The following is a 72,089-nucleotide window of genomic DNA, read 5'->3' as shown; positions in this document are numbered from 1 at the left end:
GGTGGCAACCCTGGAAGCTCCTCAGGGAAGACATCCATGAATTCTCTGACAACAGGAACATTTTCCATGCTGACACCTTCTACAGATGTATCTCTCACCAATGCCAAATACCCTTGGCATCCACGCCTCAACATTTTTCTAGCACTAATTGCTGACACCAAATTATACGGAGCCACGCTCCTGTCACCATCAAAGCTAAACTCTTCCACACCAGGTATGTGGAAATACACCTTTTTGTTCCTGCAGTCTAAGGTGGCAAAATGAGTTGCCAACCAATCCATCCCTAGGATTACATCGAAATCCATTACTGATAGAGGAACCAAGTCTGCTGGGAGGATCTTTCCATCCACTACCACTGGGCTACCCGGAAAAATCATATCTACATCTATGTTGTCACTAAGTGGGGTAGCTACCGACAAAGGGCACTCTAAAGTTGTAGGGTTTCTACCCAACCTCATGGCAAACACAGGGGAGACAAATGAGTGCGTAGCACCCGGATCTATCAAAACACGAGCCTCATAAGAATAGACCAGAAGAATACCTGCCACAACTGCATTTGAAGCTTGAGCATCCTGGTGGGTCAGGGTGAAAACCCGAGCTTGACCCCTACCCTGAGTGGCAGAACCCTGATACTGACTTCTACCTCCTGATCTGCCTCCAAATCCACGTCCCCCTTGTCCTCGGCCTGTACCGAATCGATCGCTGCCATGTTGGAAGCACCGGATACAGTTGTCGAGGAACATTTGCAATGAGAACCACCTGTGACCCCATCTGTGGCTCACTGAAAACGGGGCAGTCTCTAGCAAAGTGGCCCGGTTGGCCACACCTGAAGCATACTCCTGACCCCATCAAACAAGGTCCTGAATGTCCTCTTCCACACTGTGCACACGGTGCCAAAGAGGATCCTGAACTGAGCGAATCGCTGCCTTGCCTGAATCGTTACTGGATCAGTACCACAGTGCGAACCCTCGGGATTTGTGTCTAAAACCACTCCTCTTATTTCTGCTTCTTCCTCTGTAAGTAGTTTGGCCACCACTATCCATAGTACCCATGTGGGGAACACCTGAAGAACCCTCCGCTCTGTTTTCTTTGCTCTACATTTGTCATCCACAAAGATAGCTAATCTCAATCATGCAGCTCGATCAACCACCACATCAAAAAGATCGGACATCATGGCCAGTTCGCATACCTCTGTCAAGCCCCTTTAAGAATCTTTTCACCTTCATAGTCTCTGTAGATCTGCTGTAGGGGCATATCTGCTCAATTCGAATTTCAGAGCATATTCATCTGGACACGCCATTCTGTCTTAAGGCCTCAAAGGCCCACTGTTTCTGATCTCTGAAGCTTTCTGGCACAAACCGATTGACAAAAAGTTCCACAAACTGAGCACATGTCAAACCCTCCATCAGGGGTAACACGTAGTCATTCATCCATTGCCTAGGCATGGGCCCCATGACGTGCTGCATACACTCTACCAATCTTCTATCGATCAAGCTGTAATTACATTCTGCACATGCTGCGAGAATCTAAAAACCGATATGCGTCGTCGACACATCATAAATCTTGGCGCAACTTCTTGAAGTTTATGATCCGCTTGTAAGATTCCTCTCGTGGTGCGGTGGATCTGCTGTGTGGAGGATGGACCATATCTTTGCGCCATCATGTCGATGGTTCTCTGAGACCGGCTAGAGTAGCGCCATGGGGTCCATGGGACCACTGTGCCATAAGGGTGATCTGTCTTGGGGTGCTGCTCCTCTACTTGAGCGACTCTAGGCCTCCTACCCGCCTCTTGGGCGGCGCCTCATCTGTCTTGACACTTCGCCGTCGGGCACATCTGGTTACAGTGCGATGGCGGCTCTCCCGCTTCTACGCATTTTCACGAAATTCAGCGACATTAGCCCACAAAATTCAAAGCGCACATTACACTCTATAGACTCATATTTATACATAACATATGGAGCGAAACTAGAAGCAAAGATGACAATGCAAGACGAATGTGGACCCTATATTTCCGCATGTGACTCCTATTTGACTTTTCCCAATACTTTAGACAACATTCCCTAAGAATCTGGAGCCTAAGCTCTGATACCACATTTGTCACGACCCAACCTATGGGCCGGACCGGCACTAGGACACAGGCGACCTAAAGCCCCGAGGCCCGTAGTAAGCCTTAACTATTAATTAACCCAACTCTAAGGCCCATTTTGACCAAATTTCAAGAAAACAAATGGACAGAGTCCGCCATAAAATGGACTTTCCAACGGAGTTTTCGACTCACCCGACCTGTAAACACAATAAACAATCTATTGGGGAGCTCAGCTCACCCTCCACATACTCATCAACATAATAATAAATGGGAGCTCAGCTCCCTCATCCAATCCATCAAAACAGACTTAAAATATTAAGTTTACAGGTCCAACATGAATATAATATTACAGACCAAATTCAAATAATTTACTGCTAACACATGCGGAAATTCTAGGAGTAAATAAAATTACACAATTATTGATAAACACCTGCGAAGGAGAAAAGCAGGTTAACCCAGAACAAAATATCCTCCTGTGGCCTGTAAAAATTTTTGAACAGGAGTGAGCGTTCGACTCAGAGAGTAAAATATCAATCTTAACTATAATCTCTATAACTATCTGAACTAATGCAACCTGTAGAGTGAAATGCAACATCAACATCATATTCACATCATAGCATCAAAAAGGTAATTTGGAGCACTCACACACCCTGTAACATCATTCATAATATATGGGAGCTGATCCCCTATACAGCTCTCTTAAATCCAATCTGGTGCCAGCGAAGAACTCAGCTCGGACTTCCACTTAAATACCAAATCGGGGTCCCAGCGAAGAACTCAAGCCGTGTCTACCCCGAAGGACCGGGTCCCAGCGAAGAACTCAAGCCGTGTCTACCCGTCCTATCCATAGTCCACACCACATCACACGCACGCCAAATCACGCACTCTGCTCAAAATTAACACAACAACACTCATGGCACATTAACATTTATCTATGCAACATAATTCGTGCCTAGAGTTTAACTACTTAAATATATGCATATAAGTGATGCATGGGCATCTTGAACATATAATAATATCAAATTACGATTAAAATTAATATTTTACTCACGGACTTGACGACAAATTACTTGTGGCGGTGGCGGAGGAAGAAGGTCATCGCTCACGACAATTATATTACAATTATTTAATACAATCTGACTCAATACAAACAAAGAAAAAGACCAATTATGTCCTAAGTCGTGTCGAAAATCCAGTGAGTCTCCACTATACCTAGGACCTACCCAACCTGCAAAAGGGTTCAAAACACACTTCTATACTCACAATCCATATATCCACAGTTCAATCATATCACACAGCCCCTCCTGGGCCCATCAAATTAGTCATCCATCACAATACGCAAAATTTCAATTTAGTCCTTATTATTGATCATTTTTGCAAAAACTGCCCAAACAAGCTCTAAAAATTATAAAACTTTGCCCCGCGGTCCTTAGCAATATTACTAAGCTATTGCAAAAAGAATCGTAATTTTCTAAGCTACCACGAATATTTTATGGATTTTTAATCCTATTTAAGCACTAGAAAATTACGAAAAAGCAAGGTTCGGATTTACCTTTGCCGATTCCGACTTCGGGAACGCTCAGGCGTCTGACAATGGGGGGCTAGCCAAAACCTCGGTCCAATTCGGAGACTTTTTCGATAACGGGTCTGTCTGGCCGGAATTTCACAGACCCGGTCAACTGTCGAATTTCCGCGAATCGAGGATACCTACACGAAGCCCATAACACGGGGGTTAGTACATAAATTTTTCAGAATTTTCTAAGCTCATTTAATGCTCGAAAATACACTGCGAAGTTCCGTGGGACCCACCGAAAAACGGTGTCGGAAAAATTCGAAATTTATGTCGTTGCGAAGCTCTCGACGAATGGAGCGTCTTTGGTGGCCTCGGTTTTCGTGGGATTCACGGTTTTCGAGAAATCTAGCCCAAAAGTCGAAATGGGCTAAAATCTTCCCGAGCAAAAATCGGACAATCCGCTCGATGGATTTCGGCGTTCTTGGTGTCTATGGAAAGCTCTCGCCGAGTAGATGATTTTGGACACAAGACCCGGTCCAATCGGTGGCCGGATCGGCCGGATTTGGCCGAGGAAGCTGAAGCGGCGCGGCGCGCGCAGGGGACTTTCGCGCGGCGTTTTCCGGCCGTTGCTCGAGGTCTACCGGGCCGACACCGGAGCGGCGCCGTGAGGAGGACGTGGGGAGGCGGTGGCGGCAGGGGAGGGGAGGAGAGAGAAACGAGAGAGAAGAGAGGAGAGGGCGTCGCGCGCGGGAGGAAGAGGAAGAAAAAGAGAAGAGACCGGTCCGATTCGACCGGTCCGATCCGGTCCGGTTCGATTCGGCCGGTTCGATTCGAAATACAAAATTTTGAATTTTTACTCTGCCTCGGGACCGAAAACGAGGTCCAAAAATTCCGAAAAAATTCCGTAAAACTCAGAAAAATACATAGACTCCAAATATATTTTTAGTTTTGCCACGTGGTCTTTAAATTAATTTTTAAAAATCATCAAAGTTTATATTTTCGGAAAATCGAGCCCGATTTTTAAAATCCGAAAAATCTCAAAAAAATTCCTAAAATTCAAATAAAATTAAAATACCAAAAATACTCATAAATTTAAAATTTTTGGGGTGTTACATTTTTTTTCTTTCTAATTGAAGAATCGATAATAAACACTCAAATTTAAATTTATTATATAAGTTATAGATGAAGTTAATAGCATTAATTTTACATATGTTAAATATACTCTTATAATATTATTAAATTTTAATTAATAAATAAAAATATTTTCATAATTATTGATGAATTTTAATTGAAGTTGTTGAGAGTAAAAGAAAGTATATACATATCTGTTAGTGTGCCTAAAAGTATATGCATTTTTTTATACTTATGGTTATAATTATTCTTATATTAATTATTGTGTCTAGGACCAACCTAGGTTGTTGCCTAAAAGTATGATTCTAGCTTTTTTTTATTTTTTTTTATTTTTTTTGCCTCAATTAAATTTGTTCACTTTTTTATTTATTTTAAGTACACATGATTCTCATATTTAAATTTGCCTCAATTAATCTTATTTCGCCTGATATTACAAGGAGTACAATTCATTTATTATTGAATTAACTGACAATTGATTATCATAGTATGACGTCGAATGAGTTTCAAGGCAAAAAAAAAAAAAGTTTTTTTTTTATTTAAAATTTACCAGTAACAAATATACATCTCCATTGCTAAAAAAAAAAAAAATGCTATCATGCGAGTTGTCCCTGATCAGACGTCCCTTAGAAGCAACACCATTTGATGCTTTGGCAGCCACATCAATAATCAATTTATGCCAACTCACCACAGGATAATATTAACAAGTTAATGAACAATATAAAAATAGTTAATAATATGAAATTTTTTAATTTAAATTTTTTATGATACTTAAATTATAGACTACAATATATATATATATAACAATTCGACTGAGTTTAAACAATTTATATAAAAATAAAAACTAATAAATTAATTTATCAAAATTTTATCAAAACTACAATTAACTAAATTACTAATAAAATTAAATCAATTTATTTATCCGATTTATAGTCATGACTCAAATTGCATCTTGATCCTCCTACCGTGAAATATGATACATGTTAGGAATGGCAACGGATTGAATTTTTACGGATATTTGATGCGATCGAATTTCTAATATGACAGATTTTAGTAGTATATAATTGGATTTGGGACGGGTTCAAATTTGAAATTTAATACTCGTGATGGGTTCAGGTCGAATTCGAATTTTATATATTAGGTATCAATTATCCGAATTTGTTTATATAAATATTTAATTAAATATAAAAAATATATATATTTTTAATAATATTTATAATATTTATATATTTTATTTTATATAAAATAAATTGAAATATTTTTTGAAATTATTAAATTTTTAAAATTTAAATTATTAATAAAAATATTTTTTATATAGATTATTAATTAAATATATAATATTAAATGGGTTCAGGTATTTTTCAGGTAATAATAATTGGGTTTTGGACTGATTCAGATTTTGAGAATACTAATCGGGTTCTAATTAGGATAAGGTGATTTTCATGGATACTTTACCCATTACCATTCCTAATACACGTACATGAACAATTTGTGATGACCGATCACCTAGTGTAATAATTTAAACCCCTAGTGGTATAAGTAGTGAATTTTTTATTTTTTTAAGTTTTCCTATTATTTATGTTTTTTTAAATTTTGATGTCATACGTAATTATTAAAAAGATGTTTAATTTGACTCATTATTTTTAACTTTTAATTTTTAATTTAATTTATTTTAATTTAAAATTTAATTTTAAAATAAATATTTAATTATTTAATAAAATTATTTAAAATTAACTTTTAAATAATTTAAGTATTTAATTAAAAAATATTTTAAAAAAACTTAATTTATCAAAATTACAAAAAATATATATCATTGAGTTTTATAGTTATTAAAATATGATGGATTTATACTTTAAAAAATTATTAGAATAATATAGTTTTTATTTGCTCAAAATATATTTTTAAAATAAGTAGGAAAATTATAAGTAAAGATGTTTATTTATTATTTTTTACTTATTTTAAATAAATTTTAAATTATAAAATAAAATACTAATTTACTTATGATTTTTATAAGAAAATTTGACTTATTTATAAAACAAATCAAATACTCTTTAAATTTTAGTTTGAAGATTGATCCGGGTGAGGATCAAGTTAATGGGTCACTGCTTTAAATAATGGATTATTAAATATATAATAATTAAATATTACATTTATTAGTATAATTAAATAATTTTAGTCAACTAAAATTTATTAAAAAAATAAACTAAATTTTATTTTTAGAAACAATACTTCAACATTTATTATATTATTATATTTATATATATTGTAATAATATTATTAAAATTTATATAAAAATATTAAAAATATTTAAATTTTTTTTCTCAATATTTATAGTTAATATATAAAATAAAAATAATGTTATGATTGAATAATTATTTTCTTAATATTTGGAAATATTAATTATTTATTAAAAATAAAAAAAATAAACATATCATTTTAATAAATTTTTTGTATTATTATAAATAAAAAAAATAATAGCTAAAAAAAATTCATTCATTGACTAAATATAAATTTAAATTTTTAAATATTATAAGTAGAGTCAATTAGTTATTAAATTAATGGGTCACCAATTCAACTATTAAATCATGTAATTTTTTTATTAACTTTTATTAAATTTAATTAGAGAATCCATTTAATTTTATGTCTAAATCAACTATTTATAGTTGGACCGGCTGAATCAGTCAAGTTTAATAACAGTGCTATCCCAAGCCAAGTTTGGTCTACCAAGTCTTCTCTTCTATTCGGACTGGGGCCGAAGCAGTTATTTCTCCATGCTTGTCTAACGGTGCAAATTGACCTCAAATTCAAAGACTACTTGTAGAAATTGACTCAAATCCCACGTAACTGTTACGTAGGGATATACTCCGTTTTGCTTGGAGACATGAATCAAGCATTATCATAAAAAAAAATATTTGATTTAAGTCATTTTTCATTAAATATTATTGAAAGAAATGAATAATTTTTCTCTAATAATTACATTGATTATCAATTTTTAATTTTAATTTATAAAATAATTATCACCGTAACATTTATATTTAGACATTATATATAGTAGAATGTAAACGAATAGAACTCAGCAAATAAAAATTATTCCCTACACTGCACAGGGGTTAAGTTATTGAATTAAGAGATTAAGAGCCTGTTTGGATTAATTGTTGAATACAACTTATAGTTGTTAGCTGATAGTTGTTACTGTTAGCTGATAGCTGATAACTGATAGCTGATGATAACTGTTTTATATTAAGTGTTTGGTAAATTTATATTGAGCTGTTGCTGTTAATACGTGAAATGACTAATAAGGGTATATATCATATAATTTATTTTATTATTTAAATAAATATAAAATTATAAATTTATTATATTATATTATATTATTTTATTATTTAATTAAATATATAATTATTAAATTAATATATTATATTATTTAAATAAATATATAATTATTAATCTTTTATATTATATCATTTATTTTATTATTAAAATAAGAAAATAATTATTTTTTTAAGATAATTAAATAATTTTAAAAATATAAATAAAATAATAAAATAATTATTATTGTTAATAGAAAAATTATAATTAATTTTAAGTTTTTGGATATAAATAAATATTTTATATTTTATGTTATTAATAAAAAATATTTTAACAAAGTTAAAATACGTTAATTAAAATATTAAAATTATAAATAAAAAAATAAAAATATTAATAATATTAATTTTCAAGTTAAATAAAAAGAATAATATGGTCAAAATAAAAAATAAAATCAGATCAGCTATCAGCTGATGAGAAACAGCTCTAAAAATAGAGCTGATACAAACTGCAGTTGATGGGTATCATATCAGTTGCCCATCAGCTATCAGTTCTATTTTTTTTAAACTTATCAAATACCACAATTTACCTATTTGGGTGTCTATCAACTATCAACTTGTGAAAACCCATGTACAATTATTATTTATTATTATTTTATTTTAATTAGCTAACAATAATTTAATATATTTATAAAAAAATATATATATTTTATTAGATGGTCTGCTTATTTATTTTTAGATATATATATTATTTTTGAAATTAAATATATATCTGCAATCTGAACAACCCAGTTCAATAATAACTCTATTTCCATTCTACACCTAGTAGAACTCTTGAAATATATATATACCCTAATCATCTCTTCTGTTAAACTTTGCTCTCAAAACCTGTTTGTCACCTCTTTTTTTTTTCTTCTATTAAATACTCTCAACAGAGAATCCCGAAATTTTTACTTCTCTATGCACCACGTTCGATTCTGTTTTCAAGGTAAAAATTCTCATTCCTTATTTAATAATGGGTGAATTTGATTTTATTTTCTTTTCTCGATTTGTTACCACTACTCTAGAAATTTATTTTTTTTTTTCCTTTGATCATTGGTATTGAATTGGGTTGATCATGATTACTGTGAGATAATAACCTTCAATTTAAATTATATATATATATATATATATATAAACCTTCGTCTCCTGTTGGCTTCTATGCATGCGTCCCTGTGCATTCTTGTGCGTGTGTGTGTATATATATATATATATTAAAAATCATTTAATTTTACTGTTATTTAATATTTCTCTTTAATACTTTAGGTGTGTAGGAGATTCGAATATTCAATCAGCCAATTGAAATTGTCTCTCTTTCATTGAAAATAACTATTGTCTTGGAGGTTCCAGGTGAGTGGTAATTATAGTACATGGCACCGTTTTTGTCCCTTTTAAAATTTCTTAGCATTAAGTTTGTTATTAAATGAAATTTTAAATCAATATTTTAACAATGATTTTATATGTGATTTTCTAGAGTTTTATTTAATTATTGAATTTTATCTCGATTTTGATTAAATAATTAATTTTGCCAACTATCTCAGCATTAGACCCATTAGGATTCTGGGAACAGGCCTTTAATGTATTTATATTGATTGATATTTGACTATAAAATTTACCGAGGTGTTACTGAATTGATTTGAGATTGATTTGATTTTATTGAATTGATTTGAGATTGATTTGATTTTATTGACTGTCTGAAACTCTTGAAATACGCTATTGGAATTGCACTATCAGTTATTATTTGCTATCTGAAATTTTTTATTGATTTGATTGATTTGTACAAATTGATTTTTGTTTTGAATTGGTACCTGTGCCCAGTATCTGTTTCTGTTATCTGGCCCCGCCGTGTGGACTATCACGGTATTAGGTTGCATTATCGAGTCATGCATAATTGCAGTTTATGGTTTGCATTAGTTCATATGCATTGATATCTGTGAAGGAGGAGGAAGGTATCTAATATCTGGTAGCGCGCTTACCATCTGGCCTTTGGTGATGTGGGGTATCATCACCCTGGTGCACTGTACCATAAAATTTTTATTGAATGAATTTATTTTATATATATGTTTTATGAAATTATTTTATTAATGATTTTGACAACATGAGCATGATTTTATTGAATATAAATTTATTGTGAAATTAATCAAGCGTCTACCTGTTCCTATTCCGTTGTGTGCTATAATTATCATTCACTGAGCATCTAGCTCAAACCACGTTTTCTCTGCATATCTATTTGGATCAGTAGAATTCTGCAGCTGATCCAAATATTCAGTCCATTTTCTGGAGAGGGACAACTTTGATTCGTTCTCATGGTATGCCCGAATTCATGTTTTCTCGGGCTAATAATTAGTTTAGTTTATTGAACAGTTTAAGTTTTTATTTGAAATCTGTAGAGACTCCGCAGTTTACCTATGGGATATTTATGATATTTATTCAGTATTTTGTTTAATTGAATTTTGTCTATTTTTGGGATTAGTAAGTGACAATATATTCATTCAAGATACTCTGATAAGGCTTGCATGATTTAAGAATACTTAAATTATGCGCCGGTCACGATTCAGAATTTTGGGTCGTGACAAAGTTGGTATCAGAGCTCGGTTGAGGTCTAGTAAACTTGCGGAGTATAGGATCCTTAACGTCTTTTCAGTTTATCATTGCTTTAGATATCTGCGTCCTTCGTACTTTTTCACCTGTCGTAATTTGGCTTATATTTTCAGATTTAATGCTTGTTTATTAAAATGAATAGGTGCCTGAGTCTGTTAAAATTAAGAGGAGAACTAGGACCAAGGGTCTTAATGGTGCAAACCTTGATCCAACAGGGGAGGTACCACCTCAAACTATTAATCAGACATATGAACATACGCCTATGGATAAGACTGCGGCACAACCATTCCTTTGTTTCTCCATACTTTTTCATGAGATTTAGTACACTACCTACTTTGTTAGAGTATCCTTTATCTGTATCAACACTTATGGGTAATGCAATAGACACTGATATGGTGTTTAGGGGATGTATAGATCGCATTGGAGATAGGGAATTAGTTGCAGATCTTATTTCTTTGGATATGTTTGAGTTTAATGTGATTTTAGGCATGGACTAGTTAGCCACTTATCACATTTCATTGGATTGTCATAATAAAATTGTGTTCTTTAAAATTCACAGGGAGACAGAATTTCAATTTCAGGGAGATCGTAGTATAGCCTCTAGTAATCTTATCTCAGTAGTGAGCGCTAGACGATTATTGCGAAAGAGGTGTAAAGGGTATCTAGCTTATGTTAGAGATGTTTAGGTAGAAGGTGCAGGTTTGGAGAATGTTGCAGTGGTTAAGGAGTTTCCTGATGTGTTTCCAGAAGATTTATCAGGTTTACCCCCGGAGCGAGAGGTAGAGTTTGGTATAGACTTAGTTCCTGGAACTAAGCCCATATCTATGCCACTTTATCGTATGGCACCCACAGAACTTAAGGAGTTGAAGGAGCAACTACTGGACCTACTAGATAAGGGGTTTATTCGCCCTAGTGTTTCTCCATGGGGTGCTCCTGTGTTATTTGTACGAAAGAAAGATGGGTCTTTGAGAATGTGCATTGATTATAGGCAATTGAATAAGGTAACTGTGCATAATAAGTATCCTCTTCCACGCATAGATGACCTATTTGACCAACTTTAAGGTGCAAAGTATTTTTCCAAGATTGATCTTCGATCTGGGTATCATCAATTGAGGGTCAAGAAAGAAGACATACTCAAGACGGCATTTAGGACTAGGTATGGACACTATGAATTTCTTGTAATATCTTTTGGTTTTACCAATGCTCCGGCCGCTTTTATGGATCTCATGAATAGAGTTTTCAAGCCTTTCTTAGATCAATTTGTTATAGTGTTCATCGATGACATTCTATTGTACTCAAAGAGTAAGGAGGAGCATGAGCAGCATTTGAGAATTGTCCTTTAGACCTTATGAGAACACAAGCTATATGCCAAGTTCTCAAAATGTGAGTTTTGGTTAGATAGTGTGGCTTTCCTAGGCCATACAGTATCTAAGGATGAGGTGTGCGTTGATAAGAAGAAAGTTGAGGCAGTGCTTCATTGGCCTAGACCCACAACTGTGTCAGAGATTCGTAGTTTCTTGGGTTTAGCAGGGTATTATAGACGGTTTGTTCAAGACTTCTCTCGTATTGCAGCACCTTTAACTAAGTTGACACAGAAGAATGTGAAATTTTAGTGGTCTGAGGCTTGTGAAAAAAAAAAAAAGTTTTCAAGAGCTTAAGACTCGTTTAACTACAGCACCAGTGTTAGCCCTTCCATCTGGATCAGGGGGTTATGTAGTATATTGTCATGCTTCTAGGATTGGTTTAGGATGTGTTTTGATGCAACATGGATGGGTTATTGCATATGCTTCTCATCAGTTGAAAAGGCATGAGCAGAATTATCCAACTCATGATTTGGAAATGGCTGCAGTAATTTTTGCTTTGAAAATCTGGAGACACTATCTGTATGGTGAGACTTGTGAAATCTTCACTGACCACAAAAGTCTCAAATACATCTTTGACCAACGTGATCTTAATCTTAGGCAAAGGAGATGGGTAGAATTGCTGAAGGCTTATGATTGCACCATACAGTATCACCCTGGAAAAGCTAATGTGGTGGTTGATGCTCTAAGCAGGAAGTCTTCTAGTAGTTTAGCCCATATATCTACCAAGATGAGGCCTCTGATTGGTGAATTACATGGGTTGCTAGATCAGGGAGTACAAATCATAGCTAGATCATTCTTAGCACATTTTCGAGTTAGGCCTATCTTGATTGATAGAATTAAGGCTGCTCAAAAGAGGGACTCTCAGCTATGTGTGATTATAGATAGTATTCATCAAGGCCAAGCTTAAGGGTTCATGTTAAATGATGATGGAGTTCTTTGTTATGGCACTAGACTTTGTGTCCCCAATGTTGATGAGTTGAGAAGAGAAATCATGGAGGAGGCACACCATTCTGCTTACACAGTACACCCAGGTTTAACTAAGATGTACCGTGATTTAAGGGAGCATTATTGGTGGGGTGGCATGAAGAGGGATATTGCAGACTTTGTTGCTAAATGTTTGACTTGTCGTGAGTTAAGGCGTAACATCGAGACCATCCGTTACTTGATGTTGCCTATCCCTTAGTGGAAGTGGGAGCATATTGCCATGGACTTTATTGTGGGTTTACCTAGTACACGAGGTGGTTACAATGCAATCTGGGTGATAGTAGATAGATTGACAAAATCTGCTCATTTCCTTCCTGTGAATACTACATATGACTTTGCTAAACTTGCACAGTTGTATATAAACAAGATTGTTAGTCTTCATGGAGTTCTAGTTTCCATTGTCTCTGATCGTGGTACTCAGTTTACTTCTCGATTTTGGAAGAAATTCTAAGGAGCTTTAGGAACACGAGTAGACTTTAGTACTGCTTTTCACCCTCAGACGGATGAACAGTCAGAAAGGACCATACAGATATTAGAGGACATGCTTTGTGCATGCGTTATGGATTTTGGTGGCGGTTGGGATCATCATTTGTCTTTAGTGGAGTTTGCTTATAATAACAGTTATCAGTCAAGTATAGAGATGGCTCCATATGAGGCATTATATGGTCGAAAGTGTAGGTCACCGGTTTATTGGGATGAAGTTGGAGAAAGAAGGCTTACTAGACCATAATTGATACAATTAACTTCAGAGAAGGTTCGACTAATTCGTGATCGACTTTTGACTGCTCAAAGTCGACAGAGAAGTTATGCTGACCCTAAGCGTAAAGATGTAGAATTTATGATTGGTGTTCATGTATTTCTGAGAGTTTCCCCTATCAAAGGAATCATGAGGTTTGGGAAGAAAGGGAAGCTTAGCCCTCGTTTTGTTGGTCCATTTGAAATTTTGGAGAGAATTGGAGCAGTTGCTTACCGTTTAGTCCTTCCACCTGGTTTTGCACATGTACATCCAATTTTCCATATTTCTATGCTTAGGAAGTATGTACCAGATCCATCTCATGTTTTACAACCTCAAACCATACAATTTAGGAATGATATGTCATATGAGGAGCAACCAGTAAAGATTTTAGATCGACAAATTAGGAAACTCCGGTCTAAGGAAGTGGCTTTGATCAAAGTCTTGTGGCATAATCACTTAAGTAGTGAGGCCACATAGGAGGCAGAATCTGAAATGCGAGCCAAATATCCTCACTTATTTGATTATTCAAGTTAGAATTTTGTCTATTCAAATTCGGGGACCGAATTTTTTTTAAGGGGGGAAGTATGTGAAAACCCATATACAATTATTATTTATTATTATTTTATTTTAATTAGCTAACAATAATTTAATATATTTATAAAAAATATATATTTTTTATTAGATGGTCTGCTTATTTATTTTTAGATATATATATTATTTTTGAAATTAAATATATATCTGCAATCTGAACAACCCAGTTCAATAATAACTCTATTTCCATTCTACACCTAGTAGAACTCTTGAAATATATATATACCCTAATCATCTATTCTGTTAAACTTTGCTCTCAAAACCTGTTTGTCACCTCTTTTTTTTTTCTTCTATCAAATACTCTCAACAGAGAATCCCGAAATTTTTACTTCTCTATGCACCACGTTCGATTCTGTTTTCAAGGTAAAAATTCTCATTCCTTATTTAATAATGGGTGAATTTGATTTTATTTTCTTTCCTCGATTTGTTACCACTACTCTAGAAATTTATTTATTTATTTTTTCCTTTGATCATTGGTATTGAATTGGGTTGATCATGATTACTGTGAGATAATAACCTTCAATTTAGATTATATATATATATATATATATATATATATAAACCTTCGTCTCCTGTTGGCTTCTATGCGTGCGTCCCTGTGCATTCTTGTGCATTATTGTGCGTGTGTGTGTGTATATATATATATATATTAAAAATCATTTTATTTTACTGTTATTTAATATTTCTCTTTAATACTTTAGGTGTGTAGGAGATTCGAATATTCAATCAGTCAATTGAAATTGTCTCTCTTTCATTGAAAATAACTATTGTCTTGGAGGTTCCAGGTGAGTGGTAATTATAGTACATGGCACCGTTTTTGTCCTTTTAAAATTTCTTAGCATTAAGTTTGTTATTAAATGAAATTTTAAATCAATATTTTAACAATGATTTTATATGTGATTTTCTAGAGTTTTATTTAATTATTGAATTTTATCTCGATTTTGATTAAATAATTAATTTTGCCAACTATCTCTGCATTAGACCCATTAGGATTCTGGGAACAGGCCTTTAATGTATTTATATTGATTGATATTTGACTATAAAATTTACCGAGGTGTTACTGAATTGATTTGAGATTGATTTGATTTTATTGAATTGATTTGAGATTGATTTGATTTTATTGACTGTCTGAAACTCTTGAAATACGCTATTGGAATTGCACTATCAGTTATTATTTGCTATCTGAAATTTTTTATTGATTTGATTGATTTGTACAAATTGATTTTTGTTTTGAATTGGTACATGTGTCAGATTCGTTCATTATCCGCCGCCGTGTGGACTATCACGGTATTAGGTTGCATTATCGAGTCATGCATCATTGCAGTTTATGGTTTGCATTAGTATCATATGCATTGATATCTGTGAAGGAGGAGGAAGATATCTAATATTTGGTAGCGCGCTTACCATCTAGCCTTTGGTGATGTGGGGTATCATCACCCTGGTGCACTGTACCATAAAATTTTTATTGAATGAATTTATTTTATATATATGTTTTATGAAATTATTTTATTAATGATTTTGACAGCATGAGCATGATTTTATTGAATAAAAATTTATTGTGAAATTAATCAAGCGTCTACCTGTTCCTATTCCGTTGTGTGCTATAATTATCATTCACTGAGCATCTAGCTCAAACCACGTTTTCTCTGTCTGTTATCTATTTCAGATCAGTAGAATTCTGCAGCTGATCCAAATATTCAGTCCATTTTCTGGAGAGGGACAACTTTGATTCGTTCTCATGGTATGCCCGAATTCATGTTTTCTCGGGCTAATAATTAGTTTAGTTTATTGAACAGTTTAAGTTTTTATTTGAAATCTGTAGAGACTCCGCAGTTTACCTATGGGATATTTATGATGTTTATTCAGTATTTTGTTTAATTGAATTTTGTCTATTTTTGGAATTAGTAAGTGACAATATATTCATTCAAGATACTCTGATAAGGCTTGCATGATTTAAGAATACTTAAATTATGTGCCGGTCACGATTTAGAATTTTGGGTCGTGACACAACTACACTCAACAGATAAACCAAATACCCCCTAACACGAAGTGTGAATTGGCGCCGCTCCACCCCCCTCCTTTTTTTTTTTTCTCACAGTCTGTATGCGTCCTTAGATAAACTCAAATTTTTCACAAATTAAATTCCCTCAACATGCATGTTAGTGGAACAGATAAATGAACGTGTACATCAAGCGCAAATCTCCAAGAACTTTAACGTCGATTGTAAAATTCTTTGAATCACCAAAGCCCAATTTACGATTCAAAATATATTGGTTGCCTCTATTGCCATTCGAGGAAGATGCAGATTCATTCATTTGGGACCCGTTTGGCTCCTTGCACAAGGCGTTCACTTATTACGGGGGACGTCACGCGGTCACAGGTCGCAGCCTGATAAACGGGGCAAATTATTATTATTATTATTATTATTATTATTATTATTATTATTATTATTATCACATTTGATTAGAAAAAAAAAAAAAGAAAACTGAATGAAAATGCTTAGAAGTTAAAAAAAAAAAGAAGTTTTCTTGGCATTAATGTTAAAACTAGTCATTTCGTTCAAATTTTTATTATTTTATTTTAATAACACAATTTAATATATATTTTAGTATATTTTATATTTTTCATAATATATTATAAAGTTTTAAATAATTATAATTTTATTTTAAATTTAATAAATAAGTTAATTAATAAATTATTTTTATTATTCTTTAAATTATATGACATATAACAATAAAAGAATAAAAAAAATAAAAAAATATGACACTTAGTATTTTTGAAATAACATTATTAAAATTCTTATATTTTAAATATAAGATTTTTTTTAAAACTATATATTTATATTTTTAAATAAATTTTTTAGTGAATAATTGTATATATATATAATTTTTTAAAAATAATTCAATATTTTTTATGATGTAATAATTTTAGGCATATATAAAAGGATTTTAGATTTTTATATTTAAAATAAAATTTTAAATAATTGAAATTTAAAAATAAAGATAAAAATAAACGTCGCATGTCAATTTTTTAAGATCTTTTAATTAGCATTATAGCACACTTTTATGAAGCATTTTTTAAGCTTAATTTTAATATATATATATATATTATTAAAATAAATAAAATTTTGAATATATTAATTTGATGATATTATTAATCGTATTTAAAATTATTATTTTTTTTTAAGGTGTGCATTATTTAATTATCATTAATAATAAATTAAAATTAAAAAAATTAGTTATTTTAATAAAAAAATAACTTAATTTTGGATTTGTTTATAGTCAAATTCGGAGTCGCCTTATTTGCGATCTAAAAGTTATAGCGCCGGGTTAGGTTTCCCATCATTCTCTCGACCTAATCAACAACATAATTATACGCGCTTAGCAGGAAATTAACTTTACGCAAAAGGAACCCCCTTGGAACTTGTCTACTAATGTAAGGCATGAGCACATCTAGCACATTGGCCGTAGAAAAACCCAAAAAGTATGATTCAAGACTTGGCCATCATTACGTCCATCCACAAAATCAAATAATTACAGGCTAAATTTTTAATTTAATTCTGTATTTTTTGAATAAATTTAATTAAATTTATTTTTAATTTTTATTTAGAGTAATTCAGAAGTTTTAATTTAATATTTTAAAATCATTTAAAAAATGAATTTAGTCAATAATAAACTTTAATCCACAACGACGTCGTTGTTTGAAAGGAAGAGGTGAATAGTGCTACAGTATCCCGAAGCAAAACACATCCACGGGCAGTCATCCACTTGGATCATCTAAAACCGGCGGACGAATGACTAAAACAACCAGACAACATACCTTCCGCTTTTGCCCTTTATTTTTTTATTTTTCACTTCCGCTTTCACTTTCCCATCCAAGAGTGAGGAGATAAGCATAAGCCCGATATTTAGGCAAATACAGAGCCAGACCATCCCATTCCCGTAATTTTATCTCTGTAATTAAGATACACGACATTTCCAATACCACCCCATAAATCCACCCTTCCAATCCCTCCCTCCAGCTTTAAGGTTTCTGCTTACTACTCTGAACAACCACATACACTTCCATTGGAAAATTATCACAATTTTGATAAGAAAAGAAAGAGCTAGGCTTATAGATTAGATAGAGGAAGGGAGGGAGATGGCGCTGTCGGATGCAGTGATAGCGAATCTAACTACGATCTACGTGGCAGTGATCGCGGGGATTAAGGCGTATGGGTTGGTGACTGGGCGGAGTTTCAGCGGTGGATTTGTGTTGATTTTGTCCACCACTCTAGTGGGTTTAATCTTGATTGGTTCGCTCACTTGGGACGTGTCTCGAAAAGTTACTTACGCAATTTCGCGGGATCATATTCATGTCCACGAAATGTGCAAGGGTGGTATTTGTTGGCACGGCGTGGCGGTTCGGTCTCCGGCTTCCCAGGTTTGCTTCAGGCTTCCTCAGCATCAGCCACATAACTACGGTCCAGTGTAAAAACTCAGGTTCAGAAAAAAAAAAAGGGTTTTAAGAACTGTAAGATAGATAACCTCTTTTTTGGTTGTTGGTGTTTCATGTTTATAGCTGGGGCTGCCTTTACGTTGGAAAGGGCAAGACCCTTGAGGTGTTTGCTTTTTTGTTTGAGATGAACACTAGTATGATGATGTATGTAAATAAGAAAAAGGACTGATATTTGTGCATAAATGGTGTCACAGGCGTTTGGTTAATTATTTAGACTCTGCTATATATGTCGAGTTCCTCTTTCAAGTCGCAGAGATGAGGAGATAATGGATGGTCTCTGAAGTCTGTTGGTTAGAGTTTTCATCAACAAATCTAGAAACTAAATTTATTTGCATGCAATTTTTGGACTGAATTTGCAAGCAGAAAGATAAGGCTGGATTTTCTTATCTATTTATTGATGAAGGGATCATGCGCAATAGCTTTTTTTTTTTTTTAATTAGATTTAGAACAGTGATCATTTAGGTACAAACTTGAAACATGCAACGAAATTGGCAGCTTTTGGAGGCCCTCTTCATAGCCATCTTCTTCCAAGCGAAAGTAGTCTTGCTGGAATTGGAAGATTATGCAATTTTTTAAATTTTATAATAAAATATATTATCTTTTCTATTATCAATATTTTTGTTTTATATCTTGCATCTCCGTGGCACTGTAGGTGCTGAGCAAACCGAGGAAAGAATAACCGGTGCTGGACGGCCTATGTTACTGAGCTTCGAGAGAAAATCATCCCTGAAGTGCTCAGCACCTAGCGTTTTCTTCATCATGTCAACTCATTCTATCACTTTCATAATAAATGAGTTAAAGCATGGTTAAATTGGCTGTGACCTGTGAAAATCATATAAAATGGAAGTAGAAATCCACTCAATTAAAGAACCTGTCCATTAAATCAGTGTGAGTACTGAAATTTATTTCTAATCCCGGAAGTCAACTTTGTGCTCTTTAAGATGCATTTGGATGATTGTGGTGTTGGGCATTAGATGAAGCATTGCCATCCACTTTAATTCACTTTTGCGGATTGATGGGATCCCATGACAGAAAGCTGCTTCCACTTTTTTTTTTTGAACTGCTTCAGTTACATCAAATGATTTCATGATCAGGCGTTATTGACTTTGAACGAGTGGATTTATGGCAGATAAATTTTAGTTTAATAGCATTGAAATTATTTGTAAAAATATATATTATAAATTATTATATTAAACATTTTTATAAATATAAATGGTAAGAATATTGAATTAAATTATTTTTTTTATTTTCTTTTTTTTCTTTGTACTTGATTGGTAGGAAGGCAAAACTTACTTAAATAAAAAAAAATATATTTTAAATATTATTAAAAAAAAAACTATTTTCATTACTCTTATAATTAGAACTTATAAATTTAATTATAAATAATTTTTTAATATTATTAAATTAAATATTTTTTTGTGACAATTTTAATAGAAATATTAAAAATAGACTATTTCTTTATTTTTCTTTTATTTTTTCATTATTGAGAGTCCTATTTGTGTTTTTCTTTCTAGTTTTAATGAGGATTTTTTTTCCTTCCTATATCAATCCTCCCTTTTATCCTTCTACTAAGGGCTTTGGTATTAAAAAGAAAGTGTTTTGGACTCTAATCAATTAGACATTCAAACTAGCTTCACGCTGATCAGTATTTTTTCACATCAAAGTGACTTAGATTGCCTGTCTGTAGATGGTCTCAAAAATTTAATCCCGCCTATTCGGATATCAACAAGTGTTCTTCTTCACTACCATCCGTTGGACTTCATCAGTCATATTACCAGTTTTCTTTCAACATTGATGCTGTCATGGTTTTCCGACTGTCTTTACGTAGTTCAGTGATTCTAAGTATGGATATACTTTTCTCCACCAAGTTATGTTAGTTTTGTAAACATAGAGAGCATCATATATAAAATATACTAAAGAAAACAAATTGTTTAGAGCTTTGAATATGTCTTTATTTATAATTCCAATCATGGAATTAAGCTCCAACTATAATTTGCCATTTAATATATATATATATATGTGCGCGCGTGCGCGCTTTGGCTTCTTTCGAATCTCACTCTTAATATAAGTCTTAATTAATTCAAACTTTTTCAATTTTAATGGTTGAAAAATGAAGGACTTTTCAAAAAAATTAAGATAAAATATCAATAAATAGGATATATTTTCATATTTCTTAAGAATTAAAAATTTCCTAATCAAGTTAGCCTAATCAAATAAGGACCTAATAACCCGGACAATGTACGAGTCTAATTTCACAGCCAATTTGTCTTTCGGGTTAGGCTCTTGTTGATCCATTTCCCACAGGGTTGGGTCACAACAATATAGTTTCACACACAATTAATTATTTTATTAATTTTTTTTAAGGTCTGAATTTAAACTTCGTAAATCGGCTGGATTTTGTTGTCTATTTTTATTGGGCCAAAATCTCAGGTATGCACTGCCTCTTGCTTTTGCCTATTTTATTTTATATTTTTATTAAAAAAAATTACACATTTCCCTCTATTTTTATTCATAATTAAATTGCACGTTTCCCTCTATTTTATCAAGTTGTGTGTTATTTGATTATAATTAAATTATTAAATTAGGCTGATGAAATTTAATTATTTTAATAAGTAATATTTGGTTCAATTTCTTACTTAATTATTAATTTTTATAATTTTTTATTATCAATTTGAATTTTTTAATTTAATAACCAAACTAATTATAATAATAAAATTTAATTAATGATAATTTAAGTAGTAATAATATATTATTCATAGTTAATATTTTTATAATTTTCCTAATAATATTTACCTTATAATTATTCTTTTATTAAAAATAAATCACATTTATTATTTTATTAATTATTTATCAATTTTTCTTCAAAGTAACACAAAAATAAAAGAAATAAGTGGATGAACCCCAGAAGGCTGCGTTTTAGCCAATTTTTAATATATTTTAAGCATATAAAAATTACAAATTGATTTTTAATACTAAATCCAATGAGTCTTTAGTGGGATTATTTTTCTTTTATACAATTACATTTAATTAAAATTAATACTTATTAGTCTATTAATATTTGGTTGTCTGTTTTATACTTATATCCAATATATATATATTCAGGAGTAAACACTAAAATAGAGAGATAAATATAATAATATTAAACCTCAAATACGTCCTAAACGACGCCGTGACATCAATCTCCTCCACTTAAACCCTTCTTGATTCCAGCTCAAAACCCTTTTCCATAACAGCAGAAAAACGCCAACTTGTCGTCTTTTTTTCAATCCCTCCCATGGCTAGAAGCTTCTTATTCGAACCTCCTAGCGACGAGGAGCGCGAATTATCCCATCCTGAAGAAGAGGAAGAAGAAGACGACGACGAAGACGAACAAGAAGAAGGGGAAGAAGAAGAAGAAGAAGCAGCAGCAAAGAAGAAACCTTCTAATAGGCATACTCAATCACCATGGGATTTCGCTTCTTACTCCGAGTCCGTTGCGGAAGAACACGCTCGTCGAAGCACCACCTCCGTGGATTACAAGATTTCCAGAGCCCTTCAACATCGCTCCGTTCCTATCACCACTCCCGCCGCCGACGCAGAAGCCGCCTCAGATTCGGAACCAGACAAACAGGTAGCTAAAATTTCTCTTATCTCTTATTTCTTGTTTGAAATGGAAATCCTCATAATAGTAATTTGTTTATTCTTACACAGGAAGATTATAGATCAGAAGAGGATGATGATGGGGTAAGTAATGCCGATGGAAGTAAGTCATTTTTTGCACCTGCAGAAGGAGCTTCCTTCCATGCGAATTCTTTCATGGAGCTCAATCTATCTCGCCCATTGCTTCGGGCTTGTGAGGCTTTAGGTTACACTAAGCCTACTCCAATTCAGGTTTTAGTTTTTCCTTCAATTTCACTTTCTCCTGTAGCGTTTTTCATTTCTTTCAAGGTTATTGAAGTATACTGATTTTCTGTAGGCTGCTTGTATACCACTGGCACTCACTGGCCGTGATATTTGTGGGAGTGCGATTACTGGTTCTGGGAAGGTACATTTTTTATTTTTAAAGTTCAGTTATATTATAACTTTTAATTGGCGCATTTGATTGCTAGTGAGACTTGGGACTTACTTGGTTCATGGAATGCAATAGTGTAGGTTATTCTATTTGCTAATATTTTAAATTTAAATGATACTAATTTAAAAGTATTTATTCTGTATAATAATTATTACATGTTTTAAATTTTCTATAAAATTGCTCTTTCAGGAAATGGTATTCAAAATCTAATTTGAGCTAAATCTAGGGATAGTTATTCTATTCTCCATCATGTTCCATGCAATTTTTTGTGAACCAAACAAAGCCTTAGTTTTTTTTCCCCCTTCAATCTTGCAGACAGCTGCCTTTGCATTACCTACTTTGGAGAGATTACTTTTTCGTCCAAAACGTGTTCAAGCAATACGGGTCCTCATTCTCACACCAACAAGAGAGTTGGCGGTTCAGTGAGTGTTACTTTTACCATGTTGTATAGTATCTTATGTATTTGATAGACCTCATGTTAAGACAGGTACAGGATAAACTATATTTCTCAACTTCTTATTTAAAACATGATTTTATGTAGAAAGACGTTTGTTAAGAAATATGTCTTTCGTTATGAGTTATAATATTTACTTTAACTGGTCTGTTTGTGGTTGGTCCTGTGCTTTTTTTTTTTTTGCATGAGCTTTATCTTATTAAGTAGTTAATCATTGTTCGATTTTATATTACGTGCTTATTGCAGGGTTCACAGTATGATAGAGAAACTTTCTCAGTTTACAGATATTAGATGTTGCTTGATTGTTGGTGGGCTTTCTACAAAGGTCAGCTCATTAATTTAATCTCTTCAATTGCTTAATTCATAAATGCCTGGTTGCATGCGAATCAACATTTGATATTTTCTAGTGTTGCTTCAAGTAATCCCTCTTCAATTCTTCTGTTCCTTGGTCTTCTTGGATTCTACTATATGTAGCTCAGTCCATCTCTTTGGATTCTAAAATTTCTCGTGTTTGGAATTATTGGTTGGTTTGTGGAGTTTATGGATGCAATAGACATGGTTTTAACTCAATTCAACTCAACTAAACTTTTATCCCAAAAATTTAGGGTTGGCTATATGGATTCGCTTTTTCCACTCTAAACGATTTTGTGTTAAATCCTCAGAAATGTGTAATGCTTCTGTGTCATGTTGTACTACTTTCTTCCAAGTCAATTTAGGTCTACCCTTTTTTTTTTTTTCCTTTTTATCCTCTAACCTAATGTGCCCTATTCGTCTAACTGAAGCCTCCGTATGTCTACGCTTCATATGACCAAACCACCTTAATCTCCCTTCTTTCAACTTATTCTCAATTGGCACCACTCCTACCTTTTCTCTAATACTTTTATTACGGATTTTATCTAGTCTAGTATGGCCACTCATCTACCTTAATATTCTCATCTCTTCAACTCTTATCTTAGAGACATACGACACCTTTAGTGCCCAACACTAGGGGTGTGCAAACGGTCGGTTCGGTTATGAACCGAACCGATAAAATCGAAAATCGAAAATAAAAAATTTTAAAAATCGAACCAAACCGATTAATAAGAACCGATTAATTTTAAAAATAAAAAATTATTAATATATATATATATTAATAATTTTTGTTCGGTTTGATTTTTTTTTATTTTTTATGAAAATAACCGAATTGAACCAATTAACCGAAATTATCAAAATTATAAACCGAACCAAACCGATTGAGTTTTAAAATCGAACCGATTGAACCGAATTGACTCGGTTCGGTTCGGTTTTTCGGTTTAAACCGAAAACTGCTCTCCCCTACCCAACACTCACTACCATATAACATGGCCGGTCATATGGCTATACGGTAAAATTTTTCTTTCAACTTATTGGGAATCTTGTGATCACATAAAATTCCCGTGGCACGTCTTCACTTCAACAATCCGGCTTTAATCCTATAACTAACATCCTCCTCACATCCCCCATTTACTTGAAGGACTGAGCCGAGATATTTAAAATGATTACTTTAGGATAGTATCACTCCATCCAAACTAACTCCTTCCTTATCACCAGTTTGGCCTTCATTGAACTTGCAATGCATGTATTCTGTCTTTGTTTTACTTAACTTAAAGCCCTTTGACTCTAGAGTACTTCTCCAAAGTTCTAGCTTTCTATCGACTCTTTCTCGTGTCTCATCTATCATAATAATATCATCCGCAAACATCACGCACCAAGGAATACTCTCTTGTATATGTTTCGTCAATTCATCTAAAACTAATGTAAAAAAGGTAAGGGTTTATAACTAATTCTTGGTGTAATCCAATTGAGATCAGAAAATCTCTTGTTTTCCCTTTCACTGTGCGCACAATAGTAGTTGCTCCTTCATACATATCTTTCAACACTTGTATGTACCTAATAGATATCCTCTTTTGTTCTAACACTTTCCATAAGACATCTCTTGGAATACTATCATAAGCCTTCTCCAAATCAATAAAAACCATGTGTAGATCTTTCTTCACATCTCTGTATTTTTCCATCAAGTATCTAATGAGAAAGATCGCTTTTATAGTTGAACGATCGGGCATGAAGCTAAATTGATTGAGAGAGATAGAAGTATCATGACGTAGTTGATGCTCCACAACTTGGCTCATGAGTTTAATTCCCTTATAGTTTGAGCAACTCTGTATGTCTCCCCTATTTTTAAAAATAGGTACTAAAATACTCCTCCTCTATTCATCAGACATTTTATTTGAGTTTAGAATCTTATTAAATAATTTAGTTAACCATGCCACTCCTATATTTCTCAAACACTTTCATACTTCAATTGGTATTCCATCGGATCCACAGGTTTTACCCACTTTCATTCTCTTAAGTGCTTCATTTACTTATAAAGATCTAATCCTTCTAGTATAATTCATATTTTTTTCTATTGTTCTATAGTCTATATTCATGTCATTACCATTTTGACTATTATTAAAGAGATCATTAAAATAATTTCTCCATCTTTTTTTAATGTTCTCATCTTTCACCAACAATTTTCCTTCTTTATCCTTAATGCACCTAACTTGATTGAGATCTTGACATTTCCTTTCTCTCCTCCTTGTTAATCTATAAATATCTCTCTCTCTCCTTCTTTAGTTTCAAGTTTCTCATATAACTTTTCAAAGGCCTGTGCTCTTGCTTGACTAACTGTTTTTTTGTCTTTCTTTGCTATCTTGTACTGTTAATATGCCTCATTATTATTACATTTAGGTAATTTCTTATACCATTCTCTTTTTCTCTTCACTGCCTTTTGTACCTTCTCATTCTACCACCATCTCTTTTTTGAGGGTGGTTCATATCCTTTAGACTCTCCAAGTACTTTTCTGGCTACTTCTCTAATCTTTGATGGCATCTGTATCCACATATCATTGGCCTCCATATCCAGCTTCCATTCTTCGGAATCGAGAAGCTCATTTTTGAACTTTACTTGCTTTACTCCTTTGAATTCCCATCACTTTGTTCGGGCTATACTATTTCTTCTGACCTTACTTGAATTATTCATAAACTTGACATCGAAGACCACTAACCGATGTTGACTTGTTAAAGCCTCTCTTGGAATGACCTTGCAATCCTTGCATAGAGCTTTATTTGTCTTCTTAGTTAAGAGGAAGTCAGTTTGACTTCTACGTTGTCCACTTTTGAAAGTCACTAAATGTGACTCTCTTTTTATAAAGTAGGTATTTGCTAGTATTAGGTCGTATGCCAAAGCAAAATCCAGGATGCTTTTTCCTTCCTCATTTCGACTGTCAAAACCAAAACCTCTATGAACATTCTCATAACCTTGCCTATCACTTCCTACATGTCCATTCAAATCTCCACAAATGAAAACGTTCTCTTTATTCGGTATGCTTTGCATTAAATCGTTCATATCTTTCCAAAACCTTTGTTTACTCTTACTATTTAGTCCTATTTGTGGGCATAAGCACTAACTATATTTATTGTCTTCTTCTAGTACTAGCTTTACTAGTATAATTCTATCTCCTACTCTTTTCACAGCTATTACAGCGTCTTTCAATGTCCTGTCTAGGATTATGCCCACTCTGTTCTTGTTTCTCTCCTTTTCGGCAAACCACAGTTTGTACACTGAATTATCCACTTCCTTGCTTTTCTCTCCTACCCATTTAGTCTCTTAAATGCAAGCAATATTTACCCTTCTTCTTTCCAAGGTATCCACAAGCTCCATTAATTTTCCTGTAAGTGATCCAACATTTTAAGTACCAACTCTGATCTTCCTCCTATCCTGTTCCTTCCTAATTGGTCTCCTTTTATGATATCTTCTATTGTTTTCTATATTTATCTTGTGTTCTGTTCTACTATCTGTTCCACTATCTATCCTGTGGACTGATTTCTTTACCCACACCCGTCTATGACGTGGGAACCCTTGCTCATTTAGCACTACACCCGGGCGCCGGCGTGCCACGTCGCTTTCAGTGAACGCTCTATACCTTTGCATATTTCTCACTACACTCGGGTTCCGATGTAGCGCGTCGTAAGTAGAGGACGCTTCAACGTTTATATGATTTGAATCCATATCATAAGGTGTGATGAAATTTATACACTGGTTGTCACCTACCGCAACCCTCCTCCTTTATCCGGGCTTGAAACCAACTAAGTGCAAACTATTTAGGCGGAATTAATAGACATGGTTTTGGAAAAGAAAAATTATATGGTACGTGTAAACTTCAAATATGGAGGGCACCTATTTTTGAGAAAGCACAAATGTCTTTTATTTCACCCATTTCCTTGCAAATCAAGGTTCATTTTTATTTATTTTATAGATACTTTTATGCTTCTCTATGTAGATACTTCTATGCTTCTCTATGTCCAACAATAATATAGCATGACGGACATTTTTATTTCAGGTGCAAGAATCTGCCTTGAGATCAATGCCAGATATTGTTGTGGCTACCCCAGGACGAATGATAGATCATTTACGCAATTCTATGTCTGTGGATTTGGATGATCTTGCAGTTTTAATCCTTGATGAAGCAGATCGCCTTCTAGAACTTGGATTTAGTGCTGAAATTCATGAACTGGTACACTTGAACTTTTATTATTTTGCCCATATAATGACATTTATAACTGCAAACAGTAATCTATAACTATACCGTGAAAGTGTGGTTTGTCCACAAAATTTTGACACTATTGATCATTTTTCTTCATAAATGAATTTTAATGTCATTACTAGCCATTTGTACATTCCTTGAGGAGCATTAAGTGCCCTGGGTTTATTGGCAGGTTAAGCTATGTCCCAAAAGGAGGCAGACCATGCTCTTCTCAGCTACAATGACTGAAGAAATTAATGAGCTTATCAAACTTTCTCTGACTAGACCACTGCGTCTCTCAGCTGACCCATCTGCAAAACGACCAGCTACATTGACTGAAGAGTATTAAGTTCCCACTCCCCACCTTCTTTTCTTTATTTTTTTTTTTTCATTATTTTTTCCAGCAGAAGTTATCCTGACTGGATCATGTTGTGCTCCTGTCTTTGAGGTGCATTGTAATTGGGCTGCATTTTGGAATATTTCTAGAGTTAGGCACAGATGCACATTCTCTTAAACTTTTTTCCTTATCTGAAATTATGGCTTTCTCATCTGCAGGGTGGTCAGGGTCCGCAGAATGCGTGAGGTGAATCAGGAGGCTGTTCTTCTTGCCTTGTGTTCAAAAACTTTTACATCTAAAGTGATAATCTTCAGGTTGTTATTTGCTTATTATAGTTTAATTAATATGTTCTTGTATTGAATTCACTACAACTTCTGAATTATAATATCTTATGTGGACTATCCAGATGTTAGGACAGGTCCATCTGAATTAGTATATTTGCTGAGTTGGTATAATGCAATGAAATTAAGTGGATGGTTGTGCTGAAACTTACAAGGAGGGAAATGCTAAAAGTAAAGTAGCTGTGTGAATCTTCTTTTCATTATTGTTTTATAACAAGAGGGAAATGGATTAAAAGAAAGTTAAAAAAAGGGTAAATGGTAATAAGATGTTGCTGAGCATTCTAAAGTTCGGAAGCTCAATGGTCTTAGCAGTAGGACTATCAAAATAAGTCTTGTTCATCAATAACATGCAAAATGAAAGTTTGAGATTTTATATTTTCACATTTTGAGTGCTTCTATCAGTCTTGGAATTTATTGATTATCTGGATCTAATCAATTTGATTTTCCATTGGGCAGTGGTACTAAGCAAGCTGCACATAGGTTGAAGATTTTGTTTGGATTAGCTGGCTTTAAAGCTGCTGAGCTCCATGGAAATCTTACACAAGTCCAGCGTCTTGATGTGAGTAGCTTACCTTGAAAGGTTGTAGCGTGTCTGGGTTCATCATGGAATTAGTTGCAAAAATATTGTCCCATGATGTTAGATAGTGCTTAAGCTTTACTGTTTATTAAGATCCTTATATGGCTTTAAATTGACTAATGGTTTCCTCTGTAGGCTTTGGAACTTTTCAGGAAGCAGCAAGTCGATTTTTTGATTGCTACTGATGTAGCTGCTCGTGTGAGTGGAGATACTATGTGTTATATTCTTATAATTTACTTGCACCTCCATATGCCATTGAATTATTGCTTCTCCATATACACCATTACCTCCTTGCGCCTTTTATGTTTTTATTTGCTATTTAACGGTTTTTTTTGGTGGCTGGGCTTTTAGGGTCAATTACAAGTTATTTCTGAGTTTTGAATAATACAAAAATGTTTTCTCATATCATATGAACTTAAGTCTGTTGCCTCTTTGGCTCATCTCCAATATTTTCCTCTTTATTTTAGGTGTCAGAATTTGGGTAATTTAAGTTGTGTTCATTTCTGTGACATGTTGCTGATCTCCTTTTGTAGGGACTTGACATTATTGGTGTTCAAACAGTTATTAATTATGCATGTCCTCGTGATCTGACAAGGTGAATGCTTTTGATGGTGCTAGATCATGATATATTTCTTTGTTGCTAATTAGAACATTTGTTCTTTACCTTATATTAAAATCTGTACAAGTTGATGTTAGCACCTCCTATTCCTTTGTTTCTCTACACAGCTACGTTCATAGGGTCGGTCGTACGGCAAGAGCTGGTAGAGAAGGTTATGCTGTAACATTTGTGTCAGATAATGATCGTTCTCTTTTAAAAGCCATTGTGAGCCATTTTCTTCCTCCATTTTCTGAGGCTTGTATGTTTAACTTAATTTCTGTAAGAGATAAAGCAACATATTTGTTTTATTTGTGTATTGACTATGGTAAGTTAATAGAGCCACAAATTTAGAATTGCTATTTATCCTAAGCTATTTTGTTGTCTTGAAAAATGTTGTTATTACTTTATTTATGAATAATTAGATTTAATGAGATTGAACACAAACTACATAAATGATGCTGATAATACAGAATATTTTCTTTCTTGGAGTAGCCACTAATGTTGTCAATCCTAAGTCATGATGAGATAACATTTTCATTGCTTTGTATGAAAATATGTTAGTTTTATACAGTGTTCATGGTAGGATTACATAGGTCCTAGAACTTAAGCTGTCTAGGTATTTTGGCTCGTTAGCTGAATTGCATAATTGCATTGCGTCTTAGAGAAACTCTCCTTATTTCTTTATTTGAGAATTGTCATCTTATTGTTACTTTAGAAATCTAAAAATATGCCAACAGCCTGGCTGGCTTGCTGCATATAGATCTCTCTAGGACACTGCGTCTGATTTTGGCAATGCTACATTTTTTTTCTTCTTCAGTTGTTCATTTAATAGATTTTGATATTGGGGGACCATGACCAATCAATCAATGGTGAAGTTAATGTAGAAAGATTCACACAAATTAGAACTCTTATTGTTTTGGCTTGTTTGGGGTTTTGGGTTCTACTATGTTAGTCTAAATGCAGTGATCCTCTAAGAAATTAGCTAAAAAGATTTTAACATGTAAAGTATGACAGGATAATTAATTAGAAACATTCTTCAAATTTCCTTTCCTTTATCTGCATCATCAATTGAGCCTGATATGACTCACTAGGCTCTATAAATAGGCAAAAAGAGCTGGTTCAAAGTTGAAGAGCCGTATTGTTGCAGAGCAATCAATTGCTAAGTGGTCTCAGATAATTGATCAAATGGAAGATCAAGTGGCTGCCATTCTTCAAGAAGAGAGGTTTTGATTGGCATTCATTATCAGAGCTCATTTAACCAAAAATTGATATTCTTTATTTGGACTGAAGTTATAGATGTTGAATTGCTGCAGGGAAGAGAGAGCTTTAAGAAAAGCTGAAATGGAAGCAACAAAGGTACTTGCCCATATGCTCTCTCTGGACAGCTTTTACATTTGATGTCCTTTTCCTGCATTGGCATTTGTGAAGGATAAATAGTAGCTGTAGATTGTCTGCTGCCTATTATAAGTATTTTGCATCATGAAAACTATTATTAAAAAGCAGTGAACGTTAGTTCATGCACTTGTGCAGGCAGAGAATATGATTACGCACAAGGATGAAATTTTTGCACGCCCCAAAAGGACATGGTTTGTAACAGAGAAAGAGAAGAAGCTTGCAGCAAAAGCAGCAAAGGTAGTTTATGTTGCATCACTTCTGTTTTCATTTTCAGTTTTGGTTTATATTCAATTATCAGGCAATTGCGAAAGTAACTAAGTTATGAAAATGCCAGTGATGATTATTCTGACCATTAAAATTGACATTAAAAACAGCCATTTGGAAATCATTCTGGTTATTTTTTATGGTATATTTCTGATTTTTCTGCTAATAATGTAATACAATTATACAAATTTCAATCTTATTTGATCGTTATTTGATTGAAGTGGAAACAATAATCTTGAATATTCTGAACATAAGATGTCCTTTCTTGTGTGAAATTGCTAATGAAATTGTGTTCTATATAATCTATTGGATAATAATATGACTCAGAACATTGGATAAATAAGGTTTATTCTCTAGTTGAAGGTGGTTTTTCATTATATAGGAGTACAGCTATAGGAAGGTAGTTCTTCATTCTATAGGAAGAAATCTTTCCAAGCCACAAGTTCTTCTGTCATTATTCTTGGGTGGAGCAGTAGCTATTTACCATGTACCCATGTTATTTGAAGTGTTGAGTGTTATTTATGATTTAAGCCTTAAAGAATGTTAAATTTAGCAATTCGAATTTGATATTAATTTCTGCACCTAATTACATGTTGCTGTTTATTCATGTGACAGGCATCAAAAGAGAAAGAAAAAGGTTCTGGGAATGAGGTTATGAGTGCCCAACAGGCTGAAGATCTTAAATTGAAGGAAAAGAGGAAGCGTGAGCGGGAGGTATTTTTTTATTTTATTTTATTTAAAACAATTCTTAAGAATTCAGGTAAAATAAATTGTTAATGTCTGTTGGACAGAAAAAATTGCCCCGGAAGAAGCGTCGAAAATTACAAGCAGCCAGAGAGATGTTGGAGGATGAAGATCATATTGAGAAATCAGAAGTACATGTGTTCTCTTCTTCTATTTTCATAATTTATGGATCTATTTAATGTAGTTATGTTACCATAGGTCATTAGTTGGAATATATCAAATTACAGTGTAGATATGCATTACATCTATGTTGACAAAAGAATGTGCATGTGCACCTTCAACTCTTCATCAATCAGTAAGCTAAATGCCTAAACCATTCTTTAGTTACATTTGGTACTTGCATAAAAAATTCTGCAGGGTAATGGAATAAATAAGAAAGAGAAGACTGGGATGTCACTGGTTGACCTGGGTTACCGACGGGCGAAAGCAGTGAAGGCTGTGAAGAGGGCACTAGATGCAGGCAAGATTGTGCAAAAGGCAGGGAAGAAAAAATCGAAGCGTCCTCCTGAAAGAACTCAATCAAGGACTGAAGAGATGCGGGAACTATTCCAAAGTGACATGACCGAGAAAAAGCGGAAGAAAAGCAGTGGTGGAATGGGAAGCAAAAAGTCCAAGAATTCATTTAAGAGCAAATCACGGTATGGGATTAACTTTTTCCCCCCTTTTCCTGTTCTTATTTCATGTTCCAAGGAATTCTATGCTGTTTAGTCAAGAAGAGGATAAAAAACCAAGTTTGATCTTTGGTTAAGCTGTTGCTTAAATCTCTATGGACAGTTTATTATGTGATGTTGATTATCATGGGATTTGACTGCTGACAGAAATATGGTTTTTGATATAATGAGTTTCTGAAAATATCGTATTATGCTTTAGAAGAAAACCAGAATTTCAATGCAGTTAAACCTGCCCTGATCAGTTTCAGTCCCTTAGGTTAAGATTGTCTTAGAATGCCCAATTATAAGGTCGAGTGAAGAGTGTAAGATAATATTGGAAGGTTCTTGATTATGCAACTGTGCCAGGATCTGCTAATTGCTCATGGTTGAACCTGTTTTGCAGATATTTTAAACATAAAACTTGGAAATTTTTGTCATTGTTGCTATAAAAACTATCATATGATAGCAGTCTCCTGATTAACTGGATGTGTTATTATAACCATTGCTATATTGGAGTTAAATTTTTCTATTTGTCTACAACTGAAGATTTTTGGATCTCTATGATTGTCACAAGTAGCTAGCTTAGCCATATCGTGATTATCTTTGTTTATTTTGTTCATAATCCGTGTCAGTATCATCAACCATGTATATTTGCTTCATAAGTATTGGAATGAGTTATTTTACCTGGAGCCATTTTTTTCCTCCAGGTATAAGCGCAGATAGCACTGTCAAGTCTTGTGCTTGAAAAATTTGTATCTACCTCAGTTTGGTTTATGGAAGGTTCATTGCTGATTCCATATCTAAAGAGGAAGAGGCGGTTACTGCAGAGAGAGAAATCAGAGGCAAATTATAGATAATACATCAAGGGAGGTGGGTGGTCATTACCATTATCTGGTGCTGTATCAACTTATTATAAATGTATTCTTTTGGAGTATTGGGATAATTAATTTCTTAATTATATTGTTGACATGCCTTATCCATCAGTCGGGATTCTGGTGAAAGTCTTTTTGCCCAAAAACCTTGGCCCACAAAGCTTTCTTGTTGGTTCCACTGGTTGCCTTTCTTGACCAAATGGGGTTGGACGGTGAACACTATCCATGACATTAATTCGATTGTTTGTTTGGACCATTATGCTCGACTTATCAGACCGCGTTCAATGGTCTGTTTAGCAGTTGACTAAAGAGAGTGTTAAAAATTAATTTAAATTTAAATTTAAATTTAATATATTTTGATTATAAGATTTTTAAAATAATAAAAGTTTTTTTTATAATTTTTAAATATTTGAAATAATAAATTTTTAATTTTTTTTTTTTAGCACTTGAACGTTTTTAATACGAAGTGGGATTCAAGTAATTTTATTAGTAACAATAAAATATTTATTAATTTTTTTTTTGGACAATTACTTAATTCCTCTTCTGCACGCTTCACAACATAGCTACGAAATTAGTGAATACACTAGCAACCTTTCATCATGTTAAGTTGCAAGTGAATATCAAATTGTTAATATGAAAAATAAATTAATAAATTAAAAGGTCCTGGAATGGGGAGTTTGCAGTATCAGATCAGAAAAGATCGGATCATTTGTTTCTGTTCATGAAAAGAAAAGGGGGAAAAAATCAATGATCAAAAATTGGTCGACTATCTTTCATACGACAAATGTTGCTAAAACTAGGCCGAATGGGCAATTAGTCCCTTCAAATTTCTGCGCTATATAAGAAAAAGGATATTACAGCTACATGTACCAAGCTTCTATGACTGCGATGACCTATGAAACACAGAAAAGGAAAATAAAAAGCTGCAACAAATAAAACCTAATTTTTTTTTTCTTCAGCAATTAATCTCATGAATCATATTACATTCATAATTCCCCCATTTTTATTCAGTTCCAACTCTCCCTCGCTGAAGCCAATGGGCCTTGCATACTCTCTAAATTATCTTTGCAATCCTTCAATCAGCTCGATTGGATTTATGAACTTGCAACGGAAGAGCAACTCTGGTGATTAGGACGTGTCTACCTCCATGGAGGCTGTGGATGTTTATATTGTAAAGAGTATGGTTCCCAACCACCGTCAGGTTCCCTCCTTTTCCCACCAACTGCAGAGCTCGAGGAGGGTTGAACGTTGGCCCTCAAATGCTCCTCCATCGACCTACCTTGACCAGTCATGAAAAGTTGCCTCAAACCCCCAGGACCTCCTTCAATTGCAAAACCAGAATTAAGATCAAAGTTAAGCCGTGAAGGCCCTGCACCATTTAAACTTGGTGCACTGGTCATACTCATCATGAATGCAGGTTGGGAGCAAGCAGAAGGAACAGATGTAGAACCCAGAATTTGAGGTACCACAGGGGCTCCTCTTGAATCTACCATGTAAGGGATTGAGGCACCAGATCCATACAAAGCTGAGGAGATGGACATGGTTGGCACTGTTGTCAGTCCATTGTACCCAAAAACAGGAGAATGCGTGTATGACACAGTTGGAATCCCGAGAACACCTCCCATTCTTGTCACATTTGTATCCATTGTATGATCTAGAGGCTTGCCATTTGGCAAGGACAGATTTTGAGGAACAAAATCCTTCCTACCGACTTCCACTCTACTACCCACTTCAACTCTAGCACCCATGATAGAAATAACCGGATCACCTGATTTAAAACCTCCAAAAGCTCTTAAATTTTGGTTGCCAAGATGGAGCCCTTGATCTGAAGAATCATTGTGAAAAAGAGGCCTATCGTTCAAATCAAAATTCCTCAGTGAAGGCTGCATAGATGATGATGAAGAAGCAGGAGATGGGCTGCGATGGCCATTCCGGGGGTGAAACAGCTGCCCTTCCATCCTCAAACCTGATGGTGGAGCATCACCATCATCGCTGACGCGATTTAAATCAAGGTTGGGCCTTTCTGATCTTCTTGGACCCACTTCTACTGAAGATTCTCCAGAATGCATGCCAGACGAGACTGGAATTGGCCTTCCTGAAATTAAGTCTATCACCTTCTCATCTCCATCCTCAGCCACATTCAGATCAATATCAAGGCTGTCCCTTCTCTGTTTTGAATTACTGCCAATTCTCCCAATCTCAAGATTCTTGTCACCATCAGAAGTCTTGCGCGGTGAAGCTGGTCGAAAAGCACTAGTAGCTGCAGACCCTTTCCATCCGAGAATGCCCTCAAACTGCAAAGGTGCTGAAGGAGATCCAGAAGCTGCTGTTGGCCTTGAAGCTGAAACAACTGATACTGGAGTAGAGATGGGATTCAATGGACGATCCATATCATCAGAACAGACTTCTTGATTCAGATCAAAGTCACATAACCCTTTCTCTGTATTAACCCCTGGTTCTGAAGCCACTTCAGTCACCTGTGAGGACTCCAACTCATGTGTACCATTTTCTGCTTCATTTTCCACATTATTGGAACTACTTAAGCGCCCTTCTTCTGTTGGATATGCCTCAGAAGACTGATTTTGTCCAGTTGGAATTTCTTCTAGAGGGACCTCTGCATGTTGGTTGTGCTTCGCATTTATAGAATCTGGGGTACCTGGCTCCCTAACACCACTTTCCATGATTTTCTCTGAAGATGAGCTGCAAGATGGTTCTCTGTAATCTACTACCTCTCTCTCCACTTCTTGTGCAACTTGCCGAGCAACTTCTAGAGCATCAACCATCCCATATTCAAGCTCAGCATCAGATCTCCTCCTGTCAATTGGATCAGGACTCTGGATATCCATCTCTGGTTTAGAGAAATCAGAATCATCTCTTAAATCTTCAGCCCCATCACTGCTTCGCTGCTGATCATCATCCACTGCTACAATGTCTGCCACCAGTGAAAAAGGAGCTCCAACATACTCAGTTTTCTCCAATCTCCTGTCACCGTCAGATGAGTCCTGCAGATTGTCAGAACAATCATCTTTAGCAGAAGAATCGAACATCTGTGCATTACTATGATCTATAGATCCCACATCATCTGTCCCAGCTTTTGGTGGAGATACAGTTGTTCCTGCATCACCAAGTGCAGTACTGTTTGGAAAAGAATCACCCTCTTTGGCATCAACATTGTTTTGAAATGCAGCTTCTGCCAAAACCTCTTTAGCACTGGCAGCATCAGCACTAGAAGAACAAGCTCCAGGTTCCACCTTACTAGAGGGAGAAGCTACCATACCTGAGTTGTCAGAGAAAATTCCAAGCTTCTTTGATGCATCCCACTCCGGCTCATTATTTTGTCCCTTTGGAATGGGAAAACTATGAGTCTCGGTTGAAGCAGTTCCTTCAACATTACCCCTTGAGGACTTTTCCTTCAATTGAGGACTCTCTTCAACAGAGTTTGACATTACAGATGTACTATGAGGATCTGAAGTTCTATCCTCCAGGTTTCCATGAGCTTGAATCTGCACATCTTTATCCCTTTCTGATTGAAGACAATTTGGACTTCTTGATTGCAAATTTCCATCCCTGTCAGGTTCGGCTGTATTATTTTCTACAACAGCATTTCCTTTTGAAAGAGGAACGTCTACAGCAGCATATTCTGCTCTATTGTTCTCACTGGTGAGCACATCAGCATCACGAAATGCCCCTGCACTCTGAACATCATGATGAATTGCATCACTAACCCTAGCATGCTTCCAGCTATCAAACAGTGCCCTTGCTCTATCCTGAACACGAGAGCTACTATGGTCAAGAAGATTGTTGACGGTGATCCAGATCCCAGAAGAAACAGACCTCTCCTTGTCTATTTGCAGTTTTTCCAGTGCTCTTAAAAGTGCAGCAATAGACTCTTCTACAAAAGCATCAGCTGTGTCATTACCAAACTTTTGAGCATCCTTTAACCATCTATCTATAAACCAGAGTCCATCTAATTGAATAAAAAGATCAAGACAATCTTTATTCTCTGTAGCAGCAATTGTGCTTGCAACAGCAGCCCACTGCCTGGTTGCATCACCAACATTCTTCACAATGCAATCTTTTTCTTTCTGCATTACAGCAACCAGCTCGTGCACTCGAGAAAGGGATGTGAGCCCATCTTTCATCTCAGTCAGTGTAAAGAAATCTTCAAGTGTCATAGTGCTTCACATTCCACACCAAGTATTAAATAAGTCCTTGTGGTATAATGATCCCTTTTTTTCCATTGAGAACAGTTAACTTTGAGAATAATATTATTACAGGCTAACCTGCAAGGAGAAATAATAAAACTTCTAATAAAAAGCTCCAGACTGTATGCAGTAGCTGGTTGATAACTTGATATGATAATTTATCTTATAATATGTAAAAATTAAATTAAAAAAAAAAAGATAAGGAAAGAAAAAGAAAGCAGCTAACTACACTAAAAAACAGAACATGAACAAAACTTTGACCAAGAACAAGTAATTGTCAAAAGAGAAATAACATAATCATTGTACATAACTGAGGAAAAAAAGGCAAAAAAATTGAAGCAAAGGCTCAATACTAATGTCCTTATAAACACAAGGATCTATATACATGAATCCAATTCTTAATAAATTCTAAATATGATATCCTACTAGAACGCATAATGACATATTTTAAATCATGCATGGAAACCCATCAACTTGACTACTAGGGGAAATTCTATATAACCATTTGATAAAGCATAACTACGGCAATTTTAGAGTCTTAAAACCAGAAACACAACACCGTTGGCATAAAAATGTGACAGGGAAAATGCACACTTCTTCGTCATTTTCATAAATCACACAGGCAATAAATATTCAAAAGATCTTAAAAACCCTTCAATGACAAGTATACTTAAGTTAAGCTTCAGTTCTGAATATAGAAACCACTAACAAACATATTCAATAGTCAACTCAACTCAACTCAACTCAACTAAGCCTTTATCCAAAAAATTTGGGGATTGAAACGACAAGTATACTTAAGCTAATCACGCCTGGTAACATTAATTGTACACCTGATAGAATATCCAATGAACAAAGATAATGAAAGATACAACTTGCAGGAGTGAAGAAAATGGTAGAATCTAAGGCTAATGATTTACTATTATAATTATGGGACAAATGAATCTCAGTTTTGTAGAGTAGCAATACCAAACTTATCGATAGTTTCACCAATTAAATATCGTTTCAATCTTAAAAGTGCACATAAGAGTCGTGATTAGGGAAAATAAAAATAAAATCAAAATGAGAAAGACTAAATTGAATAAAAAAAACATAAAGTGAACAGAAAATACATAGTCACATAAAAATTGCAAAACCAATCAGCTTAAAACAGAGAATAAAACAACTCTAGACAAAAATAATAGCAATTACCATAAGCAGAGAAGATCGAACCCTAGAACTCAAAAAGCATAAGAAGAAAACCAGAGAAAACCCTAGGTTTGTGGCTCTGTATTATGGTGTCAATTAAATGAGATTTGAGGACTTAATTTAGATTATCACAATTAATGCAGAAAAGTATGTAATTAATAGCTCAAAATCCCAGCAATGGAAATCAACTGATATGAAAATAAATCATAAAAACAGTACCTGCAAGCGTGGTATAGAGTTTACCTTGATAAATTAATACACTGAAATCAAATGAAACCCTAGCAGAGATACAGCTAAAACAGAGAAGACTCCAGTTTCTTCGTGATTATCTCAATCTAGAACTTTCAGTATCTGCAGAAATTCTCTCTTCAGTGACTGAATTTTTAGTTTCTCTTTCTAAAAGCTTCGTTTTCTTCTTTTCTCTCACTTCACAAAACCCCCGCTTTGTTCTCTGTGAACCCTTTTTTTGGAAGGAGAGAGAGAGAGAGAGAGCAACGTTTCTTCTTCGTGCAAAATTTTTTTTTTTTTTAATAAATTTTCCGATTTTTGAATTTTTATATAATTGAAATTTCTGGTCGGTTTTAGTGTGCAATTGGGTAAATGTACGTGTCACGCGTGCAAGAGCCGTTGGCTTGGGGGAAACCTTGTTGTCCGGTCAACCGGTAACAACGGATATTAAAAAATATATATATATTTTTGGAAAAACTGTCAATTTGGAGTATGCTTTTAATATGGATCTTTTTATAATGAGTTTCGCTTGAAGGAGGTTCAGCCGGTCAGGGGATTGGACAAGCTGAAAAGGATAGGAGCACATCGTTTTCTTTCCATGCCAACAGCTTTAGCTGCTTAGCTTCCCATTGGAAAGTTGTACACGTGTGATGCTCGTGTAATGTATTTTATTAAATTAAAAAGGTTTTATAAAAAAAATTATTATTTATTCAATTTCTAATTATAGGGTCAGAGCACTAATTGTTTTTTAATTTAAAATCAGGATCAATTTTCTTGTGTTGAAATTATTTTTTTTGAATAATTTTAAATTTATTTTTCTATCAATATATTTAATATAGTAAAAATTAATTCTCAATTGTTAAAAGAAATAATATAAATATTTTTATAAATATATGATCCTTTTGGTTTTTCTTTTGCCATGAGAATACTTCAAACAATAATATCTTTCTTTTTTTCAACAGTAATTTTCTATTACTAAATAGAAAAATCAACTCTTTAATGATTTATTTTTTAAAAAAAAAAACACTAATATCAAAGAGGCTTAAAGCTTTTTTTGAAAAGTACCGTTGAAACATCTGGATTATCAGCAAAATGCAAATCCCTAACTTTTTGAAAAGTACCATTTACTGCCTCGATTTTTATGCAAATTCCCCAGATCGCAACGCTAAGTTTTAACTAGCATATAGCAATTCAAGTAAGCCATATTGAATGGTGTAAAGGGTTAGAAGGGCCAAAGTCCTGGAGCAATAAAATGTGTGAGGGTGGCATTAAAATGCCAGTTCCCCCAGGTGATGAACACCAAGTGTGTGTGTGTATATATATTCTAAAAACTTGAAAGACTCTTGCATATGCATGTGATAAAAAAGCCAAATAAAGACTGCAAAAAGAACATCTTCAAAGGATCCTAGCTTGGCTCTTGTATGATGCTTTTTTCCTTTTCACGTGGTGAGGTTAAGCTTATGGTAAATTCGATGGTTGCTGCCTCAAGTCTTTGCTGATCATCATATTGCCTTTTATTGCAAGTTTGGTGGGATATGGGGAAGGACCTTCCCAGCACCCCTGTAGTTCTGTAACCCGTTGCTATATGTACTACGTAAGCTTAAGTTTTGGGAGCGAAAATCTTATGACTTTCTCCGAATATTTAAATTTTTTGATTGAGTGTAAGTTTTTTTAATATCAAAATCTCTCAATTTAAAAAATTTAAAATTTGATTTTTAATAATTAAGCATTTTAATATAAATTAGAATGTACTTATATTTATCTACACTGTGTTAGAGATATAAAATTATTTTTGTAAACCTTACTTATCAATTTAAAGTTTTAAATTCAATAATTTTCTGATAAGAACACACAACTATTCACAACTGTCACAATTTCATCCTTGTCTTGAAAGAATTTATTAGATGATAAGTTGGGTATCTTCTAATTCTAAAATTATGGCTTTCTACTTGGGATAAACATTGTGGTAACTATATATTTCATTTATCCGATAATTGATTGGCCTTGGTCCTTACAAATGAAACTTTGTTTTGCTTTTTTGTTCCTATTTGACAAGATGGAAGAATAAGAACAATTACAATCCTGTTCTTGTCCTATAAAAATTTAATAGAGCAACATGCACAAATAGGAAACAACTAAAGAATATTCTTAATTCGAATCCATAAATAAAATTCGATACTTGCGGGTATAGGGGGAATGGTGCCTGGAAAATTCCAAGTCAAATTTCGATTATTCATTACTCTAATTTCATTCATTCAATCTGATGTTACCGCCGATATACACTGTCTTTTGGGTGCATGGATTTGAAGTCAATGTTCAACCCATCAATTCATTATCAATGACAAGGAGGTGTAGCAAGTAGTAACATTAGTAATATTTAATTACATATGGATACATAAAATAACCGAAGCAGTCTTATTAGAAAAATGCAGCAGTAAAATAATTTGTAAATTCAGGCCATTCAATTGTGGGTGAACTACCTCTTGATCAAACTGGGGGACACGGAGTTAAAGCTATCGGATTAAGCCCAAATTACTTCATAAAATTTCCCTTAATTCAATTTTTTAATAATCATATATAATGATTAAATTTACTCTCATAATAATCTCCACTATTAGTAGATTAGTGTTATGTTACCCCCACTATGGTTTATAATTATAGCTTCTCTAATTAATGGGAATTTCATATTTTTGGGGCAACAACCATTTCGGCTTGAAAGAAGAGGAAGCAGTAGTGGCTAAGCGGGCCAACACGAAAAAGATTTGTGAAATAGAGACTATTAAAGATTGAGGTTGAAAAGACACGGGAAAGTAAGAAACAAAAAGAGGAAAAGGATAAGGGACTAAAAAGGTGCTTAGCTAATCAGCTGGGATTGAGACGTTGAGTGCAGTCATACTACACATTACACGCCACTTATTAGTCTAATTAGACATACTCATTATCCCATGCTTAGAATATCTCCAATCAAATGTTCCCAAAAAGTAGCATGGAGACAAGCAGGCCATGACATAAAAATGCTGGCTCATGGGCTACCATCATCAGGTGTTGGAGCCAATAGAACGGGCCACAAACAATTCATACAGACGAAGCAAGTGTTCAATCATTTCGCTCTACGTCGTTTCCAAATTTCTAAAAGCCTGATAGACCAGACCATAGCCTGAGGCCCAAGAATTGTGCCGTGACCCACACAACTTTTCGGGCTCCATAAAAAATTCAAGCCTTGAAAGTCTTGAACCCTTCTTTTTTTCCTTCCATGCAGAACTCAGTCCTTCATTGAAATTTGATAGAAAAAATAACTTCTATTTTTCTACTTAATTTAAAACTTTCAAGTTTTGAATCTCTTGCATTGTTTCAGTACAATATATGCCACCAGCCCACCACTACTGGCCCAATGACAAGAGCTACCCTTTTTTGCCTTAATACTTTTCCGGGCCTCGAAAGACTAGCTAGACTAAGAGAGAGAGAGAGAGAGAGAGAGAGGGAGGCCGCATCAAAGACCAAAAAAGATCTCTCGTTCCGTGTAGAATCAAGATTTTTATATACTAAGCAATATGAAAAATAAATGTAAAACTTGAAAACGAGTTAGTGCTAGAGACGAAGATTGCTCTGAAGCAAACGTATGAGAGAGATGCTGCCCTGAGTTCTTTCACCAGCAGACAATTTCTTTCCACCTCTATTCCCCTGTAGAAAAAATGAAGCAGAATTTAAAATCAATTATTTCATTCCAATTTCCTGGTTTTGTTCCTTCCGTAGATTAGGTCGTACTTGTACATAAATTAGAGTGGCACTGCTTCTCACAATTAAATTTCCACTTATGTTGATATTTCCCTAAATACTGCAATTTCCAATATTTCAAGTGAATCTTACGAAAGTTAGCAAGCCATTTCGTGCCCCTTTTCTATGGCTACATTTTTTGTTTTGGTGACAACTTGAGGGCTGAAGATCTGACAGATTATTTGAAATATTAAGAAGCAAAACAAGAAGGATTTACTTTTGGTTTCTGGGGCTCATCCTCAATTCCCAAAGCAGAGATGTCCCTCAGTAATATGGATGATACGGGCGGAAGTCTCCTGGTTATTACAATATAATTGAGGAATTCATTAGAAATCGACATTTACGCTAATGAAAGACAAAGACAGACAAAGAAACAGTAATCAGTGTTATAAATGTAAATTGAGGAAAGATAAAGACAGCCAACCTCTTAGGTTTTTTCAAATTCGATGCTTTACATGAAGTGTTGGATCTTATTTCGCAATCTGGCACATCAAGGTTGCACTGTTTGATGAATGCAGCATCTTCCTTTGATAGTGGCACATGCAATGGTTTCTGAAAAACGGAACAGAGTTGGAAAGGAAGGGCTACAGAACATTATCACATTCATCTGATTATGGAAATTTCCCTTAATTTTTGGAGATAAATTGCGAAAAGCCAAAGCCACAAGCCTGCCAAAATAGGTTTTCTTCCAAAAAAATATATTTTTGCTGTAAATGATGAAATGATATAGCAACTACCATGATTAACATCCTGATCATCCCAAATGCACAAGTATTCTCAATGAACAGTGTTGAGCTTTCTAATTGGAAAGAAGTTAGCAGCTTATATCCTATATACCTTAGTGAGAAAATCCTCATCCTGATCTTGAGTGCTACCGCATTTAGATGCCTCAGGTTGGGGAGAATGACTATTCATATCCACCTAGACATAAAAGCCTCCAGATATGAATTGCTTTCCTAGTGCAGAAATGCACATGTATTCTCAAGGAACAATGAAAGCAACATCCTAATTTCAAAGAAAAGGTGAATGGCCTGCATACCTCAGTTGAAATATCCTGATCCCATGTCGGAGTGCTACTGCATCTAGATTCCTTGAGGTTAGGAGAAGGATCATTCTCACCCGCCTAAAGCATAAAAGGCTCAATTATTAATTGCTTTTCAGCATAAATGCACAAGTAATCTCAGCTTACATATTCTTTTTTTTTTTTTCGGATTATTAAAGAAAGGGGAAAAATTAGTATCATATGTACCTGACTTGTAAGATCCTGATCACGTGTAGCAGTACCAGTGCATTCAAATGCCTTGAGGTTGGGAGAATGATGACTCTTTACTTCTGACTGGATACACATGCCTCAGATTAATTCTCTTCTCAAACCAGAAATGCACATATATTCCAAGTGAACAATGCAAGCCTCAGATGTTAATTGCTTTCCCAGTGCGGCATTGCATGCATATACCCAAGGAACAATGAAAGTAGCAGTCTAATTTTAAAGAAAAGGTGAACAACATATATACCTGAGTTGAAATATCCTGATCCCGTGTTGGAGTGCTACCGCATTTAGATTCCTTGTGGTTAGGAGAATGAACACTCTCACCCACCTAAAGCATAAACGCCAAATTATTAATTGCTTTTTAGCATAAATGCACAGCAGCACAGGTAATTGCATCTTACATTTTCTTTTTTTGTTGGGGGGGAATTCAGTATTATATTTACCTGACTTGTAACATCCTGATCATGCTGACTACTTGTGCATTCAGATGCCTTAAGGGTAGGAGAATAACTCTTTACTTCTGCCTGGACATAAATGCCTCAGATTAATTCTCTTCTAAAACCAGAAATGCACATATTCCAAGAAAATGATACAAGCCTCGGATATGAATTGCTTTCCCAGTGCAGAAATGCACATGTATTCTCAAGGAACAACCAAAAATGAAATTCTAATTTTAAAGAAAAGGTGAAAGGCCTATATACCTGAGTTGAAATATCCTGATCCCATGTTGGAGTGCTACTGCATTTAGATTCCTTGAGGTTAGGAGAATGAACACTCTCATCCACCTAAAGAGTAAAAGCCTCAATTGTTAATAGCTTTTTAGCATAAATGCACAGGTAATCTCAGCTTACATTTCTCTTTTTGTTATTAAAGAAAGGGGAAAAAGTCAGTGTCATATGTACCTGACCAGTAACATCCTGATCATGTGTGAGAGTACCAGTGCATTCAGATGCCTTGAGGTTGGGAGAATGGCTCTTTGCTTCTACCTGGACAAGCAAGCCTTGGATCAATTCACTTTTCAGACCAGAAATGCACATGTATTCCGAGTGAATAACTGAAGAATGATTTTTTGTTGTTGATTGTTATTTAGTTTTGTTGTGTAATTTATAAATTCGAGTAGTTAGTAAGCAACTGATCAAGACAAGTGCAGGAAGGTTATCAGCTACAGGTCACTATATTAGTTGAGCTCTAGCTCATTTTGGTATCTTCTTTTAGTTGTAACAATTCTAACTGCAATAACAGATTCAATTTTTTATCTTCTTCCTCAAGCTGGTTTACCAGTTCACAATAATACAATTTTTTTTTTTTTTACTTTTGATTATAAATTGAGGTGATTATTGGGTAAAATACAAATGGTTTATGCACCTGAGGAAATAGATCAAGTTTCAAAAATGAACTACTTCCAAGAAAAAAAAATACAAAAGATTTCAAGGGAAAAAAAATAATAATATCACTTTTGAATGGACGTCAAGAAATAAATATTGATCCTGTCCTGGTTTCAAGCTGCACACGATAGGAGACTTATCGCACTTAGATTCCACGACATTGGGTGCCTAGATATAGGAAAAAAGAGTTAAATAATGCAAGTGAAATGTAACTAAAATTAAGAATTAACCGGAAAAGAAAAGAATGCTCAACCTTTTCTGAACTAAACTAACAAAAATAATAGCAATATTTGGTTACCTCATCAAAATTGCTACATTCATTCCCCTCTACATGTACTGGGGCATGAATGTCAGTATCTACTTTAAGAGCCTCCACTGAATTTTCCTTGGAACAAGTACAACAGGACTTGAAATCTTCAAGCTTCTTTTCCAGCTCAATATATCTTGACTTTTCACTTCTAAGGTTCTCATTGAGATTCCCATTTTCTTTTTCTGCCACCTAATCAAGGTCAGGTGATAGGCAATCATTCGACATAATAACAGAAACTAACATTGAAGGTAAGCATAACAGCCATGGTTTTACCGTGAGTTTCTCTTTGTATTCCTTCAAGACATTCCATAATGCTTTAGCAAAATTTTGCATAATTTGATGATTTCTTTCCCTTATTGCCCAATCACCACAGACCGACTTTACAGGTGCGGTATCAATAGAGTTGAATTTTGAGATTCGAGGCCCGTCTGTGACTAAACAAGCACCTCTGTCACATATTCTACTTCTAGAAATAAAAAAGGAGTAGATCAATCAAAACAAAAAGAGAAATTATAACAATAGATAAAAAACTTCACTGCTACCTCTGGTACAACCTTCCTCCAACAGTAGATGTTCATCTCCAGTGCTTTTTCCTTCTTTTTTCTGAAAGCAAATGAAAAAATTGTATAGAATACTGAAATATTTGTATTCATAAAACGACAATGAACCCTGGAATGAAATGCTCATTTGCCACTAATTTTAATGTGAATAATTAATTTACACTATCCAGCCATAGCAATGAGATATTTATTTACTTTCTTCAATTCAAAACTTTCCATCATAAAGGACATCTTATGAAGCATGAAATATTTTGGAACCCATTCAAGTGAAATTTGAAAGTGACATCAATTGCAATAGTCAAGGATGCTTATGAATTCAAATATATTTTGAGGAAAAACTGAAAGAAAAATATATAAAGAACTAATGTAAGAACTCATAGAATTTGCTGTTTGAAAGGGGAAAATAATACCTCATTAGCATCAAGGCCACAGTATTTCTTTCTCTTTGGCTCTTCAACTCCATACAATGATTGAATATGCCTCTTGTGATGAACTGAATTTGGTTGTTCATCGACGTTATTGAACCTAAACAAGTTACATAATTGAAGCAAGTCCATTTAAACAAAACTTGAAATGTGAATAAGATGGAAAAGAAAATATATACTTGATTTTCATAAAAGGTGATGATTGTCTCAAGAGGTAGACTGTATCAAGATAATCCTCTTCTCCTGGTTTTACTGTTAAAATCTGAATAAGAAAAAGAAAATTGAGTTTTTTTTTTTCACAACCAAGTGGAAAAGCCAAAGCTATGAAGAGAAAATAAGGATTTTTCATTAGAAAGTAAAAAGACATCAACATCTTAGCTTGAGCAAAACCAAAGTTGGGTTTGGAAACTTCGTACCAAAGCTATCCGCTTCTTTCCTTCCAAATAATCTCGTAAATACCTAGTCAACTGTTCAAAGAAGTCACGTTGAGTAGCGTACATATAAACCTAAGCAATAATGTTTTACAAACAAAAATAACTCTAGTGGCAGTGTTTATCAGATTCTATTTTAAAAGAATAACAATCTCAACCATTCAAATGAAAAGACCACAAGAAATATTTTATAAACCATCTAGGACACGTAACAAAGTACATAAAAAATAATCGTTACCAAAGAATTCTGGAAGTGCTTCTGCAATGGCTTCTTGGGGTTTTTTTGATGCTCCAATAATGACTGAAAACCCAGAACAATAAATATATCATAACATACATGGATGGAAAAAGAGACAGAGAAACTTAAAAGTTTCAAATGATATAAGCACTAAACAAGAACTTCGCAAATATCAGCAGGATATGGCATAACAAATAAGAATCATCAAATGAATGCCAAGGATGCATTGGAAAATCAAGAGACTAAATTAAGGTCACATACTCTTAGGCAAAGACCGAAAACCATCGATGTATTGTTGATGAAATTGCTTTCAAGCAACCTTGACCCCTGCAAAATGATAAACCAAAGTTGAGATCCCAAGGGATAGAACTAAACTACTTTCTGAAGTCATCTTTGAGTACTATGGTTAGATTGTAGCATTGACATTCAGACTCTACTTTTTCTACTTCCCTTGATACTATTATTTTATTAGACAGCAAACAGAAAGAAAATGTTATGGAAAGTCAATCACTATATTATTTCTCTGTATATTCTGTATTCTTATTTAGAATTTTTTATTTAGGATTTCTTCCTAATTAATAGAATACAATTATAAGAATCAATTGTATATATATACCCATGTACAGATTAATTGAAATTAAGAAGAATCATCTCTTTCTACATGGTATCAGAGCAGGTCATCAATCTAGAGTGACTATTTGTTCTCACCACCCAGCTCAGGAGAGACCTTGACCGCAGACCGGCCGTTTTGACCCCGATCAACATCGCCGGCATCTACTCAACCCCCTCATTCCACCACTGTGTGCTGTTGCCTGATCCAGTACACCTTTAAAGGACTTCTGAGGTTTGGTTCTCAAATCCTATTTCGATATTTGCTTGATTTGTGATTTTGGGTTATTTTGCTGCTATAAGCACTTTGGATTAGCGTTTCGGTTAGTTTTCTTTGTCTCAACAAATGGCAGACAATAAGAATGTAATTTTTAATGTGATTCCGATGATGCCTAAGATCACGGAACACAAACTTAATAGTTCGAATTACCTGGAGTGGAGTAAGACTGTTAAGGTCTATTTGCGTAGCATTGATAAGGATGATCACCTTACTAAAGATCCACCCACTGATGATACTCGACAAACTTGGCTAAGGGAGGATGCTCGATTATTTTTGCAGCTTCGGAACTCGATTCACAGTGAGGTAATTAGTTTAATTAATCACTGTGAATTTGTTAAGGAATTGATGGATTACTTAAATTTTCTGTATTCTGGTAAAGGGAATATCTTCCGTATTTATGATGTTTGTAAGGCATTCTACCGTGCTGAGAAAGAGGATAAGTCTCTCACAGCTTATTTTATGAATTTTAAACGGGTATATGAGAAACTTAATGTATTGTTGCCTTTTAGTCCTGATGTGAAAGTTCAAAGAGCCCAACGGAGCAACCGGTCATATGAGTTTTCTTGCAGGCCTTCCTTCAGAGTATGAGACTGCTAAATCTCAGATTTTATCCAGTTCTGAGATTTCCTCTTTGCATGAAACGTTCACACGGGTCCTTCGTACAAAAAGTACCCAATTTTCACAGCTTGGTAGTAGTGCCCTTATTAGCCGTAATCCAAATGGACAACAGGATAATAGAAGAGGAAGTAGATGAGGAATTACAGGCAAAAGAAGTAATCAGCGTAATGGAGAGGCTAATTCTAATCAGGACTCAAGAGGAGTCATTTGTTATTATTGCCATGAGCCTAGCCACAGTGTTATCAAAGGCGAGCGAGGAGCCCAGGCGAGGCGAGGCGCCCCTCTGTCGCCTCGACTGGAACACTTGGCTGGACTTGAAGGAGGCGATGCCTCCAGCCGGAGAGGCGAGAGGCGACCCCTCTTCACAGCAACGGTAAGTGTTTTTTTTTTTTTTTTTAAATTAAAAAATCAATAAACCTACTATCTACTTACCTGATGCAGCCATTCCACTTCCTCACGAAGACAGCAGAGACGCTTTTCTCCTCAACCTCACGAAGACGCTTTTCTCCTCAACCTCGACTTCACGACGACAGGTACGCCCTCTCTCTCTCTCTCTCTCTCTCTCTCTCTTATCTTCTTCTTTCCTCGCTCCGATCTCTCTCCCTCTCACGTCCCTTTCTTTTTTTTTTTTTCTCCCTCTCCACTTTTCTTCTTTCCTACTGCTGCTCTGTTCAATCTCTCTCTCACGTCCCTTTCCTGCTGCTCTGTTTTTTCTTTTTTCTTTTTTTTTCCCCACTCCTCTCCTTATTTCAGCAATCCCTTTTATTTTCCTTCTCCTTATAATTAATTAGTTATTATTAATTACTTATTTATTTGTTAATTTAATTATTTTATTTTTGTTAATTAATTATTTAAATTTTATGGGTATTGGTAAATTGATTATTTTACTTTGTATTCTTGTTTAATTAGTTGATTAATTAATATGGGTATTGTTGATTTGTTGGTATTTAGTTTAATTTTTATTTGTTATTCTTGTTAATTTGATTGGTTTTACTTTTTATCTTGTTAATTAGACATTATTTGTTAATTAATTATTTATTTTATATAGGTATTATTAATTTATTGTTAATTTAATTTTTTATCTTCTTATTATTGTTAATTAATTGTTTAATTTATATGGGTATTGTTAATTTATTATTAATTAGTTTACCTTTTACTTGTTACTCTTGTTAATTAGTTTTAATTTGATTAATTTTACTTTTTTCTTGTTAATTAGATATTAGATGTTTATTTTATATGGATATTATTAATTTATTGTTAATTTGATTATTTTCTTTTTGTTCTTAGTAAGTAATTGTGTAATTTATATGGACATTATTACTTTGTTGTTAATTAGTTTACTTTTTACTTCTTATTATTGTTAATTAGTTGTTAGATTAATTAGTTTTACTTTTGTCTTGTTAATTAGACATTAGTTATTTATTTTATATAGTATTATTAATTTATTATTAATTTGATGATTTTACTTTTTGTTCTTATTAATTAATTGTTTAATTTATATAGGCATTGTTAATTTATGATTTTACTTTTTATTCTTATTAATTAATTGTTTAATTTATATGGGCATTGTTAATTTGTTGTTAATTAGTTTACTGTTTTACTTTTTACTTATTATTCTTGTTAATTACTTATTTAATTTATATTGGATATTGTTAATTTGTTGTTAATTAATTTATTTTTTATTCTTGTTAATTTTTTTGTTAGATTATAAATAGGTGATAAGAATAATACATCTGGATCTTCTGCTAATAGTAGAAGAACGAACCCAGGATGGGCACATGTAATTCAAGTTAGTGAAAACAATACCAATGATCTTCATTGCATGTACTGTATGAAAGTTTATAAAGGAGGAATTAATAGAATCAAGCAACATCTTGCTGGAGGTTACAAAAATGTAATTCGGTGTCCAAAATGTCCAGAAGATGTAAGGAATCAAATGTAAGAATTCATTGCTAAAAAAAGAGAGCAAAAATCAATTATGAATGTGGAAAGACCACCTGAATTTGATGATGTTGAAGTACTGGGATTGGATGAAAATGAGGAAGAGGAAGAATTGATGCAAGAAATTGGCAGTGAAAGAAGAAGGCAAGCACTGGAGGTTACAGGTACTAGTGCTTTAAAAAAACCAAAAGTTTTACCACCACAAAGTAATAGAGGGCCTATTGACTGTTATTTTTCCCCTAGACCTACTGTTATGGGAAAAAATATGAGGCAAACTACCATTGATGAAAATAGTCCAGCTAAAAAGAAGTTAAGGGAGCGTGCTTGTGTTGCCATAGCACAATGGATGTATGATGTGGGAATAGCTTTTAATGCTGTGAATTATGCTGGCTTTAGGGAAATGATTCGAGCAATTGGAAATTATGGGAAAGAAATGAAACCTCCAAGTTTTCATGAGGTTAGAGTTCGGTTACTTAATAAATAATTGCAAATCATAAATGATCTTCTCGAGTCTCATAAAGAAGAATGGGAAAATTATGGATGTACATTGATGTGTGATGGATGGACGGATAGAAAAGGGAGAATCTTGATTAATTTCTTGGCTAATAGTCCAAAGGGAAATGTATTTATTAAATCAGTTGATGCAAGTGATGAATCAAGACAGCGGCATTGTTGGCTAGTTTGATTGAGAAAAAATTGATGGAAATTGGTCCTGAAAAAGTAATTCAAGTTGTTACAGATAATGCATCAAATAATGTTGCAGCAGATAAAATTTTTATTTAATTTTTTATATTACTAAAAAAAATATCATTTTATTTTTATTATTAATGGAATGGATTTTTTTACTTGTTTATGACAGGGAGAATATTGGAAGCAAATTTTTCTCATCTATACTGGACTCCATGTGCAGCCCATTGTATAGATTTGATGTTGGAGGATATCTTTAAGATCCGTGTTTTCAAAGAAACATTCCGCAAAGCTGTTGAGCTTACTAGTTTCACATATGGCTTCTCAAGAGTTCTAAATATGTTGCGAAAGTTTACTAATGGAGTAGAATTGCTAAGGCCAGGGCAAACTAGATTTGCTACTGCTTTTATTACACTGGGAAGGATTCATCTTCAGAAAGCCAACATTAGAAAAATGTTTACTTCAGAAAGTTAGACAACTAGTAAATGGGCTAAAGAGGTGAAAGGCAAAAAGTGTGAAAGGACGGTTTTGAGTCCTGCCTTCTAGAATCATGTTGTTTATGCTCTTAAGGTTTCCGGTCCTCTTGTTCGTGTGCTTCAACTTGTTGATAATGAAAAAAAACCAGCTATGGAATATATTTATGAAGCCATGGATAGGGCTAAAGAAGCCATTGCCAACTCACTCAATGGCAATGAAGAAAAATACAAGAGCATTTTTGAGATTATTGATGCGAGATGGTCACTTCAATTGCATCATCCTTTGCATGCTGCTAGATACTTTTTGAATCTTGAATTTTTTTATCCAAATAAGATGAGAATTGAATCTGATGAAGAGATCAATACAAGATTGCTTTCGTGCATTAATAAAATGAAAAAAAAATTCAGCAAAAGTTGACATGATTCTTGATGAAATTGAGAAATACAAGGCAGCTGTAAGGACCTTTGGTTTTCCTTCAGCTATTAGAGGAAGAACAACCAAATCTCCAACTTATTAATTTAATTCTCATTAATTTTTCACTTTGCTCATTTATTAATTTATATCATGAATTTAACAATTATTGGTTCTATATTTTAATAGCTGCTTGGTGGAAAACATATGGTTCAACTCCAAACCTACAAAAGTTTGCTGTAAAGGTTCTGAGTCTCACATGTAGTGCAAGTGGTTGCGAAAGAAATTGGAGTGTATTTGAGCATGTAAGTAATATATATATATATATTTTATCTTGAGCCTTTTGAGTTTGAAGTTTAACTTATTTGTTACTGTAAAATAAATGACAGCTTCATAGTAAGAAAAGAAATCGACTATTTCAAGAATACTTGGACAATTTGATATATGTGAAGTACAATAGAGCGTTGCTACGCCGACACACTTTTGGGGATATCACAACACCTATTGATTTGGCAAATATTGATGAGTAATGAATGGTTGCTTGGTGAATTAGAAAAAGGCGATGGGGATGATGATGATGATGATTCTCTTATTTTCATGAATGAGGTATTGACCTGGGGTGATGTTGGTAGAGCAGCTGGAGTTTCTGAATCTCGTTATGAATCGAGATCGGCTGCAAGATCAACACCACCAGTTGAAACTCCATCATTTCGAAGGCCTCGTGCAATGAGAGGTGCATCCTCTTCGCAAGTTGATGATGATGAAGAGGAGGAAGAATTTGTGATGGCCGTTGTTGAAAATGAAGATGATTTTGGAAATCTTGATGATGAGTAGTTTTAGTTATAAGTTTTTTATGTACTTCTGGCATTTTGTTTATTATGACTTACAACTTATTTTTATGTATTAAAATCTGAACTTCTATAATTTACATTTTCTATTATATGACTTATGACTTATTTCTAATTTTTTATTTATTATGCATAATTTTATTGCATCACTTTTATCATATACATCTGCTAAAAATTCAAGTATGAACTATTTCTTTTTTTAACATCTCTTATTATTATGTGTGTTTTTACTTATGCTATATATTTTAATTTTATAGTCTCATACTTTCACTTGTATCTTATACTTAAGCTGGAAATACAGGTATTGACTATTTTTAATTTCTCTTATTTTAGATATAAACATAATGTAAATAATATTTTTTTTCTTTTTAATATGTTTTTTTACTTATCAACTATTTAAAAGTATATATATATATATATATATATATATATATATATATATATATATATATATATATAATTTAAACAATTAAGGTTATGACGCCTTGCTTCAAAAAGGCCCTCCCCTCGCCTCGCCTCTCGCCTAAGGCCATAAAATACTCTATCGCCTTAGTGTCGCCTTTCGCCTTGATAACACTGATTTATAGTAAAGGTAAATCCTGATGGTTCTGTGACTAGGTTAAAAGCACGCCTTGTAGTAAAAGGATATGCTCAGACATATGGGGTTGATTACTCTGACACTTTTTTTCCTGTAGCTAAACTTACTTCTATTCGCTTGTTTATCTCTTTAGCAACTACATATGATTGGCCCCTGCATCAATTGGATATCAAGAATGCTTTCCTTCATGGTGATCTTCAGGATGAGGTGTATATGGAGCAACCACCTGGGTTTGTTGCTCAGGGGGAGTTGGATAAAGTTTGTAAGCTTCGAAAGTCTCTTTATAGCTTAAAATAAAGTCCTAAGGCATGGTTTGGGAGATTCAGTGAAACAGTACAGGAATTTGATATACAAAAGAATAAGTGTGATCACTCAGTATTTTATAGTCAATCTGAGGCTGGTCTAATTCTCCTGGTAGTCTATGTGGATGACATTGTCATCACTAGGAGTGACTCTGCAGGTATTTCATCTCTTAAAACCTTCCTCTAAACTCAATTTCAGACCAAAGACATGGAATTGTTAAAGTATTTCTTGGGTATCGAAGTTATGAGAAGTAAGAAGGGTATTTTCTTGTCTCAAAGAAAATATGTCCTCGATCTATTAACAGAGACAGGAAAATTAGGTGCTAAGCCTTGTAGTACACCAATGACTCCAACTTTACAACTGTTAGCAAGGGATAATGAGTTGTTTGAAGATCCAAAGAGATACAGGAGATTGGTAGAAAAATTGAACTACCTTACAGTCACTCGTCCTGACATTGCTTACGCCATTAGTGTGGTAAAAGTTAGTTTATGTCTTCCCCAACTGTTGCTCATTGGGAAGCCTTGGAACAAATCTTGTGTTATCTGAAGGGTGCTCCAGGAAGAGGTTTGCTATATAGTAATCATGGGCATTTGAAGGTTGAATATTTTTCAGATGCCGACTAGGCTGGATCTAAGTTTGACAGGAGGTCAACTACTGAATATTGTGTTTTTGTTGGAGAAAATTTGGTGTCTTGGAGAAGCAAGAAACAGAGTGTAGTTTCTCGATCTAGTGCTGAATTCGAATACAGAGCAATGGCACAATCAGTATGTGAGGTAATGTGAATACTTCAATTACTAGATGAGACAGGTTTTAAGACCTCACTGCCTGCGAAATTGTAGTGTGATAATCAAGCTGCTCTCCATATTGCTTCTAATCCGGTGTTTCGAGCGGACCAAACATATTGAGATTGATTGTCACTTTATTCGTGAAAAGATTCAACAACAGAACATCTCAACAGGACACATCAAAACTGGAGAGCAGTTAGGAGATATTTTCACAAAAGCTCTGAATGGAGCTAAGATTGACTACATTTGTAACAAATTAGGCATGATTAACATTTATGCTCCAACTTGAGGGGGAGTGTTATGGAAAGTCAATCACTATATTATTTCTCTGTATATTCTGTATTCTGCATTCCTATTTAGGATTTCTTCCTAATTAGTAGAACACAATTATAGGAATCAATTCTATATATATACCCATGTACAGATTAATTGAAATTAAGGACAATCATCTCTTTCTACAGAAAATAAGCCAAGTAAAAAAAAAAAAAAGGCATGTTCATTCCAACCTTCTCTAAGGATCTAATAAAAAAGATGTTATCACCTAAAACTCCAGTAGAAGTTAGAAGCTTCCAAAGATGTTCAACATCAGACCCAAAACATTGTCCTAGTTCCAAAATGAAAACCTCCTTACGTTGCAGACAATCTTTATAGTGCTTAAGTCATAACCATCATTCAATAAAATTCATAAAGAATAAATATTAAGGTATGTTGATGTTATTATCTCCTAGAGACCTGGATTTGTTTTGCAACTAAAACAGCACAAATTTGTAAAAGTATTGATTATCAGTAAAATTATACTACAAAAAGACCATAAAGAAACCTGATTCCCCGTTCTCCTTTCTCTTTCAGCTCCAGCTAGATCAACAATAGTTAGGACAGCATTATTTGATTGAACATCTAGCTCCTTGTCACACTTGTTAAGAAGACTATGGATGTTTATAATGCATTGTGACCGGCTGCAGCAATGTTAAAATGGGGAAAATTCAAAAATCTAACAACAATCTTATTATGAAAAATTCCAATCAAACAAGGTCCCTTATGTCATTATTATTAAAGAATGTATAGAAGGAAAAGAAATAAAAAGAACATCCAAATAGACAAATGTATGACTAAATGAAAATCAATAAAAAGAAACACTGAGATGCATTTATAGCAAACATAAGACGTATGAATAAATTAAGACTGTTGCATTGCATTGTCCACGAACTAAACATAACCATTAATGTCATGGATTAACAACAATTTCAATAGACATTAACATTTTGATTTAAATCACAGCACTTGCTCCTTTTGATCTAGAGAGGTGGTGAACAAACTTACTTTCTGCAATAATGCAACATGAGGTAAAATATTCTTCCATTGTTCATCTCAGCTATGATCTTAAAATGATCAATCAATTGACAGTAATTGCACATAACTGGCAGAAACAAAAGCAGAAATCATCCACATGCTTTCCAAGAGAAAACTATAACCAATATTTTTTAATCCTCCCTAAAACTTCTAAATCACAATATCCAGGCACTGGGAGAGGAAATAAATTGTGAAAGACCAAGACAACCTAAAAGGACTTGCATCAAAGGTTTGACCCTTCAATTGCAAGCTTATATAATCTATTTCTTGACTCCTATTAGGACATGATTGTAATGATCTTTGTCAAAATTAGAGAGAAAGATGAAATGGTTGTATTTTCATGCATCAAATACATGATGTTAACTTAGTTTATTTTACCAGAATAATATGAAAAATGTTTTCACAAAAATAAAAGTTCCAAACCAACGTATGAAGTGTGGACTGTCAACAAATTGCCAAAGGCTCACTGCCTAAGGTAGAAGTCACTCCTAAATCTTAAGACCTAAAGAAGCCACTAACAGAAATATTATATATAGAGTTTCGCGAGTAAAGAAGTACTAAATCACTGAATACCTTGACTGGCTGTTTGCATTTGTCATGGCTGTAGAACGTCTTAACATTGCAGAAGCTATCAACGATTCTGCATGTGCAGGATCAGCAATGGCAACCTGTATGCATAAATGGCCAGAAAAATGTCAGTTCTTCTCAATATTAATAATAATAACAAAGAAAAAAACGATTAATATTCAGCCTAATTAGCTATCAACCTCTTGTAGACCTTTAACAGTTGACTGTTGCATGGTCAAGTCAGCTCCACCTGGGGATAAATCAAGCATTCTCTCTGCCTTCCCTCCTTCAGAATATATTTCAAAAATGGATATGTAGAATGACCTGAAAAGAGACCGAATAGAGAAATAAACCCAACAATTACTGCCAAGAACATGCTCATTTCATAACTATATTTAATCTCCTAAATGAACTCTCACACTAATTCCGGGCAAATCAGTACAGCGGTAGAACAAAACTTCAGAAATTCAGAAGCTAAACATAGTCAATTACCTTGACAACTTAGAGCCACACTCCTTGGTCTGTTTAAAGATGTGTTGAAGTGCAAGTGGAACCATCCCAGGCTCCCTGGCAGTCCCAAACACCGTATGAGTTTTGCCTGAACCACTAGGTCCCAAAGCAGCTAGCATTCCATTTCTACCATTAAGAAAATCCTCCACCAACGGCTTCACCATAATATCATACACTTCATTCTGTAGACAAAAACGAAATTTCAAAGCAGATAACTCAAAATAATGAAAAGTGAAAAATTATTGAAAGCATACCTGAGAAGAATCGGCTGCAAAAACACGAGAAAACCCTTCATAAACCACAGACTTGATCCTTTTAGAGTCCTGCAAGGCTGGAGGCGGGGATAGCGTCACTGATTGAGGATCATTGACTGATATACAAATCTTACAACTCTTTTTCTTTGTATTTTTCTCTCTTATGCCATTCTTCTTGGCGACAGGGTTTTGAGGCCAAGCAATTTTTTTTCTCTTTTGATCAACGACATCTTTGGATGTCTTGGGAGGCACAAGAGGTCGAATTCTAAGATAAACCCTGAGATTCTCAGAAACTGAGGCAGGGGTTGGTGAAGAGGGAGGTGGGTGGGGTTGAGGATTCTGAGGAATTTCCATTGACAGAATATCTTGCATCGGAAATGGAAGAATATCTGGTTTATTTGATTTTGATGACGATGATGGAGGTATGAGGTTTTGGTGAGGGTTTGTGGAAGGCGTAGGCCTAGCCCTCCGCGGAGGATTTCGACGGACGGTGACGGTGTTTGGACATGGAGGTGGGCTTTTCATCTCCATTGCTGATATATTCCCTCTCTTCCTTGTATTTTCAGTCGAGTGTCTCCGTTCCCTCCTTCCCCCTTTTGATTGCTATTTGTTGAATTCCAATTTCTCATTCGAGGGAAACAACTGGCGGAGGGATAATTTGAATTTTGGGTTAAAATAATCCCTCAGAAACAATAAATCTGGTCCCTTCATTGGATCAAAATTATATATTAGATAAATTATTATTGTTTAACTTTAAAAACTTTTAAAAGTAATACGTAAATTCTTAAGTTTATTTGAAATTATGTTTAAAATACTTTTTTTTATAAAAATATTTTCAAAATCTTTTCATTATTGAATTGTTACTGAATTTGTTGATTTTAACTTTTAATTTTTAGAGTGAAATTAAAAGGGAGAAAATAAATTAATTACATTTTGATTTAAATTTTGAATTATATTTTATTTTTTTAATTATTTAAAAAAAATAGAAAAATGAATAGATAAGGGACAAAGAGTAAAAAGCATAAAAAGAGACTAATTTATAGCAAATTATTAAATGTTAACAGCTCAAAAATTTGGATAAAAAGCATAAAAAGGGATATTTCATTAAATAAGTTAATAAGAAGATATTAAAATTAATTTAAAACTAAATTTAATATGTTTTAATTATAAATTTTTAAAATAATTAAATAATTTTTAGCTATGTTTTTCTGTAATTAAAATAATAATAATAATAATAAAAACTTTCAATCGTAACCTAAACGAAACCTTACATATTCACATCAATTTTGGTCATAGAAACCTTTGTCTAGATTCAATCCATGGAAAGAAGACACAACATAGCAAATGTAAATTCACAAATCACAAAGCTTATTACGATTTATTCGGTTTCATTACCGCAAACATTTCGTTTACAGTCCAGTGGGCTTAAAGGGTGCTGACGCTTGGGACACACTGGGGAGGATCAGTGAGCATGTGAACAACTTCCCTCATGGTGGGCCTATCAGACCTTTCATCCTCGACGCACAACATAGCAATCTTAAACAGACGAATCACACTAGCAAGTGGGTACTCACTAAGCCTAGAGTCCACAATTGCCAATACTGAAGCAGCGTCCGACGGTTGAGAGACTTCTGATGTAGTTTTCCTCACCCAATTCACTATGTCCACTCCATCTCCAAACTCCCCCACTGGCTTTCTCCCTACTATCAGTTCTAGCAGCACCACGCCGAAGCTGTATACATCGATTTTCTCGTCTACCTTGAGCGTGTAAGCGTATTCTGACGCACAACAGTGAAACTCCGCCTTAATCCGTAGTAAAATAAATAAATAAATAAATCTGCATTCCAATTATAGCAGTGCAATCTTGGAGGTGTGTCACGCTCAAAAACTAACATTGTATTTAGATGGATAGAAAATAAGGGGAAAATTTTAGAAGAAAAGTAATTTTATTTTTTATTGTTTTATATTTAGTTAAAAAAATAAAGAAGAAAAAAAATTAAGAGAAAAATAACAAATTTTTGGAATTTATTTTTATTTTATCTCCAAAACGAGTGGAAAATATTAAAAACTATAAATATTTTTGATATATCTCAAAGTCTAATTTGTAATTTATCCTAAAAAATTTTAATATTATTTAAAGTAATTAAGTTTAGCAAAAGTGTTGAGTTGGCAATCTGTTCCTGAAACATAGTATTATAAAAAAATTATTGAGTAAAAATGTGAATTTTGTTATTCTAAATTCAAGACCCAACTATTGTTTTATGAATGAATGGTGCAGACTAGTGTGTTCCATTATTTGTCAATATTTATTATCATATGAAAATGAAAAAAAATGGAATGTTTCATCACATGCAAGGATAATAGGATGTTCATAGGATCCGTACTAACAATTAAATGATACAAATAAACGTAGCAAACCTACCTGGTGCGATGTAGCCATATGTGCCAGCAAAAGAGGACATCCACTCCGATGCACCAGCGTGCCGTAAGAACTTGGCCAGCCCAAAATCGGCCACATGAGCTTCAAAGTCTGAATCAAGCAAGATATTATTGGACTTCACATCCCTGTGTATTATGTCACCCCACAAATTTGGTCTCCCGGAGAAGTCCAATTTTTTTCCGTTGGGTGCCCCTGGAGGGAGGGTGTGTGGTAAATCCTTGCTGGGGCGGGGGAGGGGGCATTGCAGGCAGCAATGTTTGAAGTCAATTTTTCGGCAAAAGCAAAGCCAAGCAGCACAAGCGGGAGGAGAGAGGTGGGAGAGGTTAAGAAAGTTAAGGATAAGCCTCGCATGCCAAAATGAGGTTGAGGAGGGAGAGCGGCGCGGCTTTGGCGGGCTTTTTGGGCAAGCAAAGGAGGGCGAAAGGCAGTTCCGCAGTCCGGCCGGCCGGCGCGCGCGCGCGCGTGCGTCGGCGCGCGTGGCGGCGCGCGCGCGCGCGAGCCGAGCAGAGTTTCAGCGCGAGCGGGCGTTCGGGGCGGGCGCGGCGCGCGCGGCGCGGCGCAGCGCGCGCGCGCGCGCGGCGGCGCGCGCGCGGCGGAAGAAAAAAGGCGCGGCGAGCGAACGCGGCGCGGCGCGCTGGCGCGCGCGCGCCGCAAACGGCGCCCGCGCGTGAGCGCGCTGCAGGAGCTGCAGCGCCGCGCGAGCCGGCGAAGCGAGTTCGCAGCCGCGGCAGGCGCGCGCGCGCGGCGCGCCCTGGCAGGCCGACGCGCGACCAAACGAGGTTCGTTCACCACGGCGAGGTTCAAAAACGAGTCGCCATTTTTTGCCAACTACCACAACTTTTTTTTTTTTTTCAGTAAGGAGTTCTTAACTAGGTTCTAAAGGCTATAAATAGGGTTTTTGGCCTTGGCCATCCAGTAAACAGTCTCTCAAGCCATTTCAAGCCTTCAAGCTTCATCAAAGCCTTTTTTTAGTTTTTATTGCTTTCTTTTAGTAGCTTTTTTTTTTGTGAGTTTTAGTAGTAGTCCTTTCCTTTTTGTTTCCTTTCCTTGTCTCTCACTCTTTTTCTTTCACACCTCTTCTTTTATTTTTTTTTTTCCCTTTTTTGTTTATTATCAGAGGAGAGCAATCATGATGCAGATAACAAAGCCCCTTCGCTGCCTCAACAGCGATTCTGTACCTCGTGTCCCACTTCAAGTGCCCTCCATTGGATCCATGCAACAAATTCCCTAAGCTCCCATTAGGCATGTACTCGTATAGTAACAAATTCGTATCCTCGTTGGATACGTACCCCAGTAGCCTCACGATATATCGGTGCCTGATTTGCCCAAGAGTTTGAATCTCGGCAGAGAAGCCATGATCGCTTATTCCGCTTTCTCTGCCCCCCAGTAGTTTGATTGCTACCTCAACACCATCCGGCATGGATCCATGGTAGACGATCCCAGCACCGCCTTTGCCTATGATGTTCTCTTCTTTTAAGCATTCAAGCACGTCCTCTGCTTTGAAATCTAGCCGTTGGAATGCGGTTAGCTTCCAAGCCCTTGATTTCTTGAGCCTTTTCTTCCTCATTTTATAAACCATCATGATTATTAGCATTAAAGCAATGACAAGTCCAATGTCCGTGATTATTAGCTTCGACGTGCTGAACGACGTTGTGTGGCCATGACTCGAACCTCGAAGCATACTTACGAGAGATGGGCAAGAAGCTTGGCGTGGTGCACATAAACTGGGGTTTCCTGCGAAGGAGCTTTCATTGAACACCAGAAACTGCCCTCCTGTTGGGATTCTGCCCAGTAGATTGTTGTAGGTGAAATCGAGAGTTGTGAGGCTCTGCATGTACCGAATGTCGCAAGGTATTTGGCCGGTAAGCTGATTTTGAGAGATGTTGAGGATACTCAAATCCTTCAGTTTTGCCATTCCTTTTGGAATCTCGCCTTGGAGCCTGTTTCGACTGAAATCAACTGACGTTAGAGAAGCGCACTGGGTAATTGAAGGTGGGATTTCACCGCTCAGGTTGCTTCTGCTTATGTTGATGGTGGTGAGGTACTTGAGATTGAAGATTTGGCTAGGAATTTCACCAGAAAATCTGTTGAGACCAAGTGATAAAATTTGTAAATTATGCAATTTCCCAAATGCCTGTGGGATTTTTCCGGTTATTCGATTGCTAGAAATCGTCAACAGCCTGACTTTATTTCCTGACATTTCGGAAGGGAGTTCTCCGGAGAAGTAGTTGTCATTCAACTCAACCACCGTCACCAACGGCAGATTAAATATTCCGGCAGGGATGGTCCCTGTGAGGAGGTTATTCATGATTCGGATTTTATCCAAGGACTTGCACTGACCAATTTCCTCAGGAAGTGGCCCATCAAAGAAATTATCCATGAGAATCAACCACTGTAGTTTCCCTCCTTTGCATAAATCCGGAGGAATCAAACCCGTCAAATGGTTGAAGGACACATCCAGCATCTTCAGTTTCCCGTTTCGGCCAAGATTCTTCGGGAGCTCAGAACTGAAGTTGTTTCCCCATGCATGAAGCAACTCAAGATTTGGAAAATTGCCGATAAACTCTGGGATTTGACCGTACAAGTTGTTCTTGAACAGATGGATTCGGATGATGTTCTTCAACTCTGAAAAGCTCTCTGGTATCTCTCCAATGAGGTTGTTGATTGAAAGATCAAGAGATTTCAAGCTAATTAAACTGGAGAGTTCAGGAGGGATAAAACCCGAGAGATTATTCATTTGAAGAAACAAGGAATGCAGGCGCTTTAATTTGCCTAAGCTTGGAGGAATCTCGCCTGTAAGATTACAGAACGCCATGTCAAGAACTTCAAGCGAACTCAACGACCCAAAATCCGGTGGAATACCTCCTTCGTAAGTGCTAAAGTATCCAACGTACAAGTTCCTAAGATTCTTTAACTTAGCCAAGCTGGAAGGGACCTTGCCGGAGAGTCCATTTCCATTCAAGCCCAAGTACTCTAAACTCTGAATCTCCGAGTATGACTCTGGTATCGAGCCTGAAAAGTAGTTCCCGCCAAGATGAAGATGCTTTAGATTCTTCAGGTGCACGAGGTCCAGCGGCAATGGACCGGAGAAATTATTGTTGTACATGTCAAGGATCTCAAGCTGAGTCATGCCAAGAGTGATCTCTCCAGGGAAATTGCCAACGAACGCATTATTGGAAATGTTGAAAATCCTAAGAGAAGTGAGCTCAGCCATTTCCAAAGGGAGCCTTCCAGAGAGATTGTGTGAAGAGAGAGTGAGGTTGACGAGCTTGTTCAATAGCCCAATTTCTGGAGGAATGAAACCGGTGAGAATGCAATGAGACGAGAGGTTGAGAGACACAACCCGTGAGTCCTCGTTGCAAGTAACTCCGGAGAAGGAATACCGACCAGAGGAAGAACGCGAGAGTATCCAGTCCTCCAAGCCACGACCAAGTGGTCCGAGCAATGAGGTTTTCAGCTTCAATAGTATCTCAAAATCACTGTAGCCAGAGCAAGCAGCTGCAAGCAGCAGAAGGATGAGAATAAAAGCGAGTGAAGCTCTCATTTTCATCCTTCTCTCGCTGGCTCTTTCTTCTAGTTTCTTTTAGAGGATATGATGGAAAGGTGGCGTTATTTTTGTGCTTGCTGTTCAATCAGGGAAGTTGTAGGCTACATTAAGTAGCGTCTTCAAAGCCAAAACATAAAGCTAATGCTACTGAGAAATCCAAGAATTAAAAAAAAAAACAGAAGGAAGAAATGATAAAATAATGGTTGCTTCAGTTCCATGTGTGCTTTGATCTTGGATTTAGCTAGTTGGGTTCTGGGTTGGGTTTTAAATTGTTTTGCTTGGTTTACGATTTTTTTTATTAGCCCGGGAATCTTTTGTAGGAATGAATTTTTATTTTACAAAAAAAAGGCCTGCAGGGTCCACAGAGAATGTGGAAAATTAAATTGCAGCGAGAAATTGTTGGACGAAGACTTCTTTTTCTTTAGACTTCAGTGGTTTTTTTTTATTATTTTTATTTATTTATTATTCATTTAATACAATTTTTTTTTGCCAATACTTTTATAATAATTATTAGTGTTCTCACTCAAATCAAAACACTTTTTTTATTTATATTAGTATTTATATTAATTTTTAAATATTAAATAAATAGTTCATAAAACACTATATTTTTTAATTATTTTTAATAATATTTATATAAATTAATTATTTTAATAACTATTCACACTTAAATATGAATTATTAGTAATTAATGTTTTATATAGAATTTTAAAGTAGGAGTATTTATTAAAAATAAGGGTTAAGTTAACTATTAAATGTAAAAAATAATTATATAGTTAAACATTAAATATCATCTTAAAAATTATTATCAAATAGAATCATAAAGGTTAAGAGATAATTTTAATTATAATTAAATAGATTATATCATTATCTTTTATATTTAATTATTAATATAATAAATATTTTTATTTTAAATTATCATATAAATAATTAATTTTTAATATTTACTATAATAGCCGACCGCTACAACAACTAATATTAAAATTAAGGCTACAATCAATTAAATTAGCAAAAACACATTTCTAGAAAAGTTGACAGATGATGAAACCCATGCAATTAAAAAAAAGAAATAAAAAGCAACTCAAAGGCACCCTTAACTTTCACATGTAATGCATTCTCTTTTCTCTTCTGCATTTTGAGAGGTTGATCTTTTATGCTTTAAAAAAGTTGGTTAAAGTATACAAGATATTGTTCCCAACCAAGAAGAAATTACTCGGAAATTTTCAGAGCCGCATGAACTGTGGCAAATAAGACAATCATTTATTATCGTTGGATTTGGCCAGTTCATCTCATCTATTGAGCTTGATGCCATCACCTGCAAAGTTATTTTGGTGCTTTAACTAGGTTTAGATAATCTTTCCCAGATGCGTTCAAAGGGGGAAATTATTCATGGAAACTGCTGTGCCACATCAATGTTCAACAAATCCATTGTATTTTAACACGTGGCATAACTTTAAAACTTTTTAATATTTTTTTTGGAAAGCATAAAAGGATAATTCATGCCGATAAACATTATTTTTTTTCTTTTTATCTTTCTCATTAAAAATTTTAAAAATTATTTAATTAGGGACCTACGTGATTTATTGAAAAATGTTTGATAACAGAATTATAAAAACTAACTATTTATAAAATTATTGGTAAATAAGCTAATAAAAATTAAAAACTAATATTTTTATTGAAGTAAATTAACGTAGCAGCAAATCACCAACGATAATTATTTATTATGTTATTTATAATTTAAATTAATTATATAATTATATAAATATGAAAGAGCTAATGATTAAAAATTAAATTACATATTTATTTATTATTTTATTATCTAAAATTTTGTCCTCTTAACTTTTTCGTAGAGAATGTTAAAATAAGTGATTGAAGGAGCAAGTAGAGGTGAGTTAATTTCGATTCAAATTAAAAAATTGAATCGAATAGAATTAATTTGATTTAATCAGTTTGATTTTAAAATTTAATCGGTTTAGTTCTATTTTATATTATAAAAATCTTAATTATTTCGATTCGATTCGATTTTAAATAGAAAAAAATTAGTTAAACTGAATTGAATTAAATAGTAATTTTATATATTCAAATCGTACTAAATCAAACCGAATCATTTTTTGAATTGATTTATTTTTATGAAGAATTTATGAATTATATTTAATTATATATATATAAATTATTTTATTTTATTGATTAATAGTTATTAGGTTTAAATTAAAGTTAAAATTAAATTAAATAATTTAAAAATTAAGTCTAAATTAAAAAATCAATCAAAAGTCAAAACTGATCAATTTAAATTGAATCAAACTAAAATAAAATTGTTCAATTTAATTTGATTTTTTATCTATTTCAATTCGATTCAATTTTTAAATTATGTAATTTAATTTTTAAAATATATAATTTAATTTTTATAATTTAATTTTATTTGATTTGAATCCGATGTTTACTCTAAAACTAAGTTTAGGATGAGGCGACATGGGTCGCTCAATATGCTTTTCACCAATTAAAAATATATATATAGAAAAAAAAAAGGGTGTTTACGGGGATGCCTTATAAAAAATTAAAAAGCTTGTAAACTTATGCGTTATGTCAAAATACGATATGTTTATTGTATATTGACGTGGCACGTCACTTCCTTGGAATATGACGAGAAGGTGGTGGCAGGAGAAGATGGTGAGAAAGCTACGGTGGTGGCAGGATAAGGTGGTAAGAAAGCTAAATATTAGGGGTGTATAGCCACACCGTGGAAATAATAGTTTTTAAAGATTGAATATTAATTTTAATTTATAAGGGAAGATAAATCGACATATTGGATATTTTTATACAGTTTGTTATTTTACTATTTGATATTTGTTCGAACTATCAAGATGTTTGAAATTATATCTGTGACATTCAAAAAGGTCATAGATAAAAATAAATAATAATTATAAGAAAAAAAATATAAATAAAGAAAACAAACATAAAAAGTTAAATAAATCGAAAATCACAGCGATTGGTAATCCTCCTGAAAAGTGACTGTGAGGTCAATCATAACCCTATTTTTAAACAGGAAATTATGATGCCGCGATCCTAAGTACTATTGCGAACCTAGTGGAAAATAGAAAATCACGGAAAATAGCTGATAAGTAGGTCCAATAATTAGGTCATGGTTCTGGAAGAAATATCGAATTATTTACAAATCGGATAAAACCGGCGAGGGACAAATTGGTCAATTCACCCCTGGAGGTGACTCACAACGTAATTGTCCAATAAAATCGAAGAAATGAAAATTTTAGAATATAGAATTAAATTAAAAAATTATGAAAAAATAAAGAAAAAAGGAAAAAGAAAAAAAATGAATTATGACCTCATCTTAGTGACATCACCCATGATGTCAAAAAAAAAATAATTATTCTAATTTTTGACTAAGTCAAAAGGCAAGATAAATATATAAAATTAAAAACAAACAAAAAAATAGTCATCTTCATTTTCTAGTTGTCGTCCCTCTCCTCATCCTCTCTTCTCTCTTTAGTTTTCCTCCATAGCCATATTTTTCAAGCTTTTAAAGCTTGAATTTATTTAACCCATAAATCCCCTAAATTTCATAGTTAAAAACCTATAATCAAGCTTTGGCAAAAGGAGTGGAAGAGAAAATTTCAAAAAGGAAGTGGGAATTGGAAGAGTGAAAGATTTACTAAGAGGTTAGTGGTTAATTTTCAAATTTATGCTTTAATTCATGATTAAGTAGTTAAATTACACTAGAAAATGATAAACAAATGAAACAAATCATGCTCATCCCCATCCACATGAATTTTGGCCAATATAAGGAAGTTAGGGTTTGATTGATTTTGATGCAATTAAAGGTGTAATTAAACTTGATTTAAGGTGTAGATGATGCTTATACACTTTAATTGCATCAATTGAATTAAGTAGAAAAATTAGGATTCTTGACCCTTAGGGTTTTGGGAGAAAAATTGAGAAATTGATAAATTGATGTACTTTGACCTAAATGAGACTCAAAATGGTCAATTGGACAAATTAGGATATGTTTGAATGGTTAAAAGTAAAACCAAATTCAAATAGGCAGGGGTCCAATCTTGGACAGCCTGACCTAGGTCCCTTTTAGGGACCAAAACCGTAATTATACTACTCCAATTGTTGTGAGGTCAATTGGAAATGAAAATAGACACATAATGACATATTTTTCATGTAGAAACTATGGCCAGAAAGTGACTCTAAGTTAGTGAACAATTAGGTCAAATATAGGTAATGTGCACTACCACTGTACAAAAATGATCAAATGAATAGTATTCATTTGGCCATAACTTGGTCTAGGCAAGTCCAAAGGACCTGATTTTTACGGCATTGGAAAGATATGACATAGTACTACAACTTTTATGAAGAACACTAACTCAAATTCTGCCCATAACCAAGTCATTTTGCCACCCAAAGTTGGTTGCCCAAAACTGCCAGAACCAAAAACTTGTCCAGAATTCTGGGTAGATACAAATTTGGCCAGCCTTAGGAAAATGGCCATAACTTGAGCTACAAAACTCAAAATGGAGTGATTCAAAAAGGGAATTAAATATAATATATTAAGGAACAACTTTGATGAAGGAAAGTCGGCCAAATTTCCACTGTAGGCAGACAAATGGAACAGTACAAACAAGTAACCCAAAATTGAAATTTTGAGATTTAACCCTAATAGACTTTGAATTGAATTTGATAATCAATGCCAACAGAAAACATGACTCAAAATGTGGCATATGAGTGCAATTATAATTAATAAACCTATTTAGTAGGAAAAAGTCAACATGTTGACTTTAATAGTGTAATGAATAGTAACCCCAAAATACAAAATTCAAATGATACAAATTTAAGCAAAATTAATGCTACATCTAAGTAGGCATGAAATAAATTAATGGATTTACTATGAGATATGGCACTGAAACACTGTAAACTATGTGTTTCAGTTGAAAAAGAGACTGGAAATGGATGTTCAAGGAAAAACCAAAATGTGGGGTAAATTAGTCAACAAAAAGGTTTGTGCACAACTAATGTTTTTATTAATTATGTTTCTTCATATGTCTTTTGACTAAGTAATTTTATTTCTTATTATATTATGTTTATCAAATATTGAATTTATCTCAACAATTATTGACATGTGTTATGGTATGAATGAGTTTAGTTTTGGAAAATGAAATTAGTTATGATTTCATTTTGTCATAAATTGAATAAAGTTAGCTTTAAAAAAATTTTGATTGTAACATGGGAAATGGATAAAATTTATTTTGAATTGTAATGAGCATAAAATTATGGGATATTGAAATTGACATTGAATTAAATTGTGTTATGATTTATGCTCACAAAAAGGACAAAGAGATTTATGATATTGTTTTATATCTCACTATAGATGTTTGACTAGGTTATTACCTGTTTCTCTCATTTGTTGAAGAGACAATAGAGTTAGCTTTGTTTTGTTTTGAATACCATGGTATGTGCACAGGCTTGGATTCTCCTTTTATTAGATGTTAGATCTAAGTTTTTCATTGGCCATTTCGAAAGTTTCATTATTGTGTTGTGTACTGTGCACGATGATTCGACCTCCCTAACCACAGGGAGTTAAAATCGCTCTGAACATGGCCCTTTCAGATTAGTCTTGCAGAGTTAGTGAGATAAATAACGATTTTTAAATAGTAAATAATTGTGATTTCAATTAATATTTATATATATTCGATTTTATTGAAATTAATATTTATTTCTATAAATTGCTTGAATTACTTTAAATGTTCATTTGTGATTGATAAATTTAATTTCTTGATCAAGGTCACTTTAACAAATGATTTGTAGTATTGGCAACGAAGATTTTGACTTTTGGAATTTTGTTGAATTTTGAGACTTCCAAATTAATTATTATAATTTTGTTAATGTATATTGTATTACATTTTAAATTATAGTTGTGCACCACTGAGTTTACCACTCAGCGATAGCTTTGCATGTCATCGCAGGTGAAAAAAGCATAAAGCAGTTGAGTAAGCTTCCTTAAAGACACATTGGATATAGCTTCGGGTATAACATAAGTATACCCTTATACATAAATTTTGATGTATGCATCTAATTATATGTATGTAAATTATTTGAGCAGTTGTACAAGAACTTTTGTAATGTTATTTTAGTGTGTAATTGAAAAGAAAATTATTTATAATATCAATTTTAGTACTTTAATGAATGTACTATTTAATTTCTTCTTGAGTTTGAATTTATGTATGGTTTCATTTATGATGAGTTTGGGTTGAAAATGAACTGAGATAGTTGATGCAAATGATTTATACATTTTTTAGGATGGAGTTATGGTTGAGCAAAAATGTTGGAAGTGTGTTTCTTTGCAGGTTTTGAAGAACTGTTTTCTCAAAATACAGCTGGTACTCTGTCGAAATTTTTATAAAAATTGTGAAAATTTTAATTACTAAAAAATTTGATTTGTGATTTAGTTCCAATTAAAGGTTTTTAAAATTTATGAAAAATTTACCACCAGAAAAAAAAAATGAATGAACAAAAATGTAACAACCAAGAAAAAAAAAAATTTCAAAAGAAAAACGGGAGGAGGAACCCCCCCCCTCCCCATTTTCTCTTCTCTCCCTCTCCTTCCCTCTCTTATTGTTCTTTCTTTTTCCGGTGACCGGCCGGCGACCTCTTGAGTAGCCCCCCACCTGGCCGGCGAACCTCCGGCGACGGCAAGAGCCACCAGAAACGACGGCAAGAGAGGGAGGAGAGAGAGAAAACGCGCGCACAGTGGGTAGCGGCTTTTCGGCGTGATTCCGGCTTCATCCGACGTCCGATCGAGGCGATTCAGGTGGCGTTGGAAAGCTTGTTTCGAGAGCTTTCTTTTGATACCAATTTTGCAGCAAATGGAGGTCGGATGAGTGAGATATGGATGAGAGAAGTTTCGGATTTTTCAAGCTTTTTCGTCAGATTTACGACAATCCGACCGTTGGATCGACGATCCGAGACCACCCATGGTGTCACGACCCAACCTATGGGCCGGACCGGCACTAGGACCTGGGCCAGCCTAAAGCCCCCGAGGCCCGTAGTAAGCCTTAACTATTCATTTACCCAACTCTAAGGCCCATTTGGGCTCAATTTCAAGAAAACAAACGGACAGAGTCCGGCCATAAAATGGACTTACCAACGGGGAGTTTTCGACTCACCCGACCTGTAAACACAATATATAGTCAATTGGGGAGCTCAGCTCACCCTCCACATACTCATCAACATAATAATAAATGGGAGCTCAGCTCCCTCATCCAATCCATCAAACATACATAGAATATTAAGTTTACAGGTCCAAAATAATAAATTTAGTTTACAGACCAAAATCAAATAAACATTTCTAACACATGCGGAAATTCTAAGATTTAACAAGTTTATACAAACAGAAATAATTGACCTGCTAGGGAGAAAGCAGGTTAACCTCAAAAAATATCCTCCTGTGGCCTGTAAAAATTTTTGAACAGGAGTGAGCGTTCGACTCAGAGAGTAAAATATCAATTTTAACCATAATCTCTATAACTATCTAAAACTAATGCACCCTGTAGAGTGAAATGCAACATCAGCAATAAATTCACATCATAGCATCAAAAGGTAATTTGGAGCACTCACGCACCCTGTAGCATCAATCATTGCATATGGGAGCGGATCCCCTATCTGACTCTCTTAAATCCAACTGGTGCCAAGAACTCAAGCCGGACTTTCGCTTAATAAACCAAATCGAGGGTCCCAGCGAAGAACTCAAGCCGTGACTACCCCTCGAAGGATCGGGTCCCAGCGAAGAACTCAAGCCGTGACTACCCGTCCTATCCATAGTCCACACCACATCACACACACGCCAACGCACGCACACTGCTCCAAATTACCACAACAACATCATGGCACTTTAACATTTATCAATGCATCATAAATCGTGCCTAGAGTTTAACTACATAAATATATGCATATAAGTGATGCATGGGCATGTTGAACATATAATAATATCGAAATTACAATTAAAATTAATATTTTACTCACAGACTTGACAACGGTCACTGTGGCGGCTGGGCGGAGGAAGAAGGCTGTCCCGGCTCACCTGACAATTACATTACAATTTTTAATATAAATGACTCAATACAAACAAAGA

General features: G+C 34.3%; 5 protein-coding genes and 1 long non-coding RNA gene across 7 annotated transcripts; 3 read left to right on the top strand and 3 right to left on the bottom strand.

Annotated features, from left to right (window-relative positions):
• The first annotated feature begins 15,032 nt into the window (after positions 1-15,032).
• Positions 15,033-16,212, top strand: LOC131171281 (uncharacterized). The gene is made up of 2 exons (XR_009141855.1): positions 15,033-15,132; positions 16,014-16,212. It is a non-coding gene; the product is annotated as an uncharacterized LOC131171281 (long non-coding RNA).
• Positions 16,213-18,178: 1,966 nt separating this feature from the next.
• On the top strand, positions 18,179-19,057 carry LOC110655889 (uncharacterized). Its single transcript, XM_058130780.1, has one exon. The coding sequence runs from the start codon at positions 18,488-18,490 to the stop codon at positions 18,818-18,820; it is 333 nt and encodes a 110-aa protein (XP_057986763.1). The 5' UTR covers positions 18,179-18,487; the 3' UTR covers positions 18,821-19,057.
• Positions 19,058-22,040: 2,983 nt separating this feature from the next.
• LOC110655890 (DEAD-box ATP-dependent RNA helicase 28) lies at positions 22,041-33,821 on the top strand. Its single transcript, XM_021812374.2, has 19 exons — positions 22,041-22,454; positions 22,535-22,714; positions 22,800-22,868; positions 23,211-23,317; positions 23,596-23,674; positions 27,750-27,923; positions 28,126-28,274; positions 28,488-28,583; positions 29,067-29,169; positions 29,323-29,385; positions 29,721-29,782; positions 29,914-30,010; positions 30,890-31,008; positions 31,099-31,141; positions 31,316-31,417; positions 32,060-32,158; positions 32,236-32,319; positions 32,546-32,826; positions 33,546-33,821. The coding sequence occupies exons 1-19, from the start codon at positions 22,119-22,121 to the stop codon at positions 33,559-33,561; spliced, it is 2,259 nt and encodes a 752-aa protein (XP_021668066.2). The 5' UTR covers positions 22,041-22,118; the 3' UTR covers positions 33,562-33,821.
• Positions 33,822-34,458: 637 nt separating this feature from the next.
• On the bottom strand, positions 34,459-39,634 carry LOC110655891 (uncharacterized). Its single transcript, XM_021812375.2, has 2 exons — positions 39,344-39,634; positions 34,459-37,993 (listed from the first exon to the last, which is right to left on the bottom strand). Exon 2 carries the CDS (start codon positions 37,883-37,885, stop codon positions 34,850-34,852), a length of 3,036 nt encoding a protein of 1,011 aa, XP_021668067.2. The 5' UTR covers positions 37,886-37,993; positions 39,344-39,634; the 3' UTR covers positions 34,459-34,849.
• Positions 39,635-42,821: 3,187 nt separating this feature from the next.
• Positions 42,822-58,655, bottom strand: LOC110655893 (kinesin-like protein KIN-6). 2 transcript variants are annotated; one of them, XM_021812377.2, is made up of 24 exons: positions 57,960-58,655; positions 57,688-57,887; positions 57,396-57,519; positions 57,202-57,296; positions 56,099-56,234; positions 47,983-48,048; positions 47,722-47,784; positions 47,469-47,519; positions 47,232-47,314; positions 47,038-47,152; positions 46,610-46,670; positions 46,341-46,495; positions 46,056-46,256; positions 45,827-45,925; positions 45,275-45,358; positions 45,074-45,157; positions 44,816-44,896; positions 44,617-44,700; positions 44,352-44,438; positions 44,142-44,225; positions 43,940-44,023; positions 43,527-43,654; positions 43,320-43,398; positions 42,822-43,009 (listed from the first exon to the last, which is right to left on the bottom strand). In XM_021812377.2, exons 1-24 carry the CDS (start codon positions 58,488-58,490, stop codon positions 42,917-42,919), a joined length of 2,868 nt encoding a protein of 955 aa, XP_021668069.2. In that variant the 5' UTR covers positions 58,491-58,655; the 3' UTR covers positions 42,822-42,916. The 2 variants fall into 2 exon arrangements, with proteins under 2 accessions (XP_021668069.2, XP_021668068.2); XM_021812376.2 differs by having other exon boundaries at positions 46,341-46,501; positions 57,960-58,653.
• Positions 58,656-59,191: 536 nt separating this feature from the next.
• On the bottom strand, positions 59,192-64,219 carry LOC110655892 (receptor protein kinase CLAVATA1-like). Its single transcript, XM_058130781.1, has 3 exons — positions 61,514-64,219; positions 60,382-60,535; positions 59,192-59,737 (listed from the first exon to the last, which is right to left on the bottom strand). Exons 1-3 carry the CDS (start codon positions 63,947-63,949, stop codon positions 59,385-59,387), a joined length of 2,943 nt encoding a protein of 980 aa, XP_057986764.1. The 5' UTR covers positions 63,950-64,219; the 3' UTR covers positions 59,192-59,384.
• Between the last annotated feature and the right edge of the window lie 7,870 nt (positions 64,220-72,089).

The sequence above is a fragment of the Hevea brasiliensis genome, chromosome 12, assembly GCF_030052815.1.
Source record: "Hevea brasiliensis isolate MT/VB/25A 57/8 chromosome 12, ASM3005281v1, whole genome shotgun sequence".
In the NCBI taxonomy this organism is placed as follows: Eukaryota; Viridiplantae; Streptophyta; class Magnoliopsida; order Malpighiales; family Euphorbiaceae; genus Hevea; species Hevea brasiliensis.
The sequence above is the reverse complement of the archived record's forward strand: the minus strand, read 5'-3'. Positions and strand labels throughout refer to the sequence as shown.

Excerpts from the sequence above, each read along its gene's own strand:
- LOC110655889 (XM_058130780.1), top strand. The coding sequence starts at position 18,488 with ATGGCGCTGTCGGATGCAGTGATAGCGAATCTAACTACGATCTACGTG.
- LOC110655890 (XM_021812374.2), top strand. The coding sequence starts at position 22,119 with ATGGCTAGAAGCTTCTTATTCGAACCTCCTAGCGACGAGGAGCGCGAA. Across the intron at positions 28,584-29,066 it reads TCTAAAGTGATAATCTTCAG|TGGTACTAAGCAAGCTGCAC; the intron begins GTTGTTATTTGC and ends TCCATTGGGCAG. Across the intron at positions 30,011-30,889 it reads GTTCTCTTTTAAAAGCCATT|GCAAAAAGAGCTGGTTCAAA; the intron begins GTGAGCCATTTT and ends CTCTATAAATAG.
- LOC110655891 (XM_021812375.2), bottom strand. The coding sequence starts at position 37,885 with ATGACACTTGAAGATTTCTTTACACTGACTGAGATGAAAGATGGGCTC.
- LOC110655893 (XM_021812376.2), bottom strand. The coding sequence starts at position 58,490 with ATGGAGATGAAAAGCCCACCTCCATGTCCAAACACCGTCACCGTCCGT. Across the intron at positions 57,297-57,395 it reads CTGTTAAAGGTCTACAAGAG|GTTGCCATTGCTGATCCTGC; the intron begins GTTGATAGCTAA and ends TTATGCATACAG. Across the intron at positions 47,153-47,231 it reads TCACCTTTTATGAAAATCAA|GTTCAATAACGTCGATGAAC; the intron begins GTATATATTTTC and ends TAACTTGTTTAG.
- LOC110655892 (XM_058130781.1), bottom strand. The coding sequence starts at position 63,949 with ATGAAAATGAGAGCTTCACTCGCTTTTATTCTCATCCTTCTGCTGCTT. Across the intron at positions 60,536-61,513 it reads ATCATGATTGCTCTCCTCTG|ATAATACACAGGGATGTGAA; the intron begins ATAATAAACAAA and ends TTGTGGGGTGAC. Across the intron at positions 59,738-60,381 it reads ATATGGCTACATCGCACCAG|AATACGCTTACACGCTCAAG; the intron begins GTAGGTTTGCTA and ends GTTGTGCGTCAG.